Source organism: Ranitomeya imitator, chromosome 2, assembly GCF_032444005.1.
Source record: "Ranitomeya imitator isolate aRanImi1 chromosome 2, aRanImi1.pri, whole genome shotgun sequence".
Taxonomy (NCBI): Eukaryota; Metazoa; Chordata; class Amphibia; order Anura; family Dendrobatidae; genus Ranitomeya; species Ranitomeya imitator.
The window spans coordinates 115,968,191-116,039,191 of NC_091283.1; the positions used below are offsets into that span (position 1 = coordinate 115,968,191).

At 47.9% G+C, this 71,001-nt stretch overlaps 2 protein-coding genes across 6 annotated transcripts; one reads left to right on the plus strand and one right to left on the minus strand.

Annotated features, from left to right (window-relative positions):
- Positions 1 to 19,707: 19,707 nt before the first annotated feature.
- On the minus strand, positions 19,708 to 26,492 carry LOC138662053 (uncharacterized). 3 transcript variants are annotated; one of them, XM_069747171.1, is made up of 4 exons: positions 26,210 to 26,492; positions 25,649 to 25,764; positions 25,435 to 25,581; positions 19,708 to 21,153 (listed from the first exon to the last, which is right to left on the minus strand). In XM_069747171.1, exons 3-4 carry the CDS (start codon positions 25,563 to 25,565, stop codon positions 20,166 to 20,168), a joined length of 1,119 nt encoding a protein of 372 aa, XP_069603272.1. In that variant the 5' UTR covers positions 25,566 to 25,581; positions 25,649 to 25,764; positions 26,210 to 26,492; the 3' UTR covers positions 19,708 to 20,165. The 3 variants fall into 3 exon arrangements, with proteins under 3 accessions (XP_069603272.1, XP_069603271.1, XP_069603269.1); XM_069747170.1 differs by having other exon boundaries at positions 26,251 to 26,490; XM_069747168.1 differs by having other exon boundaries at positions 25,839 to 26,362.
- Positions 26,315 to 52,150, plus strand: SMAD4 (SMAD family member 4). 3 transcript variants are annotated; one of them, XM_069747165.1, is made up of 12 exons: positions 26,315 to 26,447; positions 36,439 to 36,732; positions 39,071 to 39,245; positions 40,927 to 40,956; positions 41,260 to 41,478; positions 43,071 to 43,190; positions 43,671 to 43,787; positions 44,846 to 44,896; positions 45,731 to 45,914; positions 47,897 to 48,065; positions 50,092 to 50,230; positions 50,551 to 52,150. In XM_069747165.1, the coding sequence occupies exons 2-12, from the start codon at positions 36,493 to 36,495 to the stop codon at positions 50,760 to 50,762; spliced, it is 1,656 nt and encodes a 551-aa protein (XP_069603266.1). In that variant the 5' UTR covers positions 26,315 to 26,447; positions 36,439 to 36,492; the 3' UTR covers positions 50,763 to 52,150. The 3 variants fall into 3 exon arrangements, with proteins under 3 accessions (XP_069603266.1, XP_069603268.1, XP_069603267.1); XM_069747167.1 differs by having other exon boundaries at positions 43,674 to 43,787; XM_069747166.1 differs by lacking the exon at positions 26,315 to 26,447 and adding an exon at positions 26,560 to 26,688.
- The last annotated feature ends 18,851 nt before the right edge of the window (positions 52,151 to 71,001 follow it).

Consider the following 71,001-nt stretch of genomic DNA (forward strand, 5'->3'; position numbering starts at 1 on the left):
GGCCGTGCTCCCCACCTGTCCCTGGTCTGGGCCGTGCTCCCCACCTGTCCCTGGTCTGGGCCGTGCTCCCCACCTGTCCCTGGTCTGGGCCGTGCTCCCCACCTGTCCCTGGTCTGGGCCGTGCTCCCCACATGTCCCTGGTCTGGGCCGTGCTCCCCACATGTCCCTGGTCTGGGCTGTGCTCCCCACATGTCCCTGGTCTGGGCTGTGCTCCCCACCTGTCCCTGGTCTGGGCTGTGCTCCCCACATGTCCCTGGTCTGGGCTGTGCTCCCCACATGTCCCTGGTCTGGGCTGTGCTCCCCACATGTCCCTGGTCTGGGCTGTGCTCCCCACCTGTCCCTGGTCTGGGCTGTGCTCCCCACCTCTCCCTGGTCTGGGCTGTGCTCCCCACCTGTCCCTGGTCTGGGCTGTGCTCCCCACCTGTCCCTGGTCTGGGCTGTGCTCCCCACCTGTCCCTGGTCTGGGCTGTGCTCCACCCCTCCCTGGTCTGGGCTGTTCTCCCCACCTGTCCCTGGTCTGGGCTGTGCTCCACCCCTCCCTGGTCTGGGCTGTGCTCCCCACCTGTTCCTGGACTGGTCTGTGCTCCCCACCTGTCCCTGGTCTGGGCCGTGCTCCCCACCTGTCCCTGGTCTGGGCCGTGCTCCCCACCTGTCCCTGGTCTGGGCTGTGCTCCCCACCCAGCCCTGGTCTGTGCTCCCTACCTGTTCCTGGACTGGTCTGTGCTCCCCACCTGTCCCTGGTCTGGGCCGTGCTCCCCACCTGTCCCTGGTCTGGGCTGTGCTCCCCACCTGTCCCTGGTCTGGGCTGTGCTCCCCACATGTCCCTGGTCTGGGCTGTGCTCCCCACCTGTCCCTGGTCTGGGCTGTGCTCCACCCCTCCCTGGTCTGGGCTGTGCTCCCCACCTGTCCCTGGTCTGGGCTGTGCTCCACCCCTCCCTGGTCTGGGCTGTGCTCCCCACCTGTTCCTGGACTGGTCTGTGCTCCCCACCTGTCCCTGGTCTGGGCTGTGCTCCCCACCTGTCCCTGGTCTGGGCTGTGCTCCCCACCTGTCCCTGGTCTGGGCCGTGCTCCCCACCTGTCCCTGGTCTGGGCTGTGCTCCCCACCTGTCCCTGGTCTGGGCCGTGCTCCCCACCTGTCCCTGGTCTGGGCTGTGCTCCCCACCCAGCCCTGGTCTGTGCTCCCTACCTGTTCCTGGACTGGTCTGTGCTCCCCACCTGTCCCTGGTCTGGGCCGTGCTCCCCACCTGTCCCTGGTCTGGGCTGTGCTCCCCACCTGTCCCTGGTCTGGGCCGTGCTCCCCACCTGTCCCTGGTCTGGGCCGTGCTCCCCACCTGTCCCTGGTCTGGGCTGTGCTCCCCACCTGTCCCTGGTCTGGGCTGTGCTCCCCACCTGTCCCTGGTCTGGGCTGTGCTCCCCACCTGTCCCTGGTCTGGGCTGTGCTCCCCACATGTCCCTGGTCTGGGCTGTGCTCCCCACATGTCCCTGGTCTGGGCTGTGCTCCCCACATGTCCCTGGTCTGGGTTGTGCTCCCCACCTGTCCCTGGTCTGGGCTGTGCTCCCCACCTGTTCCTGGTCTGGGCTGTGCTCCCCACCTGTCCCTGGTCTGGACTGTGCTCCACCCCTCCCTGGTCTGGGCTGTTCTCCCCACCCCTCCCTGGTCTGGGCTGTTCTCCCCACCTGTCCCTGGTCTGGGCTGTGCTCTACCCCTCCCTGGTCTGGGCTGTGCTCCCCACCTGTTCCTGGACTGGTCTGTGCTCCCCACCTGTCCCTGGTCTGGGCTGTGCTCCCCACCTGTCCCTGGTCTGGGCTGTGCTCCCCACCTGTCCCTGGTCTGGGCTGTGCTCCCCACCTGTCCCTGGTCTGGGCCGTGCTCCCCACCTGTCCCTGGTCTGGGCTGTGCTCCCCACCTGTCCCTGGTCTGGGCCGTGCTCCCCACCTGTCCCTGGTCTGGGCCGTGCTCCCCACCTGTCCCTGGTCTGGGCTGTGCTCCCCACCCAGCCCTGGTCTGTGCTCCCTACCTGTCCCTGGTCTGGGCTGTTCTCCACCCGTCCCTGGTCTGGGCTGTTCTCCACCTGTCCCTGGTCTGGGCTGTGCTCCCCACCTGTCCCTGGTCTGGGCTGTGCTCCCCACCTGTTCCTGGTCTGGGCTGTGCTCCCCACCTGTCCCTGGTCTGGGCTGTGCTCCCCACCTTTCCCTGGTCTGGGCCGTGCTCCCCACCTGTCCCTGGTCTGGGCTGTGCTCCCCACATGTCCCTGGTCTGGGCTGTGCTCCCCACATGTCCCTGGTCTGGGCTGTGCTCCCCACCTGTCCCTGGTCTGGGCTGTGCTCCCCACCTGTCCCTGGTCTGGGCTGTGCTCCACCCCTCCCTGGTCTGGGCTGTGCTCCCCACATGTCCCTGGTCTGGGCTGTGCTCCCCACCTGTTCCTGGACTGGTCTGTGCTCCCCACCTGTCCCTGGTCTGGGCTGTGCTCCACCCCTCCCTGGTCTGGGCTGTGCTCCCCACCTGTTCCTGGACTGGTCTGTGCTCCCCACCTGTCCCTGGTCTGGGCTGTGCTCCCCACCTGTCCCTGGTCTGGGCCGTGCTCCCCACCTGTCCCTGGTCTGGGCCGTGCTCCCCACCTGTCCCTGGTCTGGGCCGTGCTCCCCACCTGTCCCTGGTCTGGGCCGTGCTCCCCACCTGTCCCTGGTCTGGGCCGTGCTCCCCACCTGTCCCTGGTCTGGGCCGTGCTCCCCACCTGTCCCTGGTCTGGGCCGTGCTCCCCACCTGTCCCTGGTCTGGGCTGTGCTCCCCACCCAGCCCTGGTCTGTGCTCCCTACCTGTCCCTGGTCTGGGCTGTGCTCCCTACCTGTCCCTGGTCTGGGCTGTTCTCCACCCGTCCCTGGTCTGGGCTGTTCTCCACCTGTCCCTGGTCTGGGCTGTGCTTCCATGTTATGAACTGCCGGGGCCTATTTAAAGGCATCTAAGACACATCTGGGCCTTACTGTAGAATCTGAGACTGACCAGCAACAACTTGGCTGCAGGACGTCTCCTGTAGACCATCTGCTTCTAGTGCTTTTTCCTACTTGTCTGTGGCTTCTAGTAATTCCCGGAGTTCTGTCGGCTACCCGTCCTCGGGTCTCCTGGACCTCTTCTCTGTGTCCGTCTGCAGTTTCCAGGACATCTTCTTGGCTGTGTGCCGCTTTCTTGGTTGCTGACTTTTTTGCTACTCTATAGTGTTATCTGCTACCTGCTTGTCTGCGGTTTACTGACGACTTCCACCTGCTGCCTGCGGTATCTTCATGGCCTCTGCCTCTTCAGCTTGCTGATCACAATAACAGTAATTTCCACCAGGGGTGCGCTAACTTTTGCATGCCACTGTATATGTAACTGTACGTTAGTGGCCTTAATACATTTTATATCCCTGTTCTGCTCTTCACCAGATGAGAGTTGTCACCAGGAGTCGCTGGTTATAGGACACAGTTGGTACGTAACCAGCAGAAGCTTTGGGTACGTACCTTCGACTTTCTTGCACTTCTGGGGTACAACATAAAGGAGTCTTTAGAACAAATTCCTCGATCTGCTTCTATGGCAAAAATAATGGGACATGATGGGGATGAACACAGCAGTTTTTTAGCTGCAGGGTCCATACAACTATCATCCAGACCTCACAGTAGTGTATTGTGCACTTTCATAGGAGAGGTAACAGAGATGGGAGAATCTGAGTGATTGTATGCAGACACAGGCTTGGAGGCCTTCTGTGACCCGAAGACCATAGTAGTCCCGTGCTAGATAGACTGTACCTCTCTTGTCAGGTGACTTTTCAGAATAAGCATTCCTGTGTAGGTACAGGTGCGCTATCACTATTTCTGGCCATTAGATGACCCGTCTCCTGCATTTTTCTGTGTTTTCTCCTCTGCAGGTTCCATCTCTAATTTTCAGCTGCCTCTGACCTGATGGGTAAAGACTAGCTGCCATTCACAGCACACACAGACCTTAGAGATTTCTGCTCTCCTGTCTCTATATCACACATGTTCAATGGTAGCAACAACAGCATGGAAGATATTATACAGCGGTACTAAGCAGTGTAGCTGTGAGTCAAGATTTGGCTGAGTTTAAAACACTGGAAAGTAGTAGCACTATCTGTCTCTGTCTCTCACTCTTTTCTTCCCTCCTCCCTCCATAGACTTTAGTCAAGCTGCAACCTGATCCCTTATTGAGCTGGCAGTACGTCTTTTCTTAAGAAAAACAGATTTTGGCACTTTTTCTGAGCTGTTAATGAAGTGGCAGGACAAGGAGAAGTGGCTCATAACTGGAGAAAGAAGCAGGTTTATCTGATGGGGTATATTACAATGTATCTTACATTTGCTTTTACTGTAGGATTAGGCACCTTTTTCTGGAAATAATTGGGTTGACTGTCGAAAAATGATCTTTTAAACATGTATAAAATAGCAGGCTAGCATTAATGTCCGCACTGGTCCAACTCCCGGTTTGGGTGTGACACAGGAGAGCGTACTTCTGTTGGCATGTAACCAGTGTTGTGTTTGGAGGGGCTGGATGACTGCTCATATCAGTAGCCCAGCCAGCTGCTTTCTGTCGTGACGTTGTCTATTAGTTGGCATCTGTCCATACTTGGACAATAAATGTTATAAGAATGAAGCTGGCTAAGGCTACGTTCACATTTGCGCCTTTGGGCGCAGCATCGTCGACGCATGCGTCATGCGTCCCTATCTTTAACATGGGGGGCGCATGGACATGCGCCGGTATGTGTTGTACTGCGTTTTACGACGCATGCGTCATATAGATGCACAGACAGGGCACAGAGGACGCTACTTGTAGCGTGTTTCCTGCGCCGAAATTCCTGCTCTGTGCTTTCTTTTGACAACACATGCGTCGCAAAACGCAGCGTTGTGTACATGCGTTGTTGGTTGCGTCGCCGACGCTGCGCCCAACAACGCAAATGTGAACGTAGCTTTAAGAGTTGTTGAAAGTATTTGAAACTAACTTCTGGCCAACTCTAGCGCAGCTTGCATCACTGATAGATTTGGAACAGCCTCAGACTGCCTGGTTTACGCTATGTATTTGACGGGACTAGGAAATGTGTTTTACCTCGCTGCTTATGGGTAATTCTTAGGGTACATACCCAAATTGTGTCTTTGCTGCAGATTGTTTTTATTTAATGACTTTCGGCTTGATCTCGAGCCATGGCGACATGGATGAACGCTCTGTAGGAAAATCGATCTTGCACAAGCCTAGATGCAGGGCTATGGAGTCGGTAAGCCAAACCTCCCACTCCTCAATTTTTGCTGACTCCCGACTGATTCCACAGCACTGCATCCACTAAAAGCCGAGATCTTGGATCAGGAACAGACATTTATAGGACATTTCATAACTTTCCCTAATTCTTACAAATAAAATTACAGCACATCCTGCATTGTACTACTGCACCCAATTTACTATAAACACTGCTCAAAAAAATAAAGGGAACACTTACACAACAGAATCTAACTCCAAATAAATCAAACTGTCCACTTAGGAAGCAACACTGATTGACAATCAATTTCACATGCTGTTGTGCAAATGAAATAGACAACAGATGGAAATTATTGGTAATTATCAAGACACTCAAAGAAGTGGTTCTGCAGGTGGGGACCACAGACCACATCTCAGTACCAATGCTTTCTGGCTGATGGTTTGGTCACTTTTGAATGTTGGTTGTGCTTTCACACTCGTGGTAGCATGAGACGGACTCTACAACCCACACAAGTGGCTTAGGTAGTGCAGCTCATCCAGGATGGCACATCAATGCAAGCTGTGGCAAGAAGGTTTGCTGTGTCTGTCAGCGTAGTGTCCAGAGGCTGGAGGCGCTACCAGGAGACAGGCCAGTACACCACAAGATGTGGAGGCGGCCGTAGGAGGGCAACAACCCAGCAGCAGGACCGCTACCTCAGCCTTTGTGCAAGGAGGAGCACTGCCAGAGCCCTGCAAAATGACCTCCAGCAGGCCACAAATGTGCATGTGTCTGCACAAACGGTTAGAAACTGACTCCATGAGGATGGTCTGAGTGCACGACGTCCACAGATGGGGGTTGTGCTCACAGCCCAACACCGTGCAGAACGCTTGGCATTTGCCACAGAACACCAGGATTGGCAAATTCGCCACTGGCGCCCTGTGCTCTTCACAGATGAAAGCAGGTTCACAGTGTGCATATGTGACAGACGTGACAGAGTCTGGAGACACCATGGAGAGCGATCTGCTGCCTGCAACATCTTTCGGCATGACCAGTTTGGCAGTGGTCAGTAATGGTGTGGGGTGGCATTTCTTTGGAGGGCCTCACAGCCCTCCATGTGCTCACCAGAGGTAGCCTGACTGCCATTAGGTACTGAGATGAGATTCTCAGACCCCTTGTGAGACCATATGCTGGTGCGGTTGGCCCTGGGTTCCTCCTAATGCAGGACAATGCCAGACCTCATGTGGCTGGAGTGTGTCAGCAGTTCCTGCAAGATGAAGGCATTGAAGCTATGGACTGGCCCGCCCGTTTCCCAGACCTGAATCCGATTGAACACATCTGGGACATCATGTCTTGCACCATCCACCAACGTCACGTTGCACCAGACTGTCCAGGAGTTGGCTGATGATTTAGTCCAGGTCTGGGAGGAGATCCCTCAGGAGACCATCCGCCTCCTCATCAGGAGCATGCCCAGGCGTTGTAGGGAGGTCATACAGGCACGTGGCGGCCACACACACTACTGAGCATCATTTCCTTGTCGAGGCATTTCCACTGAAGTTGGATCAGCCTGTAACTTTATTTTCCACTTTGATTTTGAACATCATTCCAACTCCAGACCTCTGTGGGATATTAGTTGTGATTTACATTGATGACTCTTAGGTTTTATTGTTCTCAACACATTCCACTATGTAATGAATAAAGATTTACAACTGGAATATTTCATTCAGTGATATGTAGAATGTGGGATTTGTGTTCCCTATATTTTTTTTAGCAGTGTACTTATGATAAAAATATATATTCAAAAATAGCATCAAATTGTAAAAAAGTTTGTCATTTGACATAAAGATTCAAGTTTTATGCCTATAGATCCTTGACTGACCTGTTTTTTGGGATGTGGCCGATCAATTGTATTATGAGGGAAACAAGAGAACTGATGCATGGCTGGAGGTGCTGAACCTAATGTACCCTGACTTTGTACCCTGACCTTAGCAATAATCTCTCAGTAAATATTTTTTGGGGGGTTCCTTGCAAGGGCACAGATGTAAAACATTTTTTTTTTATTTTTTAGTACACTATGTGAAAATTCATTAGCGGTCATTTCGGGATCGAAGTGAAGTGGCTCATCACCCAAGACGAAGAAATGTGCTTATTTTAAGGAGCTACAGTTTTTGCTGATTACCCTCGAGTTAAGACCGTAAGTGAAAAATGTAGCTTTAACCCCTCTGTGACCTTGGACGTACTATCCCGTCGAGGTGCCCTGGGCCTATCTGACCCTTGACGGGATAGTACGTCATGCCCTTTAATGCGATACCGCGACTTAAGTCGCGGTGATCGCATTAAAATTCCGACGCCATCTCACCTGGGGGGAGATGGCCTCGGCATCCAGGGCATTGTCGCCGCCCACCCGCCCTCTCGATCGCTGTGATTGGCTGTTCAATTCTGAACAGCCAATCACAGCCATTCTCATTGTTTCAGCCAATCGGAGCGGCTGAAACAATGAGGTCACAGGCTAGGATCGAGGTCACAGGCTAGGATCGAGTACGCGATCGCGCCAATCGCAGGGCACCGCGCGGTATTACCGCGCTGTGCCCTGCCGGAACCTGCATGGATCGGTGCTCTAATAGCACCGATGATAGGATAGGATAGGACACAGTGCAGGCCCAGCAGGGCCTGCAGGAGCCGATTGGCGCGATCGATGTCATCGTCGATCGCGCCAATCACAGGGCGCAGCGGCGATCACGCTGTGACCGCTCTGTGCCCTGCAGGTGACCTGGCTGTGACCTGCCTAGGATGGCGCGAACAGATCCGATCCTAGGCAGGTCACAGCCAGGTCACCAGGAAAGCTCTGATTGGTGGGATCGATGTTATGGTCGATCCCACCAATGACAGGTCACAGCAGCAGCATGACTGCTCTGTGACCTGTCTGTGTCACCTGCCTGACCTGTGTATGACCGCTCTGCAGGGTCCTCATTCTAGCTGAGGATTCCTACAGAGCGGTCATACTGCTGGATCTCCTGGCTTGATCTCTCTGCTGGATCTACCTTCTGTGCTGGGTATTGTGGTGCCACAGCAGCCTGTAGCACCACAATCCCTGCTAAAGAAAGAAGACAACTAAACGTAAGTTTTATCCCTGATCCCTGTCCAATCCCCGTTCATCCGTGCCCAATCCCCGTTCATCCACCCCAATCCCCTTTCATCCACCCCAATCCCCCCTTCCCCCTCTTTTTACCCCCTCCACCCCCATTTGTGCCGCCTCCGTGCGCACATTTAGTAGCCGCCCAGCGTTGATTGGTGACGCAGTTCACCGATCAACGCTCGCGCTCACTTTTTTTCCCTCACCCCCGTTGCGCCAACTCCGTACACACATCCCGCAGCCGCCAAAGTTTGATAAGTGACGCAGTTCACTTATCAGAGTTTGTGCCTGCCGTTTTCCTTTTTTTTTTTTCACCCCCCTTTTGCGCCACCTGACTACAACCGTACGTTTTGATCACTGATCCCTGCCCAATCCCCACTTCCACCCCCATCTCCCTTCCCCCTCTTTTTACCCCCCTTTGCACCTCCTTCCGTGCGCCCATTTAACAGCCGCCGAGCGTTGATTGGTGACGCAGTTCACCGATCAACTCTCGCGCTCGCTTTTTTCCCTTCAGCCTTTTTGCGCAACCTCCGTACACACATCCCGCAGCCACCAAACTTTGATAAGTGACGCAGTTCTCTTATCAGAGTTTGTGCCTCCCTTTTTTTTTTTTTTTTTTACAGGTTTTTCTTCTCCTTTTAGCATTTTCTTTTCAGATAAGTTTGCACAAATCACTATCCCCCCACACATACACATACAGTTATCAATAAAGTGCACCCAATCACCATATTCACACAAAAATGTCCCGCTCGTCCCGTTCGTCCCAACAGCGCTATTCATTGGAGGAGGCATATGCTTTCCTTGCCTCCGACACTGATAGCGAGGGAGAGGATCCCACTTTTCTTTACTTTTCTGATTCTTCATCCTCCTCCTCCTCCTCTTCCTCCTCATCTTCCTCCTCGGGTCCTGCGGAACCACCACGCAGACGCCCCAGGACAGAAGATGAGGCAGCCCCCACCACTCCTGAACCAGCGCTCCCCACTGCGGAACCCACATGGACCTCGCCCCCCGAAAATTACGAGCCACTGCTTCCTGATTTTGTGGCAGAATCAGGAATCAAGTTTGACACCACGGGCCTCACAGAAACAGACTTTTTCAAAGTCTTTTTCTCTGAGGATTTTATTAACCTCATGGTGGAGCAAACTAATTTGTATGCTCGTCAATTTTTGGAGCAAAACCCCGGTACATCATTTTCCAACTGGTCTCCTGTAGACGCAGTTGAAATGATGCAGTTTTGGGGCCTGGTCCTCCACATGGGGATCGTGAAGAAGCCAGAAATGCGGCAATATTGGAGTGTAGATGTTTTATATAACACTCCAGTATTCCAAATGGCCATGGTTCGGAGACGTTTTGAGGCCATCCATAAATTCCTGCATTATTCCGATAATGCACAGTGTCCCGCATGAGATGACCCCAACTTTGACCATCTGTTCAAAGTTCGGCCGGTCATCGAACACTTCAACAAAAAGTTTTCTGAAGTGTACGTGCCCAAAAGGGACATCTGCGTGGATGAGTCCTTGGTCCATTTTAAGGGGCGGCTCGGATTCCGTCAATACCTGCCCAACAAAAGGGCCAGGTACGGAATCAAACTCTACAAGCTGTGTGAGAGTGCCTCAGGGTACATCCACAGGTTTAGAGTGTATGAAGGGAAGGACAGCAGGATTGAACCGCCTGAGTGTCCTCCTGTCCTGGGAGTGAGTGGGAAGATCGTGTGGGATTTGGTGCACCCACTGCTGGATAAAGGTTATCACCTCTATACTGATAACTTTTATACCAGCATCCCACTCTACAAATCCCTCTCTGCGCGAGGTACCGCAGCCTGCGGTACTGTGCGCAAAAATCAGAGAGGCCTCCCAAAGACGCTACTTCGGCAGATGCTCAGAAAAGGTGAGAGCAAGGCCCAATGTAGCGACCACCTGCTGGTGGTCAAGTACAAGGACAAGAGGGATGTCCTTCTCTTGACCACCATACATGGTGATGGCAGAGCCCTCAGCACTGTACGGGGTACCTCTACACAGGTCTGCAAACCGGACTGTGTACTGGGCTACAACAAAAGCATGGGGGTGGTTGATCTCTCTGATCAACTCCTCCAACCATACAGTGCTTTGAGAAAGGCCAAGGTGTGGTACAAAAAGTTGGCCGTCCACATCGTACAAATGGCAATGCTCAACGCTTTCCTGCTGTTACGATGTGCACGCCACGCCGATACGTCGTACCTTCAGTTCCAGGAGGTAGTGGTTAAGGCCCTGATATTTGGTACTCCGGAAGGAGAGGGCCCCAATACTTCCGGAACTGAAGGTGCTCGTATCGTACCAGGCCAGCATTTTCCGGGGGTGGTCCCGCCAACCGGCAGAAAAGGTAAGCCGCAAAAAAGGTGCCGAGTGTGTTACAAAAGGGGAATACGCAAGGACACAATTTATCAATGCGACACCTGCCCCGAAAAACCTGGCCTGTGTATGAAGGATTGCTTCAGATTGTACCACACCTCCATGCACTACTAATTTACTTTACAAGAAAGCGTACATTAGTTCCAAAAAGGGGGCACATCTAGATAAGTTCCTTGGGGGGGGTCTAGGTTCCAAAATGATGTCACTTGTGGTTTTTTTTACTGTTTAGGCACATCAGGGGCTCTGCAAACGGAACATGACGACCGCAGACCATTTCTGCATTCCAAAACGTCACAACTTCCCTTTCGAGCCCCAACGTGTGCCTAAACAGTTTTTTCCCACATATGGCGTACCAGCGTAATCAGGACAATTAGGACAACAACTTTTGATGTCCAATTTCTCCTGTTACCTTTGGGAAAATTAAAAATTGGGGACTAAAATATCATTTTTGTGGGAAAAAATAGGATTTTTTATTTTCACGCCTGGGCATTATAAACTTTAGTGAAGCACGTGGGGGTTCAAAATTCTCACCAAACACCTAGATAAGTTCCTTAGGGGGTACAGTTTCCAAAATGGGGTCACTTGTGGGGGGTTTCTACTGTTTAGTCACATCAGGGGCTCTGCAAATGGAACATGATGCCAGCAGAACATTCCATCAAAGTCTGCATTCCAAAACGTCACTACTTCCCTTTCGAGCCCCAACGTGTGCCCAAACAGTAGTTCCTCCCCACATATGGGGTATCAGCGTACTCAGGACAAATTGGACAACAACTTTTGGGGTCCAATTTCTCCTGGTACCCTTGAGAAAATTAAAAATTGGGGACTAAAATATCATTTTTGTGGGAAAAAATAGGATTTTTTATTTTCACGCCTGGGCATTATAAACTTTAGTGAAGCACGTGGGGGTTCAAAATTCTCACCACACAACTAGATAAGTTCCTTAGAGGGTCTAGTTTCCAAAATGGGGTCACTTGTGGGGGGTTTCCACTGTTTAGGCACATCAGGGGGTCGCCAAACGCGACATGACGTCCGATCTCAATTCCAGCCAAATTTAGCTTGAAAAAGTCAAACGGCGCTCCTTTCCTTCTGAGCCCTGCCACGCGCCCAAAAAGTGGTTCCCCCTCACATGTGGGGTATCAGCGTACTCAGGATAAATTGGACAACAACTTTTGAGGTCCATTTTCTCTTTTTACCCTTGGGAAATTAAAAAGATTATTGCTGAAAGATCATTTTTGTGACTAAAAAGTAAAATGTTAATTTTTTCCTTCCATGTTGCTTCTGCTGCTGTGAATCACCTGAAGGGTTAATAAACTTCTTGAATGTGGTTTTGAGCACCTTGAGGGGTGCAGTTTTTAGAATGGTGTCGCTTTTTGGTATTTTCTGCCATGTAAACCCCTCAAAATGACTTCAAATGTGAGGTGGTCCCTAAAAAAAATGGTTTTGTAAATTTGGTTGTAAAAATGAGAAATTGCTGGTCAAATTTTAACCCTTATAACTTCCTTGAAAAAAAAAAAGTTTGTTTCAAAAATTGTGCTGATGTAAAGTAGACATGTGGGAAATGTTATTTATTAACTATATTGTGTCACATAACTCTCTGGTTTAACAGAATAAAAATTCAAAGTTGGAAAATTGTGAAATTTTCAAAATTTTCGCCAAATTTCCATTTTTTTCACAAATAAACGCAAGTTATATCGAAGAAATTTTAGCACTATCATGAAGTACAATATGTTACAAGAAAACAATCTCAGAATCGCTAAGATCCGTTGAAGCGTTTCGGAGTTATAACCTCATAAAGGGACAGTGGTCAGAATTGTAAAAATTGGCCTGGTCATTGACGTGCAAACCACCCTTGGGGGTAAAGGGGTTAACATCATGTTGTTTTGTTTTTTTTATTAAAAAAAAACATTTGAGAGAATAAACAGATTCTTGTTGAAAACCACATTGATAGTGATATATTTCTTTCTTCAACTTTGATCAGTATGTGGTTGGAAACAACTTGTAATCTGTAGCCAGACTTGCCAATGATGTGGCAGATAGTGAATTGCGATCCATTACTCTCCAAAAGATAGAGAAACATTTTTGCTTTTCACATTTTTGAGGTTTTGTCTTATAAATGCGTTAAAATGTCTGTCAGCTTGAAATATAAAACCTATTTCATGATTTTTATGTATGATCAGAACCCAAGGCAACATTTCACCCAAAAACAATGAAATCGTTGAAAGCCAAGAAGGGGCTCAAACGCAAGATGACACCCATCAGAGACGTCCCTCTAATTTACTGCCAGAAGGGGAAGGAGCCACCTCAAGCGCAGCACCAAGTGAAGCATCTATCCCGAACTAACAGAAGTCATTGGGCCTCACATATTCCAGACCTGCGGCCCGTAGCCACTCGGCAACACGCCCACGTGGGTCACAAAGAGGACATCGCCAAAGGGACTCTGTTGAATCGGTGGCTGAGGAGGCACTCTCTCTTAATAAGACATCTTGACAATGAAGACCAATGAGTCCATATTAGCGCATCAGTTTCAGCACGTATCCGTGATCTGCTACATGACAGACGATGGCCTTGTGTTCCCGTGGTATTCGCGGTCATGGACCTCTTTGCCTCACCACACCGCATCCTAAATTCTGCAGACATTATGATGGCAATTCAGAATGCTACCCAACGTCACCCTTAAAATAAAAAAGCCTCTACTCTTATCCGGTGGTGGCATAGTTCCAGCGGTGTACAGTGTTGATTAGATCTCACAACCTAACATGAGCCCCAGGAACGTGACCCAGGGCAACACTTGAACCGCGCCACCATCAGAGGTGAGTAGAGGCTTTTTTATTTTAACAAGGGGAAACGTTGGGGGAGAAGACCATGAGGCATGGAGTGTTTGCAGGTCTCCACACCCTCTTTATTATATATGAGGCGGTCCAAGTTCACGGCTGGAAAACCTTTTATAAATCTTGCATCATGTCCCAAACTGGGATCAAAACACACTGATGTAACCAGATGTATCCGAGACTGCGTTTTCGAAATGTGGTTATGAAATGACGTGTCGGGTTGGACCTTCATTACATTCATTCTCTGTGTGGAGGCTGCTGTAAAATCCCGAGCGCGGTTCTCAGCAGGCCCATGGACAATGAATGGCAGGTTAAGCGTATGCACTGATGCGCCATTTAAATAGGGACGAATGTTCCTGATGCTGCCGATTGTTGAAAATGGCCAAATTGCCAAGTTCACACCTATCTCGTGAAGAACTAAAGTCTTCACAGGCCGACCACTGTATTGTGCATGTTTGTGATTTTATTTTTTGTGTGTTGTTGAGTGAGTTTTATTCCGATGTTTGGATGATGAGGCCTTTGGTATTTCTGCATTAAAAGAATTGTTTGTAGCCTCCATTATTAAAAAACGTTATTTTTACCTTGCATGAATCTGTTTCTTTCTGCCCCCCAAAAAATTCTGGGCAAACTTGTACCTTTGGAAAATTGAAGCTCAGCAGAAATGGGGCGTGTGTATTGCAGGTATCGGGGATGACTTGTGTTTTTCTCCATCTACTAAGTTTATACATCCCATCCCTGGCAGGAAGTTATGATATAGCCTTGTTACCTCTGCTGGTAGGACAGAATGGAACAACTGGTTAATTACCAACTTCCCCATTCCCATATACTTACACTACCACAACAAAGGTTAATGGATCTGGCACCCCACTGATGCCAGAACAAAGGATTTCTTTAATCCTTTGCCTTAGTAGCTTCTGGTCATCTCCTGCCATGGAAATTAACCATGTGAAGATATGTCCTGTGATTAGTGATGAGCATAAAGGCCCCTTCACATTAAGCGACGCTGCAGCGATACCGACAACGATCCGGATCGCTGCAGCGTCGCTGTTTGGTCGCTGGAGAGCTGTCACACAGACCGCTCTCCAGCGACCAACGATGCCGGTAACCAGGGTAAACATCGGGTAACTAAGCGCAGGGCCGCGCTTAGTAACCCGATGTTTACCCTGGTTACCATCCTAAAAGTAAAAAAAAACAAACACTACATACTTACCTACCGCTGTCTGTCCTCCAGCGCTGTGCTCTGCTCTCCTCCTGTACTGTCTGTGAGCACAGCGGCCGGAAAGCAGAGCGGTGACGTCACCGCTCTGCTTTCCGGCTGACCGACGCTCACAGCCAGTGCAGGAGGAGTGCAGAGCACAGCGCTGGAGGACAGACAGCGGTAGGTAAGTATGTAGTGTTTGTTTTTTTTAACTTTTAGGATGGTAACCAGGGTAAACATCGGGTTACTAAGTGCGGCCCTGCGCTTAGTTACCCGATGTTTACCCTGGTTACCAGTGAAGACATCGCTGGATTGGTGTCACACACGCCAATCCAGCGATGTCTGCAGGAGTCCAGCGACGAAATAAAGTTCTGGACTTTATTCAGCGACCAACGATCTCCCAGCAGGGGCCTGGTCGTTGGTCGCTGTCACACATAACGATTTTATTAACGATATCGTTGCTACGTCACAAAAAGCAACGATATCGTTAACAATATCGTTATGTGTGAAGGTACCTTTAGTGCTCGTTACTGGAGTTTGCCTAGGGTGCTCATTTACTCACCGAGTATTGCCGATGGTCACATGTTCGAGTCCCTGCAATCTCTCATGCTTTGTGGCTGTCTAACAGCTGCGAAACATGCGGCCGCAGGGAATCGAACATGTCACTTGAGCACTCACGATACTCGTTGCGTACACGAGCACCCTAGGCAAACTCCAGTAACGAGCACTTGTGGTCATCACTACCCATGATCATTAGATGGGATACTGTCCATCTGATTTGGATATGCGCGGAGTGGTCATTCCAATGTTCACGGCATACCTTCCCACAAGAGGATACTCTGTGTTCCTACCTGTGGTGCGGGGAGAAACTTCTGATATAGATAATTATGTATAAATATCTAAATGAAAAACATTAATACATATATACGCACATCAATCCATAATCCTGTGGCCTGCAACTACATTTGGGACACCAGTGGTGGCTGGTGGAATTCATGTGTATGTATAGTGTATGTATCAGGTTCCCCCTCCACCAAACCTCAATGGTTTATTATATATGTACTAGCTGAAGAGCCCGGCGTTGCCTGGGCATAGTAAATATCTGTGGTTAGTTATAGCACGTCACTTCTCTTATTTTCCCAAAACGCCTCTCATTTTCCCAATCACATCTTTAATTTTCCCCCTCACACCTCTCATTTTCTCCCTCACTCCTCTCATTCCCGCCTAACACTTGTCATTTCGACCTCACATCTGTCATTTTCCGATCACTACACAATTTTTCCTCACTCCTCTCATTTTGCACTCACACCTTTTCATTTTCACCTCACACCTCTCATTTTCACCTCAGTATATACAGTGGGGCAAAAAAGTATTTAGTCAGTCAGCAATAGTGCAAGTTCCACCACTTAAAAAGATGAGAGGCGTCTGTAAGTTACATCATAGGTAGACCTCAACTATGGGAGACAAACTGAGAAAAAAAAATCCAGAAAATCACATTGTCTGTTTTTTTAACAATTTATTTGCATATTATGGTGGAAAATAAGTATTTGGTCAGAAACAAAATTTCATCTCAATACTTTGTAATATATCCTTTGTTGGCAATGACAGAGGTCAAATGTTTTCTGTAAGTCTTCACAAGGTTGCCACACACTGTTGTTGGTATGTTGGCCCATTCCTCCATGCAGATCTCCTCTAGAGCAGTGATGTTTTTGGCTTTTCGCTTGGCAACACGGACTTTCAACTCCCTCCAAAGGTTTTCTATAGGGTTGAGATCTGGAGACTGGCTAGGCCACTCCAGGACCTTGAAATGCTTCTTACGAAGCCACTCCTTCGTTGCCCTGGCGGTGTGCTTTGGATCATTGTCATGTTGAAAGACCCAGCCACGTTTCATCTTCAATGCCCTTGCTGATGGAAGGAGGTTTGCACTCAAAATCTCACGATACATGGCCCCATTCATTCTTTCATGTACCCGGATCATTCGTCCTGGCCCCTTTGCAGAGAAACAGCCCCAAAGCATGATGTTTCCACCACCATGCTTTACAGTAGGTATGGTGTTTGATGGATGCAACTCAGTATTCTTTTTCCTCCAAACACGACAAGTTGTGTTTCTACCAAACAGTTCCAGTTTGGTTTCATCAGACCATAGGACATTCTCCCAAAACTCCTCTGGATCATCCAAATGCTCTCTAGCAAACTTCAGACGGGCCCGGACATGTACTGGCTTAAGCAGTGAGACACGTCTGGCACTGCAGGATCTAAGTCCATGGTGGCGTAGTGTGTTACTTATGGTAGGCCTTGTTACATTGGTCCCAGCTCTCTGCAGTTCATTCACTAGGTCCCCCCCGTGGTTCTGGGATTTTTGCTCACCGTTCTTGTGATCATTCTGACCCCACGGGGTGGGATTTTGCGTGGAGCCCCAGATCGAGGGAGATTATCAGTGGTCTTGTATGTCTTCCATTTTCTAATTATTGCTCCCACTGTTGATTTTTTCACTCCAAGCTGGTTGGCTATTGCAGATTCAGTCTTCCCAGCCTGGTGCAGGGCTACAATTTTGTTTCTGGTGTCCTTTGACAGCTCTTTGGTCTTCACCATAGTGGAGTTTGGAGTCAGACTGTTTGAGGGTGTGCACAGGTGTCTTTTTATACTGATAACAAGTTTAAACAGGTGCCATTACTACAGGTAATGAGTGGAGGAAAGAGGAGACGCTTAAAGAAGAAGTTACAGGTCTGTGAGAGCCAGAAATCTTGATTGTTTGTTTCTGACCAAATACTTATTTTCCACCATAATATGCAAATAAATTGTTAAAAAAACAGACAATGTGATTTTCTGGATTTTTTTTCTCAGTTTGTCTCCCATAGTTGAGGTCTACCTATGATGTAAATTACAGACGCCTCTCATCTTTTTAAGTGGTGGAACTTGCACTATTGCTGACTGACTAAATACTTTTTTGCCCCACTGTACATGTTTGTCATCTCCCTTATATATAGTATACACCTGTATGTCATCTCCTGTATATAGTATATACCTGTATGTCATCTCCCCTGTATATAGTATATACCTGTATGTCATCTCCCCTGTATATAGTATATACCTGCTGTGTGTCATCTCCTATATATAGTATATACCTGTATGTCATCTCCTCCTATATATAGCATATACCTGTATGTCATCTCCTCCTGTATATAGTATATACCTGTAGGTAATCTGCTCCTGTATATAGTATATACCTGTGTGTCATCTCCTCCTGTATATAGTATATACCTGTATATCATCTCCTGTATATAGTATGTACCTGTATGTCATCTCCTCCTTTATATAGTATATACCTGTGTGTCATCTCTCCTGTATATAGTATATATCTGTGTGTCATCTCCCCTGTATATAGTATATACCTGTGTGATCTCCTGTATTAGACCTCGTTAACACGTTATTTGCTCAGTATTTTTACCTCAGTATTTGTAAGATAAATTGGCAGCCTGATAAATCCTCAGCCAACAGGAAGCCCTCCCCCTGGCAGTATATATTAGCTCACACATACACATAATAGACAGGTCATGTGACTGACAGCTGCCGTATTTCCTATATTGTGCAATTGTTGTAGTTTGTCTGCTTATTAATCAGATTTTTATTTTTGAAGGATAATACCAGACTTGTGTGTGTTTTAGGGCGAGTTTCGTTTGTCAAGTTGTGTGTGTTGAGTTGTGTGTGGCGACATGCATGTAGCGACTTTTGTGAGATGAGTTTTGTGTGGCAACATGCGTGTAGCAACTTTTTGTGTGTCGAGTTGCATGTGACAGGTTAGTGTAGCAAGTTGTGTGCAGCAAGTTTTGCGCATGGCGAGTTTTGCGCGTGGTGAGTTTTATGTCTGGTGCCTTTTGAGTATGTGCAAGTTTTGTGTGAGGCAACTTTTGCATGTGTTGCAAATTTTGTGCATGTGGCAATTTTTCCGCATGTGCAAGTTCTGCGTGTGGCGAGTTTTCCATGAGGTGAGTTTTGCACTTGTGGCGAGTTTTGCGTGAGCCTATTTTTTGCATGTGGCGAGTTTTGCGCGTGGTGAGTTTTGAGCGGCGACTTTTGTGTTTCGACTTTTATGTGGCGAGGTTGGTGTATGTGTGGTGAAATGTGTGCTGAGGGTGGTATATGTGTTCAAGCACGTGGTAGTGTGTGGCGCATTTTGTGTGTGTGTTCATATCCCCATATGTGGTGAGTATCCCATGTCGGGGTCCCACCTTAGCAACTGTACGGTATATACTCTTTGGCGCCATCGATCTCACTCTTTAAGTCCCCCTTGTTCACATCTGGCAGCTGTCAATTTGCCTCCAACACTTTTCCTTTCGCTTTTCCCCATTATGTAGATAGGGGAAAAATAGTTTGGTGAATTGGAAAGCGCGGAGTTAAAATTTCACCTCACAACATAGCCTATGACGCTCTCGGGGTCCAGACGTGTGACTGTGCAAAATTTTGTGGCTGTAGCTGCGACGCCTCCAACACTTTTTATTTCACTTTTTCCCCATTATGTAGATGGGGGCAAAATTGTTTGGTGAATTGGAAAGCGCGGGGTTAAAATTTCACCTCACAACGTAGCCTATGACGCTCTCAGGGTCCAGACGTGTGACTGTGCAAAATTTTGTTGCTGTAGCTGCGACGCCTCCAACACTTTTCCTTTCACTTTTTTCCCCATTATGTAGATAGGGGCAAAATTGTTTGGTGAATTGGAACGTGCGGGGTTAAAATTTCGCCTCACAATATAGCCTATGACGCTCTCGGGGTCCAGACGTGTGACTGTGCAAAAGTTTGTGGCTGTAGCTGCGACGGTGCAGATGCCAATCCCGGACATACACACACACATACACACACACACACATTCAGCTTTATATAGTAGATATACATACATGTGCATATCCATAGGTTTACATATGTGCTCGACAACTTGTCAACAATATTTTGTTTTGTTGAATTGAGATAGAAAATGTTAACTTTTATTTTAGAATAATTTCACATTAACACAATTCTGAAAACATTAAACAAACGACACTTGGAAATTCTGGTCCTGAAGCATTATCAGTCATGTGCTTCATCTCTTCTGCTGTACAGGCTGCGCACCAACAACAGGGAATGTGAAGTTGGAGTCAGTGTCCATTTTGGTCGAGTCTGAGTTGGTATAAAATGGATCGACTCCTAAAATATATAATACATTGGGTACAGTAGTACAATGCAGGAGGTGCTGTAAATTTTTTCGGAAGAATTTGGAAAGTTGGGATATTTCCTATAAACGTGTGTCCTGTTCTTGATCTAAAGATCTGGGATTTTAGCTGAGATGAATCTGTCCTGCACTTTCTGTACATGCTCAGTAGTGACCAGTGCTGTGGGGTCATAGATGAGAGGAAGCTGTGCTGCACTTTATGTACATGCTCAGTAGTTAGGCTGTGCTTTGGACTCGGAGTGATAGTCTGAGTCAGAGTCGGTAGTTAGAGAAATTGTGGAGTCGGTGTTGGAAGTTTGGCTTTCCGACTCGACAGCCCCACCACCAACACAGGAGTATTGCCAGGGAACTGCACCTTCAGAACTCATGAAATAGTCAACAAAGGTTTCTCGAACACCTGTTGTGTTTGGATGTACAGGACCCCAGTCGATTATGGTGTCAAAAGCTGGTTGCAGTGTCGCCACATCTACTTCAGGACCGTAGTCCCTACCATAATTGTGAAGAACGCAGCAAGCTTTGATAACAGATTCAACTGTCCCAATATCCAAATGGATGGCTGTGTTTAAGATCCTCCACTGATTTACCATGAGACTAAAGGTGCAATCCACGACTCTTCGTGCCCGGCTCAGCCGAAAATTAAAAATCCTCTCCTGGTCATTGAGTCGCAATCCTGAGTATGGGCGAAGCAGTTTTGTCTCCAGAGGAAAAGCGTCCCTTGACACCATCACAAAAGGGACTGGATGGGTGGTCCCTGGAAGAGGTTGAGGGGCTGGAAGCATAACGCCATCTGGAAGGATTTGCACTCCGACCTTTGGTGTTCGAAACACCCGGGAGTCCCCTGTTGTGCCATGGGCATCAACCTCGAAGGCCACAAACTTGTAACGAGCATCAGCCACCGCCATCAGGATCATTGAGAAATACTCCTTATCATGGAAGAAGACAGGTCCTGACCGCGGGGGCTGAATCACTCTCACATGGTTTCCATCAACTGCACCGATGCAGTTCGGGAAGTTTGCAACAGTCTGAAATCCTGCCGCGACCTGACGCCAAGTCTCCTCGGTTGGGGAGGGCATCACTATGGGCTGCAACTTCTGCCAGACAATGCTGCATGTGCTTCCAACAATATTAGAAATGGCTGATGGTTCCACTCGAAATCGAAGATGCAGTGATGCAAAGCTCTCTCCTGTGGCCAAAAATCTGAAAGAAAATAAAAATAATTGAAATTACATTTCAGAATGGTTTATTGTCACTTGTGACAATCAGTTTTGTCACTGAAATATTTAAAGGGGTTGTCCATGGCCAATCAGGAGCTGGGTAATGTAATACCATACGGCACCTTGCCTACCATCAACCACCCGGATGAAGCACAGGCCTCTTCGTCATCCATTTAGAGACAGCTGTCATGGAAGACATCATTTCACATTCTACTGGATCATTACGACTTGTGATTGTCAGCAGTTTATCAATTGAAACATGCAATGGAGCACTGCTGACATCACCTGACCACTGCAGCCAGTCACAGGGTGCATCAAGCAACATTTGTTTAAACCCTTCACCCCCCAAGGCTGTTTTCACCTTCCTGAAAAGGCCAAGTTTTACAATTCTGCCCACTGACTTTGAGGTAATAACTCTGGAATTTGTTAGATATGACTTCCGTCTATTTGTGAAAAGATCAGAAATTTGGCTAAAATTTTGCAAATTTTCAAAGTTTTAATTTTTATGCCCCTAAATCAGAGATATGTCACGCGAAATAGTAAATAATATTTCAATATTTCCCACGTCTACGTCAGCACAATTTTTTTTACTTTTTTTTCTTAGGAGGTTAAAAGTTGACAAGTGAATTTATAATTTTTTAACAAAATTTACAAAACCATTTTTTTTTAGGGACCAACTCACATATGAAGTGACTTTGAAGGGTTTATATGACAAAAAAATACCCAAATTGGCACCATTCTGAAAACTGCACCCCTCAAAAACACATTCAAAAAGTTTATTAACACTTTAGGCGCGTAACAGGAATTAAAACAATATGGAAAGAAAAAATTTACATTTTACTTTTTTTTTCACATAAATATTACTTTAGCCCCATTTTTTATTTTCAAAAGGGTAACATTAGAAAATGGACTCCAAAATTTGCTGTGCAATTTCTCCTAAGTAAGCCGATACCTCATATGTGGGGGAAAACTACTGGTTGGGTGGACGACAGGGCTTGAAAGGGAAAGAGCATCATTTGACCTTTAGACTGCAAAATTGGCTGGAGTAGAAGGCGGACGCCATGTTGCGTTTGGAGAGCTCCTGATGTGACTAACCACTGGAAACCCCCCACAAATTACCCTTATTTTGGAGACCAGACATCTCAAGGAATTTATCTAGATGTGTGGTGAGCACCTTGAACCCCCAGGTACTTAACAAAACGTTATAATGTTAAACTGTGAAACACAAAACAAACTAATTTTTCCCACAGAAATGTTGTTTTAAGAGAAAATGGACCACAAAATTTGTTGTGCAGTTTCTCCTGAGTACACAGATACCCTATTTGTGGTGGGAAACTACTGCTTGGAGGCACTGCCAAGCTCCAAAAGGAAGGAGTGATGTTTTGTAAGGCAGACTTTGATGGAATGGTCTGCTAGCGCCATGCAACTTTTTGAGAGCCCCTGATGTGCCTAAACAGTGGATATCCCCCACAATTGACCCCATTCTGGAAACTAAACCCCTCGAGGAATTTATCTAGATGTCTGGTGAGCACCTTGAACTCACAGGTGCTTCACGGAATTTTACAACGTTGAACTGTGAAAAAGAATAAATTTGATTTTTTTCACAAAAATATTGCTTTAGCTCAGTTTTTTTTTTATTTTCGCAAGGGTAGCAGGAGAAAATGGACCCCGAAGTTTGTTGTGCAATTTATTATGAGTTTGCCGACACCCTGTATGTGGCAGGAAACTACCATTTGGACACACTGCCGAGCTCCGAAAGGAAGTATGGACGTTTTGGAATGTAGACTATGATGGAATTTTTTCGCGCCATGACGCATTTGCAGAGCCCTTGACATACTAAAACAGTAGAAACTCCCCACATGTGACCCTATTTTGAAATCGATCTGTTTTCCTGGTATGTAAATTTTATAATATGGTGGCATAGGTGAGTTGCGTAGAGTGCATCAAGTTGTACAGAAATTAATTTAGCAGTCCATGGATAAGTGTTAGACTCTGAAGATCAGGTTTGCCAGGGAAGGTGTTGCATTGATATACAGTCGCCACCTTTTTTGCGACCGTCCTCTCTTTGCAGTTTAAGGGACCTCACCAGGGAAATGCTGACCTGGTAGAATACGGGCACCTTCAGTTCCAGAAGTACTGGGGCCCGCTCCTTCCTGTCAAATATTAGGGCCTTGATTACTATCTCCTGGAACTGAAGGAAGGTCCCGGCCTGGACTGCACGTTGTGTGCACGGCCAGCTTCTTGTACCACACCTTAGCTTTTCGCATAGCACTATGCAGCTGGAGGTTTTGATCAGACAGATCATCTCCCCCAATGTTCTTGTTGTACCCCAGTTCACAGTGTGGTTTGGTGACCTGTGTACAGGTACCACGTACGATGCTGGCGGTGCTGCCATCACTATATATACTGGTACAGGAAGCGACGTCCCTCTTGTCCTTGTATTTGACCACCAGCATATCATCGCTACATTGGGCCCTACTCTCACTATTTCTGAGCAGCGGCCCTATTAGCATTTTCGGGAGGCCTCTCTGATTTTTGCAGACAATACCGCATGCTGCAGAAGTCTTTCCCTACTATGACGTATATATACTGCATCGGTCGGGAATTCCTACCCTTCTGTGACGTATATATACCGCATCGGTGTGGGAGTCCTTCCCTTCTATGACGTATATGTACTGCATCGGTCGGGAAGTCCTTTCCTTCTATGACATATATATGCCGCATCGGTGGGGAAGTCCTTCCCTTCTATAACGTATATATACCGCATCGGTCAGGAAGTCCTTCGCTTCTATGACGTATATATACCGCATCGGTCAGGAAGTCCTTCCCTTCTATGACGTATATATACTGCATCGGTCAGGAAGTCCTTTGCTTCTATGACATATATATACCGCATCGGTCAGGAAGTCCTTTGCTTCTATAACGTATATATACCGCATCGGTCAGGAAGTCCTTTGCTTCTATGACGTATATATACCGCATCGGTCAGGAAGTCCTTCGCTTCTATGACTTATATATACCGCATCGGTCAGGAAGTCCTTCCCTTCTATGACGTATATATACTGCATCGGTCAGGAAGTCCTTTGCTTCTATGACATATATATACCGCATCGGTGGGGAAGTCCTTCCCTTCTATAACGTATATATACCGCATCGGTCAGGAAGTCCTTCGCTTCTATGACGTATATATACCGCATCGGTCAGGAAGTCCTTCCCTTCTATGACGTATATATACTGCATCGGTCGGGAAGTCCTTTCCTTCTATGACATATATATACCGCATCGGTGGGGAAGTCCTTCCCTTCTATAACGTATATATACCGCATCGGTCAGGAAGTCCTTCGCTTCTATGACGTATATATACCGCATCGGTCAGGAAGTCCTTCCCTTCTATGACGTATATATACTGCATCGGTCAGGAAGTCCTTTGCTTCTATGACGTATATATACTGCATCGGTCAGGAAGTCCTTTGCTTCTATGACGTATATATACTGCATCGGTCAGGAAGTCCTTTGCTTCTATGACGTATATATACCGCATCGGTCAGGAAGTCCTTCCCTTCTATGACGTATATATACTGCATCGGTCAGGAAGTCCTTTGCTTCTATGACGTATAAGTACTGCATCGGTCAGGAAGTCCTTCCCTTCTATTACTTATATATACTGCATCGGTCAGGAAGTCCTTTGCTTCTATGACGTATATATACTGCATCGGTCGGGAAGTCCTTCCCTTCTATTACTTATATATACTGCATCGGTCAGGAAGTCCTTCCCTTCTATTACTTATATATACTGCATCGGTCAGGAAGTCCTTCCCTTCTATTACTTATATATACTGCATCGGTCAGGAAGTCCTTTGCTTCTATGACGTATATATACTGCATCGGTCAGGAAGTCCTTCCCTTCTATGACGTATAAGTACTGCATCGGTCAGGAAGTCCTTCCCTTCTATAACGTATATATACCGCATCGGTCAGGAAGTCCTTTGCTTCTATGACATATATATACCGCATCGGTGGGGAAGTCCTTCCCTTCTATAACGTATATATACCGCATCGGTCAGGAAGTCCTTCGCTTCTATGACGTATATATACCGCATCGGTCAGGAAGTCCTTCCCTTCTATGACGTATAAGTACTGCATCGGTCAGGAAGTCCTTCCCTTCTATGACTTATATATACCGCATCGGTCGGGAAGTCAATTCCATTCTGTGACGTACGCTGAATGTTGTGAAGGGTTTAGCAGAAAGTGGAATAAGAATTACCGCAGGGTGAGGAGCAGCCTTTCCTCAGCAGAGAACGTCGGCCTCAGGACCGGATCTTCACAGGTCAAATCTGGACGCAGAATTTCCATCATATTGTCAAAGGCGGTGACGGTGAGGCGGCAAAACGACATAAAACCCTCGGGAGATCTACAAATACAGAACAGCCATAAGAAGGAGGCGCCATCGCGGGGAAGATCCGAGGGCAGAGACCCACCTGCGCAGGTCCGGGTAGAAGCTGCTGCAGTGTCGCCCCTCAGCGCGCTCCCGGGGTCGGGGTGGGATACGGAGCCGACGGTGGCGGCCATGGCGGCGTCTGACATGGGATTGTTGCTGGTGGTTAAATAAGAAAACAATCCAGTATAAAACAAAGGGAAAATAAATACATAAAAGGAAAAACCCCTCACCCGGCTCCTGCTATCCAGCCTCAGTATGAGGATGACCAGGTGCAGGAGCAGCTGTGTGCTGAGGGGAGTGAGTATGGCTGGAGCCATGTCTGCACCTTGTGCTGCTCGATGTCTGTGTTAGGACAAACGGGAAATGGTGCGAGAGGGGTTTTTTTTCTGGGCAGAAAGCACATTTCAATTGGCTTTATTGAAATGTAACATACTGAAGAGAGACAAAAACGCAAGCGTCACCAACGCGTCAACAACGCATCAAAAACGCACGCGTCATTAAACGCAATAAACAAAGGGGCGCGGCTTCGACTCAAGTCACCATGGCCGCTGCTTCTGAGTTCGGTTAGCCCCTCCCAGTTCGCACGGATTTTACCACCCACCTCCCCCGCTGTCCACTCCCGTCAATCACTGCTCCGGTTACCATGGCGCACGCATCGCCACGCCCCTTTCGCCTAATCCACGCTTTTCTGTTTTCCTCTAGCCATGCCTCCTGGTTCCCGCTAGGTTCTGGCTCCTCCCACCCTCCTGCTCAGTGTCCCGGATCTAGCCGCCGCTGCGCACGCTCGGCCCGGGAGGGTTTGTTGTCTGCGGCCTCCGCCGCTAGGAGAGTCCCTGGAGGTGAGCGGAAATCCCGGCCTGTGTGTCCGTACTGGGGGCGGGTGTGGGGGTCTGGGCAGGAGGGATCCGCTGCGCCGCACCGCTGCAGGGGGTGACGCGGGCTGAGGGGAGGGGTCTGTGCTGGGCCTAAGCGGCCGGACCGACCCACGGACACTGAGCCGCCCGGGGGCGCCGTCACATCGTGCGGACACTGAGCGATGAGATCTAGCCGGCAGATCTGATCGGAGACGACCGAGATCGTGTAATAAAGTAAAGGCAGAACTTTCTGCCTGCTCCTGGGAACTGGTGGTCTGCAGCCCCGGGGGCCTCATAGGGGTCCGGCTGTCCCGTGGGGTCCTCACGGGGGTCCGGCTGTCCCGTGGGGTCCTCACGGGGGTCCGGCTGTCCCGTGGGGTCCTCACGGGGGTCCGGCTGTCCCGTGGGGTCCTCACGGGGGTCCGGCTGTCCCGTGGGGTCCTCACGGGGGTCCGGCTGTCCCGTGGGGTCCTCACGGGGGTCCGGCTGTCCCGTGGGGTCCTCACGGGGGTCCGGCTGTCCCGTGGGGTCCTCACGGGGGTCCGGCTGTCCCGTGGGGTCCTCACGGGGGTCCGGCTGTCCCGTGGGGTCCTCACGGGGGTCCGGCTGTCCCGTGGGGTCCTCACGGGGGTCCGGCTGTCCCGTGGGGTCCTCACGGGGGTCCGGCTGTCCCGTGGGGTCCTCACGGGGGTCCGGCTGTCCCGTGGGGTCCTCACGGGGGTCCGGCTGTCCCGTGGGGTCCTCACGGGGGTCCGGCTGTCCCGTGGGGTCCTCACGGGGGTCCGGCTGTCCCGTGGGGTCCTCACGGGGGTCCGGCTGTCCCGTGGGGTCCTCACGGGGGTCCGGCTGTCCCGTGGGGTCCTCGTGGGGGGTCCGGCTGTCCCGTGGGGTCCTCGTGGGGTGTCCGGCTGTCCCGTGGGGTCCTCGTGGGGTGTCCGGCTGTCCCGTGGGGTCCTCGTGGGGTGTCCGGCTGTCCCGTGGGGTCCTTACGGGTGTCCGGCTGTCCCGTGGGGTCCTCGTGGGGGGTCCGGCTGTCCCGTGGGGGTCCGGCTGTCCCGTGGGGTCCTCGTGGGGGGTCCGGCTGTCCCGTGGGGGTCCGGCTGTCCCGTGGGGTCCTCGTGGGGGGTCCGGCTGTCCCGTCACTCAGCCCCAGAGCAGCAATCACTCACGGCAGTGTCAGGACCTCTGCTTGCTGTCAGTGACGGTCCGTCATCACCTGCAGAAACGCAAGGTCAAGATTGGGGCAGATTTTTTTTTTAAGGGGTCGTCGACTACATTTAAAGATGGACTGAAAACCAAATCCATTTTGTCCCCGGGCGTGGCACACGCTGTAATGGGGGGGCAGCTGTGGGACACAAATTGTAAGGTGGAATGCTCGGCCCCCTATGAAGTGATTGGGGGTCCTGGTAAGGAGGGTTTTCTCTCTGTGGGCTCCGTCACTTCTGTGCGTTGTGTAATTTCCCATCTCTCCTATGGGGGCGCTGCAGGGGCCTTTGCTGTCAGTTTATAGTTGGGGTCTGGTTCTCTGTATTCAGAGTATTGTACAGTATAAGCCCCCTGTGTCCTGTCTATGCTCCAGCTGTGGGAGGGGCGTTATTGGGGTCAGTGCTGACCTGCCGGTGACCTGCCCTCCCCCTCCAGTGACATCTGCTCTTGGGACACAATAGGTGACCAGTGAGATCTGTGAGGGTCTGACACTGACCCTCCCCCCACCAACAGAAGTGAGTGTAGCTACTGTAGTCCTTGGTGGATTAGTGGGGGCAGCAGGGATTCCGGATAACGCACCCCTGGTACCAGGGCCCCCTGAGCTGCGCCATGTGGGGGGCAAGTGACTGATCCTGCAATTTGCCCCCTATTCCCCCAATAAATATATGTGAAGAAGTATGTGACTGATTTCAGGGACCCCAGCCCATGAAGAGGGTGGGCTGCAGTCGGAGGGTGAAGATTAGGCGAGACCCCAATCGTTGAAACTGAGCAGATATGTTCTGACTTCCTAGGGTCAAACCTTTGGGACCCCACGTCTGCCACCCCTCACTATCCTGTAATTGGGGGCACTAGAGTAAGAGAGTATTTGTCCTCACTGTTCCGTAATAGGGGGCACTAGAGTAAGAGGGTATTTGTCCTCACTGTCCTGTAATAGTGGGCACTAGAGTAAGAGAGTATTTGTCCTCACTGTCCTGTAATAGGGGGCACTAGAGTAAGAGTGTATTTGTCCTCACTGTCCTGTAATAGGGGGCACTAGATTTAGAGGGTATTTGTCCTCACTGTCCTGTAATAGGGGGCACTAGAGTTAGAGGGTATTTGTCCTCACTGTCCTGTAATAGGGGGCACTAGAGTAAGAGGGTATTTGTCCTCACTGTCCTGTAATAGGGGGCACTAGATTTAGAGGGTATTTGTCCTCACTGTCCTGTAATAGGGGGCACTAGATTTAGAGGGTATTTGTCCTCACTGTCCTGTAATAGGGGGCACTAGATTTAGAGGGTATTTGTCCTCACTGTCCTGTAATTGGGGGCACTAGATTTAGAGGGTATTTGTCCTCACTGTCCTGTAATTGGGGGCACTAGATTTAGAGGGTATTTGTCCTCACTGTCCTGTAATAGGGGGCACTAGAGTAAGAGGGTATTTGTCCTCACTGTCCTGTAATAGGGGGCACTAGAGTAAGAGAGTATTTGTCCTCACTGTCCTGTAATGGGGGCACTAGAGTAAGAGGGTATTTGTCCTCACTGTCCTGTAATAGGGGGCACTAGAGTAAGAGAGTATTTGTCCTCACTGTCCTGTAATGGGGGCACTAGAGTAAGAGGGTATTTGTCCTCACTGTCCTGTAATAGGGGGCACTAGAGTAAGAGGGTATTTGTCCTCACTGTCCTTTTATAGGGGGCACTAGTTAGAGGATATTTGTCCTCACTGTCCTGTAATAGGGGGCACTAGAGCAAGAGGGTATTTGTCCTCACTGTCCTGTAATAGGGGGCACTAGAGTAAGAGGGTATTTGTCCTCACTGTCCTGTAATAGGGGGCACTAGAGCAAGAGGGTATTTGTCCTCACTGTCCTGTAATATGGGGCACTAGAGTTAGAGGGTATTTGTCCTCACTGTCCTGTGATAGGGGGCACTAGTTAGAGGGTATTTGTCCTCACTGTCCTGTAATAGGGGGCACTAGAGCAAGAGGGTATTTGTCCTCACTGTCCTGTAATGGGGGCACTAGAGTAAGAGGGTATTTGTCCTCACTGCCCTGTAATAGGGGGCACTAGAGTAAGAGGGTATTTGTCCTCACTGTCCTTTTATAGGGGGCACTAGTTAGAGGGTATTTGTCCTCACTGTCCTGTAATAGGGTGCACTAGAGTAAGAGGGTATTTGTCCTCACTGTCCTTTTATAGGGGGCACTAGTTAGAGGATATTTGTCTTCACTGTCCTGTAATAGGGGGCACTAGAGCAAGAGGGTATTTGTCCTCACTGTCCTGTAATTGGGGGCACTAGAGTTAGAGGGTATTTGTCCTCACTGTTCTGTAATAGGGGGCACTAGAGTAAGAGGGTATTTGTCCTCACTGTCCTGTAATTGGGGGCACTAGAGTTAGAGGGTATTTGTCCTCACTGTCCTGTAATAGGGGGCACTAGAGTAAGAGTGTATTTGTCCTCACTGTCCTGTAATTGGGGGCACTAGAGTAAGAGGGTATTTGTCCTCAATGTCCTGTAATAGGGGGCACTAGAGTAAGAAGGTATTTGTCCTCACTGTTCCGTAATAGGGGGCACTAGAGTAAGAGGGTATTTGTCCTCACTGTCCTGTAATAGGGGGCACTAGAGTAAGAGTGTATTTGTCCTCACTGTCCTGTAATTGGGGGCACTAGATTTAGAGGGTATTTGTCCTCACTGTCCTGTAATAGGGGGCACTAGAGTAAGAGGGTATTTGTCCTCACTGTCCTGTAATAGGGGGCACTAGATTAAGAGGGTATTTGTCCTCACTGTCCTGTAATAGTGGGCACTAGTTAGAGGTATTTGTCCTCACTGTCCTGTAATAGGGGGCACTAGAGTTAGGTAACGTTCACACTAGCGTTATGCTAGTGTGCGTCGGGTTAGCGTCGGGCGCCGCAGCGGCAACGCACGCGTCATGCGCCCCTATATTTTACATGGGGGACGCATGCGTTTTTGTTTGTTGCGTTGTGCGACGCATGCGTCTTTTTTTGCCGCAAGCGTCGGACCAAGAAAAAGCAACAAGTTGCATTTTTCTTGCGTCCGATTTTCGGCAAAAAACGACGCATGCGTCGCAAAACGCAGCGTTTTTGCGTGCGTTATGCCGCGTTTTTCCGTGTGTTGTGCGTTGCGTCGCCGACGCAGCGGCGCACAACGCTAGTGTGAACGTAGCCTTAGAGGGTATTTGTCCTCACTGTCCTGTAATAGGGGGCACTAGATCAAGAGGGTATTTGTCCTCACTGTCCTGTAATAGGGGGCACTAGATTTAGAGGGTATTTGTCCTCACTGTCCTGTAATAGGGGGCACTAGAGTAAGAGAGTATTTGTCCTCACTGTCCTGTAATGGGGGCACAAGAGTAAGAGGGTATTTGTCCTCACTGTCCTGTAATAGGGGGCACTAGAGTAAGAGAGTATTTGTCCTCACTGTCCTGTAATGGGGGCACTAGAGTAAGAAAGTATTTGTCCTCACTGCCCTGTAATAGGGGGCACTAGAGTAAGGGTATGTGCACACGATGCAGATTTAGTGCAGAACTGCAGCAGATTTTTCTGCAGCAGAAACGCTGCAGAACTGCACTGTGATCACAGTACAATGTAAATCCATGTGAAAAAAAAAAGCTGTGCACATGGTGCAGAAAAATCTGCGCAGAAACGCTGCAGATTTCAAAGAAGTGCATGTCACTTCTTTTGTGCAGTTCTGCAGCGTTTCTGCACCCCTCCATAATAGAAATCTGCAGGTGCGTTTTTTTATGCGTTTTTTGTGCTCAAAAAACGCATCAAAAACGCACCTGCAGATTCTGCCAGGAGATGCAGATTTAGTGCAGAACTGCAGCAGATTTTTCTGCACCAAATCTGCATCGTGTGCACACAGCCTAAGAGTGTATTTGTCCTCACTGTCCTGTAATAGGGGGCACTAGAGTTAGAGGATATTTGTCCTCACTGTCCTGTAATAGGGGGCACTAGAGTTAGAGGGTATTTGTCCTCACTGTCCTGTAATAGGGGGCACTAGAGCAAGAGGGTATTTGTCCTCACTGTCCTGTAATAGGGGGCACTAGAGTTAGAGGGTATTTGTCCTCACTGTCCTGTAATAGGGGGCACTAGAGCAAGAGGGTATTTGTCCTCACTGTCCTGTAATATGGGGCACTAGAGTTAGAGGGTATTTGTCCTCACTGTCCTGTAATTGGGGGCACTAGAATAAGAGGGTATTTGTCCTCACTGTCCTGTAATAGGGGGCACTAGAGTAAGAGGGCATTTGTTCTCACTGTCCTGTAATATGGGGCACTAGAGTTAGAGGGTATTTGTCCTCACTGTCCTGTAATAGTGGGCACTAGCGTTAGAGGGTATTTGTCCTCACTGTCCTGTAATAGGGGGCACTAGATTTAGAGGGTATTTGTCCTCACTGTCCTGTAATAGGGGGCACTAGATTTAGAGGGTATTTGTCCTCACTGTCCTGTAATAGGGGGCACTAGAGCAAGAGGGTATTTGTCCTCACTGTCCTGTAATATGGGGCACTAGAGTTAGAGGGTATTTGTCCTCACTGTCCTGTAATAGGGGGCACTAGAATAAGAGGGTATTTGTCCTCACTGTCCTGTAATAGTGGGCACTAGCGTTAGAGGGTATTTGTCCTCACTGTCTTGTAATAGGGGGCACTAGAGTTAGAGGGTATTTGTCCTCACTGTCCTGTAATAGGGGGCACTAGAGTTAGAGGGTATTTGTCCTCACTGTCCTGTAATAGTGGGCACTAGCGTTAGAGGGTATTTGTCCTCACTGTCCTGTAATAGGGTGCACTAGAGCAAGAGGGTATTTGTCCTCACTGTCTTGTAATAGGGGGCACTAGAGTTAGAGGGTATTTGTCCTCACTGTCCTGTAATAGGGGGCACTAGAGTTAGAGGGTATTTGTCCTCACTGTCCTGTAATAGTGGGCACTAGAGTTAGAGGGTGTTTGTCCTCACTGTCCTGTAATAGGGGGCACTAGAGCAAGAGGGTATTTGTCCTCACTGTCTTGTAATAGGGGGCACTAGAGTTAGAGGGTATTTGTCCTCACTGTCCTGTAATAGGGGGCACTAGAGTTAGAGGGTATTTGTCCTCACTGTCCTGTAATAGGGGGCACTAGAGTTAGAGGGTATTTGTCCTCACTGTCCTGTAATAGTGGGCACTAGAGTTAGAGGGTGTTTGTCCTCACTGTCCTGTAATAGGGGGCACTAGAGTTAGAGGGTATTTGTCCTCACTGTCCTGTAATAGGGGGCACTAGAGTTAGAGGGTATTTGTCCTCACTGTCCTGTAATAGGGGGCACTAGAGTTAGAGGGTATTTGTCCTCACTGTCCTGTAATAGGGGGCACTAGAGTTAGAGGGTATTTGTCCTCACTGTCCTGTAATAGGGGGCACTAGAGTTAGAGGGTATTTGTCCTCACTGTCCTGTAATAGGGGGCACTAGAGTTAGAGGGTATTTGTCCTCACTGTCCTGTAATAGGGGGCACTAGAGTTAGAGGGTATTTGTCCTCACTGTCCTGTAATAGGGCGCACTAGAGTTAGAGGGTATTTGCCCTCACTGTCCTGTAATAGGGGGCACTAGAGTTAGAGGGTATTTGTCCTCACTGTCCTGTAATAGTGGGCACTAGCGTTAGAGGGTATTTGTCCTCACTGTCTTGTAATAGGGGGCACTAGAGTTAGAGGGTATTTGTCCTCACTGTCCTGTAATAGGGGGCACTAGAGTTAGAGGGTGTTTGTCCTCACTGTCCTGTAATAGTGGGCACTAGCGTTAGAGGGTATTTGTCCTCACTGTCCTGTAATAGGGGGCACTAGAGCAAGAGGGTATTTGTCCTCACTGTCCTGTAATAGTGGGCACTAGAGTTAGAGGGTATTTGTCCTCACTGTCCTGTAATAGGGGGCACTAGAGCAAGAGGGTATTTGTCCTCACTGTCCTGTAATAGTGGGCACTAGAGCAAGAGGGTATTTGTCCTCACTGTCCTGTAATAGGGGGCACTAGAGTTAGAGGGTATTTGTCCTCACTGTCCTGTAATAGTGGGCACTAGAGCAAGAGGGTGTTTGTCCTCACTGTCCTGTAATAGTGGGCACTAGAGCAAGAGGGTGTTTGTCCTCACTGTCCTGTAATAGGGGGCACTAGAGTTAGAGGGTATTTGCCCTCACTGTCCTGTAATAGGGGGCACTAGAGTTAGAGGGTATTTGCCCTCACTGTCCTGTAATAGTGGGCACTAGAGTTAGAGGGTATTTGTCCTCACTGTCCTGTAATAGGGGGCACTAGAGTTAGAGGGTATCTATCCTCTCTGATGCTCTCGGTTATTTCGGCAGCTGAGATGTGACGTCGGATCGATGGCAGATTCCTGTTCCCGCAGGATTAGACCCATTAAGGTGTCATGTTCCCTCCTGTACATTATGGCTACGCGTCTGTCCTCTTTCCGTACATTAGAGACCACTAATGCGCTGTCTGTCGGCCCCCGCGTCCACCTAACGTGCCACTAGGGCCCTGATGATGAAGGGTTAATGTCCGCAGCGAGCCGTCAGTTCTGCCTCCTGTGCTGTTCTTGGCCGGACAAAGTTGAATTTTCCATGTCTGTTAGTTTATGGCTTGAATTGTTGGGCAATGGGTGGGCACGAGCCGGGTATACGCTGGAGAGGGTCTGTACTCCCAAGCCAGGCGCACATGGGCTAGAGTGTGCACTCACAAGCCGGGCATACGTGGGTGAGGGTCTGCACTCCCAAGCCGGGCACACGTGGGCGAGGGTCTGCACTCCTAAGCCGGGCACACGTGGGCGAGGGTCTGCACTCCTAAGCCGGGCACACGTGGGCGAGGGTCTGCACTCCTAAGCCGGGCACACGTGGGCGAGGGTCTGCACTCCTAAGCCGGGCACACGTGGGCGAGGGTCTGCACTCACAAGCCGGGCACACGTGGGCGAGGGTCTGCACTCACTAGCCGGGCACATGTAGGCGAGAGTCTGCACTCACAAGCCGGGCACACGTGGGTGAGGGTCTGCACTCACAAGCTGAGCACACGTGGGCGAGGGTCTGCACTCACAAGCCGGGTACATGTGGGCGAGGGTCTGCACTCCCAAGCCGGGCACACGTGGGCGAGGGTCTGCACTCACAAGCCCGGCATACGTGGGTGCGGGTCTGCACTCACAAGCCCGGCGCACATGGGCGAGGGTCTGCACTCACAAGCCGGGCACACGTGGGCGAGGGTCTGCACTCCCAAGCTGGGCACACGTGGGCGAGGGTCTGCACTCCCAAGCCGGGCACACGTGGGCGAGGGTCTACACTCCCAAGCCGGGCACACGTGGGCGAGGGTCTGCACTCCTAAGCCGGGCACACGTGGGCGAGGGTCTGCACTCCTAAGCCGGGCACACGTGGGCGAGGGTCTGCACTCACAAGCCGGGCACATGTGGGCGATGGTCTCCACTCACTGTGTACCTTCATCTATATCCTTCGCTCGTCTTTAACCCTTTTAGAATCTGGCGATTTTTGTTTTTTTTAAATTTCATTATTTTTTCTCCCCTAAATAAGCCATGTCCTCTTCCTGTGAGCAGCAGTGCGAGCGCTTAGTTCTGCTGGATGATGTGTAGTATTATGATGGACAATGTCAGGGTAAGTTCACACATTGTGTTTTGCTGCGTTTTTTATGATAATTTTCAGCTGCTTTTACAGTTCCAGCAAAGCCTGTGGTATTTCAGAAACCTCCGCACACACATTGGTTTTTTGCGTGATCAGTGTTTTGTGCTTTGCTTTGTTTTTTGGGCATAGAGCATGTCACTTCTTTCAGCTTTTTTGCTTCGTTTTTTTAGCTTTTTTCACTCATTGACTTGAATGGGTCTTGAAAAAAATGCAGAAAAAACGCAGGTATCATTATTTGCTGCGTTTTTGCTGTTGAAAATCCAAGGACATTAGCCTGGACAAAGAGAAAAAAACCGCACCAAATACGCACCTAAACCTGCTTTTTTGACGCAGCTTCTTTTTTACTGCTAAGAAGATCAGGTTTTGCTGCAGGAAAAAAAAGCAGCAACGACGCCCTGTGTGAACTTGCCCTTAATTTTACCATGTGATGTCCTAGAAAACGGAGAAGGAAATTCCAAATGCAGTGAATTAGTGGGGAAAAAAAATCGAAATACCGCCACTAGTTTTTTGGGGTTTGTGTTTCTGGCGTTGATGTAGATGTGACCCGGCAGGCGGATTGTGAGGACAATGACTGTGAGATCAAACTTGTAAAAACGTATTACTATTTTAGAGGTTAAACAAAGCTCCGGTCTGTATTTCTTTGCCAGTGTTTATGACCTTTCTTTATTTTTCCGATGTGAGGGCTGTTCTTTTGCTCGCTGATCCGTACTTTTTATTGATGGGATTTTGGGGTACATACGGCAATTTATTGCAATTTTTTTGTGCCCAGATTTTCAGCCTCTGCACGATAAGCCTGTGGCAAAACAGCGCGTGCATCTCCTCGTCCAGTGTCGGACCATGTGGCTCTGCGCATTTATCAGCAGATCTTGGCAAAAAGCTTCTGAATGGAAATGCTGGGGTGTACTTTCTTATCGCCATAGATGCTGGACGATCAGGGGTAATATGTTATACAAAACGTCCTTTTATTAGTAAGACCAGATCCAGGCGCTGCTCGTGGTGACGTCCGAGGACGGCGCACTGTACTGAAGCGGCCGAGTGCTTAGGTTCTCAGGGTTGTGGGGTCCGCAGTGATCAGACTCGTGATGGAGGGGGTACATTGTAATTCCGGGGTACCTCCCGGGGTCTCCGTCCACAGACTTCCCTGACTTGTGATTTTCTGCTATTTCCAGGCTCAGCAGTTGGAACCTTGCGCTAAGACGCTCGATCCGGGCTGCGGTGGCAACATGTCCATCACCAACACCCCCACCAGCAACGACGCCTGCCTGAGCATCGTACACAGCCTGATGTGCCACCGCCAGGGAGGCGAGAGCGAGACCTTTGCCAAGCGAGCCATCGAGAGTCTAGTAAAGAAGCTGAAGGAGAAGAAGGATGAATTGGATTCTCTGATCACCGCCATCACCACAAACGGGGCCCATCCCAGCAAATGTGTCACCATCCAGAGGACCTTAGATGGACGGCTGCAGGTGGGCACATGTTCTTTGTTAGGTGGGCGCTGTATGTGCCTAGGGGGCTTTTGGTTTAGTGGGTAACACCATACTATGTAATGGATTCTGGGCTAAGTATCACGCGGAGGGTCGGGTGCGTTCACACGCGGAGGGTCGGGTGCGTTCACACGCGGAGGGTCGGGTGCGTTCACACGCGGAGGGTCGGGTGCGTTCACACGCGGAGGGTCGGGTGCGTTCACACGCGGAGGGTCGGGTGCGTTCACACGCGGAGGGTCGGGTGCGTTCACACGCGGAGGGTCGGGTGCGTTCACACGCGGAGGGTCGGGTGCGTTCACACGCGGAGGGTCGGGTGCGTTCACACGCGGAGGGTCGGGTGCGTTCACACGCGGAGGGTCGGGTGCGTTCACACGCGGAGGGTCGGGTGCGTTCACACGCGGAGGGTCGGGTGCGTTCACACGCGGAGGGTCGGGTGCGTTCACACGCGGAGGGTCGGGTGCGTTCACACGCGGAGGGTCGGGTGCGTTCACACGCGGAGGGTCGGGTGCGTTCACACGCGGAGGGTCGGGTGCGTTCACACGCGGAGGGTCGGGTGCGTTCACACGCGGAGGGTCGGGTGCGTTCACACGCGGAGGGTCGGGTGCGTTCCCACCGTGACAGTATAATGGGTTAGAAAACATGTTGCCAAGCTGTCTGGAGCTTGTCCAGAGTGTGTGTTCCCTTTCCACTGCTGCCAGATTTCTACTTTTTGCACTTTAATATTTTCCTCCCTTTCTACCACGAGCCGTGACTTTTTCCCATCTACATCGCTGTACAAGGGCGTTTTTTTTTTTTTTCAGGACGAATTGTGATATTGGGTTACACTATTAACTTTACTGTATATTGTACTCAAAACGTGGAGGGGGACGTTCTTTGTATTGTAAAAATGCCCCAGAAGCATGATTCTCCAGGTCCGTGCCATCACAGAAATGCCAAATGTGTATAGAATAATGGCGGCACAATATTTTTTTCCTGACAAAGTTCTTAATTTTTCTAAGCTCCTATTACCGCATATACAGGTAGGTCCAGAAAAAGTTGGACAGTGACAAGTTTTGGCATTTTAGCTGTTTACCAAAACGTATTCAAGTTACAGTTCTATAATCAATATAAAGTGCCGCCTCTCAGCTTTAATTTGAGAGGATTCACATCCTAATTAGAGGAAGGGTTTAGGAATTATAGCCTTTTAATATGCAAGGGGCCAAAAATAATTGCACAATTATCTCAAAAACCCTTTGATGGGCTTTTCCCTCTTTAGTCCATCAATGAAGCAGGTAAAAGGTCTGGAGCTGATTCCAGGTGTGGCATTTACATTTGGAAGCTGTTGCTGTGAACCCACAACATGTGGTCAAAGGATCTCTCAATAGAAGAGAAACAGTCCATTATTAGACTGGCGGAAAAGAAGAAATCCATCAGAGAGAGAACAGAAATGTTAAGTGGCCAAATCAACAGTTTGATGCATTCTGCAAAAAAACAAACAAAAAAACTCAGGACACTGAGTGAACATGTGTCAGTGGCACCCCTGCGACTGAAAGCTGAATTCTACCAGGGACGAATAAAGTTCATTTTCTCCCTGCAGCGTTCTTGTAAGTGCAGGCGCTGGGCGGGTTAGTAACGCTATTAAACTGTAGATTAGCCCTATATCAGCAGGTTAATAGATTTTTTTTTTTTTTTTTTCTTGGTGACAGGTCCCCTTTAAATCCAAAATATTGGCCTACAGAGCTGAAATCACGGAGATTCCGCCACTGTCCAAATATTTTTGGACCTAACTGTATATGAGATTAGGAAAATTCATAACTTTGTAAGAAAAAATTGTTACCATTTTCTGAGGCCATAACTTTTTTCTTATTGATGGAGATTTCCGAGGTCCTGACTTTTTAGGTGTTGAGTTGATGTTTAGCATACGTGGGATCTTGTACGTCATCACTTTTTATTGTATTTCCTGGGGGATCTGCGGTCACTGATTAACAGCCGTTCTGGCGTTTTTTCAATTTTTTTTTCTTTACGACCTTTACCATAAAGAGTAAAATCCTTCTATATTATGATCAGACTTTTTTGAACGTGGCCATACCAAATATTAGACACTATCGGAAGCTTTGGTCAGTGGTCCGTGACCTGGGAACCGTCATTTCTTCCCTTTCTCAGTACTTTGATGGCCGTAATAAGCCAATCAGGCAGATGTGAAGCTGTAAACTGTGCTCAGCTGCTGTGCCGATAGTGGCCCGTACACCATTAGTCCTGTCCACCAGCGTTGTCCTACGTGGTTCACTGTGGTCTCGGTGACTTGCCTTTCTGCCCTGACGCCGTCCATGGTCTCTTGCAGGTGGCCGGCAGGAAAGGTTTCCCCCACGTCATCTATGCCCGTCTCTGGCGGTGGCCGGATCTTCATAAGAATGAACTGAAACATGTGAAATATTGTCAGTACGCGTTTGACCTGAAGTGCGACAGTGTCTGTGTCAATCCCTATCACTACGAGCGCGTCGTGTCCCCTGGGATCGGTAAGAGACCTGAGCCTTGTGTCATCCGTCTGATGTAATGACTAGCGGAGGCGTAAGGAGCAGAAATGATGGGCGCAGCGGGGTCTGTACAGGACTAGACAGTATTATATGTGCAGACACCACTTAGAGTGGTACATGGGCAGGTAGCACTATCTGTGCCTGTGTTTTTTACAGGAATAGGCAGTAATGTCCCTTCTTACATCATTTATAGGAAAAAAAAGACAATGATGGATAAGGAGGCAGTACTCTCTGTGCCTACATCGCTTACAGGGGAAGGCAGTACTCTCTGTGCCTACATCGCTTACAGGGGAAGGCAGTACTCTCTGTGCCTACATCGCTTACAGGGGAAGGCAGTACTCTCTGTGCCTACATCGCTTACAGGGCAAGGCAGTACTCTCTGTGCCTACATCGCTTACAGGGGAAGGCAGTACTCTCTGTGCCTACATCGCTTACAGGGGAAGGCAGTACTCTCTGTGCCTACATCGCTTACAGGGCAAGGCAGTACTCTCTGTGCCTACATCGCTTACAGGGGAAGGCAGTACTCTCTGTGCCTACATCGCTTACAGGGGAAGGCAGTACTCTTTGTGCCTACATCGCTTAATAGGGGAAGGCAGTACTCTCTGTGCCTACATCGCTTACAAGGCAAGGCAGTACTCTCTGTGCCTACATCGCTTACAGGGGAAGGCAGTACTCTCTGTGCCTACATCGCTTACAAGGCAAGGCATTACTCTCTGTGCCTACATCGCTTACAGGGGAAGGCAGTACTCTGTGCCTACATCGCTTACAGGGCAAGGCAGTACTCTCTGTGCCTACATCGCTTACAGGGCAAGGCAGTACTATTTGTGCCTACACTGCTTACAGGGGAAGGCAGTACTATCTGTCTACATCACTTACAGTGATAGGCAGTACTATCTGTGCCTGGATTATTTACTTTGCAGGGATAGGCAGTACTGTGTGTGCCTCTGTCATTTATAGAGATAGGCACTACTGTCGGTACCTGTCATTTACGTTACAGGGAATGAGGTACTATCTGTGCCTGTGTCATTTTCTTTACTGGAATAGGGAGGAAATATTTATAGTGATAGTACCTATTCCCCCTGTCTCCTTTTCATGAAGAAACCAGCAGCCAGCACTGTGTGTGCATACATCATTTACCGAGAGCGACAAGGAGCTCCTGGTGTCTGGATTTTCGTGGATGGGCAGTACAGTACTATCTGTTCCTTGGTCATTTTCAGACACAAATAGGGAAGCAGTACTATTTAAAGTGACAGAGAAGAGACTTGGTAGTATTTATGCCACAATACTTTTCATGAAGAAACCAGCAGCCAGCACTGTAGGTGCATTCATCATTTACAGAGAAAGATGAGGAGATCTTCATGTCTGTGATTAGTTACTTACAGGGAGGGCCGGGAGGCAGTCATGTTGTATAAAGCACATCATGCAGAGATGACATCGATGAGCAGTGATGCCCCCGACCATTGGTTGGTGGCCATGCTGCTGGGGTGCCTATGGTGGGGGGAGGAGGGGGTCGTACACTATAGATCTCTATGACGTGTGGTTTTTACCATCCATTAGATTGTTGGATTTTAGTTGAGGTATTATTAGTCCGTTGAATGTGAAGGAGCCTAGATTACTTGCGTCTCTCCTTCTTTATTGCTGACACTGCTCCTTTATCTTGCAGACTTGTCGGGGTTAACCATTCAGAGTACCGGTAAGTCTTTCCCTGGCCCGTTGTCCGGTGACGGTGGAGCGCAGCTTCGTCACATGGTGCGGCCTCCTCCATAATGTACGAGGCCTGGTCTGTGGGTCCGGAGTAGTTTGTATCTGGGCGATATTCCAGAAGGACGAGGACGCCTCAGCACGTCTCTGACAATTATAGCTATGCGTCCTCCATCTTTTTTATAGCAGGGAGGAGGGAGCTGGTGACTTTTTTCCTTCGGTAGCTGCTCGGTCCAGACGCTGTAGTGATGGTTCCTCCATGGTATGTAACGTCCTGCCTGTCATCTTGTCACAGCTCCGTCTAGTTTACTGGTGAAGGACGAGTACGGCCATGACTACGTGGAAGCTCAGCAGAGTATCGCCGCCTCTGAAGCACACTCACTACAGACCATCCAGCACCCCCCGAGCAACCGGTCGTCCAACGAGAGCTACAGCAACTCTTCACTGATGGCCTCCAGTGAGCCCAGCACCCCCAATGCCTCCAGCTTCTCCAGCATCCCCGTCCCATCCACAAGTAAGTGTCCGCAGCTTCTGAATCCCACCTCCAGTCTGCAAGACTCTGTCACTCCGCCTCCTGCTTGCCTGACAGCCTCTAATACCATGTGACTAAAGTCAAGCAGGAGGCGGCGGGACTGGGCATTGAATAGAGTTGGAGTGACAGAGGCTTCAGATTTACATCCTAATTTTTATGTTAATGCAGTTTGTGACGCTTTCTAAAGAATTTTTTTTCCAAATTGGCTATGCTATTATCTATTTTTAAAAAAATTCCTCCCGTCTTATCATTTTTGCTTTGGCCACAGTCACATAATCGTCAGTACATTGTAGGGTTAACTTCTCAGCCGTCTCATCAACATCACAGGCTTAATTTACAATGACGGGTATGAAACGCAGATAGGCCATAACATTAAAAACATCTGCCTAATATTATGTAGGCCTCGCTTGTCACTTAAAGGTCTGACCTGTCGAGGCCTCGACCCCACAAGAGCGCTGTTGGTGTCCATTGTGAAGATCACATCATAGGTTGCCATGCGACAACACCCAAAGTAGCTTCATATGATGGATCTACAAACCTCCTGATGAACCAGTATCACAATGGTGAAACGCTTCGGTCGCAGTGAACTGGTAGCTGTGGGGTCTTTTTTTGTATTTTCTCTATTTCTTCCTTTTCTGATGGTGAATTTGGTAGTAATGGGGGATCCTTGGTATTTGGGATTTCCCTTTTTTGCTTTCTACCTTTCGTAGGTCACGTACTTTTTTCTCCCACACCCAGACAGCTCTGTAGATCTACCGATAGTATATTTTGATGAGCCCTTTATAGTGTGATACTTGCTTTTATGGCTTCTGCTTCTGTCCCCCCTACATAGGGGATTCTTCGTATAAGGGGTTGGTATTTTCGTGTCTAGAGTCTTGTAGGGCAAGACAGTGTTGAGCGGGGGTGCCATTCTTGGGTGTTTATTGGCTGCACATGCACCCGACCATCCACACAATGGAGAACCTGATTCTTCAGCTCCGGCCGCCTCATGCTATTCCTTTGGGGTCTATTTATGACCATTGTAGGAGCTTTCGGTGGTCGACACAGGTCAGGATTTAACTACTTTTGCAGTTTACTGCTATGCTATCCCTTAGACCGTGGTACACAGCGAATCTGTCAGAAGCACAACCAGAGATCGAGCTATCTAGCCACTACATCACAAGCAAGTCGCCAAAAATTAAAATGGTTGCAACTTGTCGTGGCAATTTAAACTGATATTGCGCGGCCTTGTCCCAGCTGCATAGTGTGTTTTTTGGTTATCAGCTTTGTATTGAGGTGGTTTCTCAGTAAGTGCAGCTTGTAATGAGCCATAAATTCCTTCTACCTGTTTTCTACCCCTTCCATCTACCATTTGTGTATGTGCCCGGCATACGAGAGCCTGATGCCTTCTGTCATCTTTGATGACACCTGTCTCGGTAGAGCCGTTTGTCACCTTTCCTCTAAATGTTCGCTGAGTGTCGGTCCTGGCTCGTTACCACCGTACAGGACAAACATTGATGTGTGATCGGCGGTGAATGAGATTTGCTGAGGAATCTATGGGCAGTACCGACTCCAGATGTTCTCTCTCCTCCCAGGTCAGCCCACTAGTCTGTTGGCGGCATCGCACGGCGAAGGATTGCTGCAGATCGCCTCCGTGCCACCTCAGGGGACGCAACAGAACGGCTTCAACGCCCAGCCGGCCACATATCATCACAGTAAGTGGTGGAAAAGTGTTGTACCGACTAGTGAGGAGCACAAGTGCTCGTTACTTTGGTTCGTCTAGGGTGCTTGGGTACGCACCGAGTATTGCGGGTGCTCGAGTGACATGGCTGCATGTTTCGCCGCTATTAGCCACAAGACCTGCACAGATTGTCAGGCAATCCCCGGATGTTTTGTGGCTATCTTTGCATCAGCGAAACATGCGGCTGTGGGGACTCGAATATGTCACTTGAGCACCCGCAGTACCCGGTTCGTACCCAAGCACCCTAGACGAATGAAGCCCCATTCTGAATACTTCCGGCTGCCTCCGTTGTATTGCCGTCATCCACAATGGCTCCTTGTGCTTTTTACCATCCAGTAGCTGGTGCCATAAACACTGCAGAGATCTCCTGTTAATGCGCCCCATGTTATTCCATGACTGCCATCACCCTGCACCAGGGGGCGGCTTCGTAACCAGATTTTGTGTGATGTTTTAGTAGACAGTACCACAACCTGGACTGGAAGTAGAACCGCACCTTACACCCCCAATATGTCTCACCACCAGAACGGACATCTTCAGCATCATCCACCCATGCCTCATCCTGGACATTACTGTAAGTTTTTTACCTTCCGATGTTCCTTTGCTCCCATGGTTTGGAATCATTTTATTATTTTTTATTTTTGGTTTTATGAGATTCACTCTTAATTTTGTCATTTCCAACCTCTTGAGTCAATTTGTTGCCTACATGAAGCACTCGGCCTCCTCGGTCTTGGCTTATGTTTACACATTGTCCTTGAGTTTTATCATGGATTTTGCAGAATTTTCTTCAAATTGACATTGCAAAAATAGTATCGGTACTACAACGTGTGATTGTAACCCTACAGCTCTGAAGATGGGGCTTTACTCCTCGTCATTGGGAGTCTCAAATATCTATATAAAATATATTTAGGTGGAAATCTGCATTACAGAGATCGATCAGGAAATCACCCATACTTCTCCTCCTCCTCCTCCTCCTCCTCCTCCTGTACAATGACTGATAACACCTCTATATACAGTAGATAACACAGGATCCACCATCCACAATAGGTGATATCACAGCTCACCTCCTCCTCCTGTACAATGACTGATAACACCTCTACATACAATAGATAACACAGGATCCACCATTCACAATAGGTGATATCACAGCTCACCTACCCCTCCTGTACAATGACTGATAACACCTCTATATACAGTAGATGACACAGGATCCACCATTCACAATAGGTGATATCACAGCTCACCTCCTCCTCCTGTACAATGACTGATAACCCCTCTATATACAGTAGATAACAGGATCCACCATTCACAATAGGTGATGTCACAGCTCACCTCCTCCTGTACAATGACTGATAACACCTCTATATACAGATTTGTGCTGCCCCCGAAGGATGGTCTAGATATCAAAGTGGCCCCAGGCAGAAATTAAGTTCCCCACCCCTGGGTTAAAAGATGAAATGTGTGCGGCCCCATTCCTCTGACGGCCGCGGTCACCCGGACCCCGATTTGCAGCTTCCTTACCTGTTGATGGTTTCGTCATTTACTACATTTCATATAAAGGAGATTTCCCTCAGCTGCCATCGCCTTTACCTAGAAACCTGTCTCTGACACGGACCCTGTTTTGTTCTATAGGGCCTGTGCATAACGAGCTCGCGTTCCAGCCCCCGATCTCCAATCACCCAGGTACGTGGTTGTGTGTTAGAATAAAACCACTGTGTAAATATGTATTATAGGGAAACCTACAGATAGTCAGTCCTATAAGGACCAAACAAATAAGCCCAGAATAATGCTAACAAGCGATTAGTGAGCAGTCCATATAGACATCGGACCCCCAGCAGGAATGTGAATACATGGAAAGGTGGGCTGACAATGGAGGATAATACCATATGTAACAGACAAGCAATACACAGTCACCTGAATCTAGGTAACAAGGTAGCGTTTCGCCGCTATGATTGTGGCTTCATCAGGGGTGAGAGTACAGCTTGTCTTGTCTTAGCCAATAAATAGGGAAATAATTACCCAAGATTTGTTGCCGTTGCAAGGAGTGAAGGTAGGCGGGGGTAGATGATGGGAGTAATAGTGTGTGCGCACTCATTTATTATCCCCATCACCGCTGCCTATGTGAGAGTATCGTAATGGCTTTATAAATAAGTGTGAGGGGGTATCGCGCAGGCGCGCTGTGTGTGTTGCATGTGTCAAAGGATCATGTGACCGCCAGTGACAGGACAGCGACGCCGTGCATGTGTGTGCCAGAAGGCGGGCACCGGACCCCTGGAGATCAGTTTATTCTAACTCGATCTTTGTGCTTTTTATTTTCCCATTTTTGGCTTCTCTTTTAATAAAGATGTAATAATATTTGGTGCACTCAGGAGCCTCTTCTTTCTCTTCTACCTGCTGCTCGCTGGTGCGCCATAGGTGGATCCCAATATTTCCGTGTGCTTGTGTCGTGCCGTCTTTCATATTTTTGTAGATTTTTTGGGGGGCCGCTCTTGCAGTTTTCTGCTTTCTCTCCCGCAGCTCCGGAGTATTGGTGCTCTATTGCTTATTTTGAAATGGACGTCCAGGTGGGAGAAACCTTCAAAGTCCCCTCCAATTGCCCCATCGTCACAGTGGACGGCTACGTGGACCCCTCGGGGGGTGATCGCTTCTGCTTGGGGCAACTGTCCAATGTGCACAGGACAGAAGCCATCGAGAGAGCACGGTAAGTCTCCTAGGGGAGTATATGAGATTTTACCTGCGCGTTGGGACCACCTTGCCCCAGTGTTTTTTCCTTTCCCCTGTTTCAGCTTATTTTAATCTTTTACCCACATCCACCATAGATGTACTTCAAATGTCAGCCGCACATGTATGGAGGGGGCTCATAAGTTCGGCCCAGTCCTTACAGGATGGGTGCTGGCTGTGTTACACAGCCTCCACCAGCAGCAACCAGAGCTAGGTCCAGTCGCTGCCAGTGTCTGACACTGGTATGTACATGGTGCAATCCAAATGCGACTGCCACCCCCACGATGGCATTATGGGGTGCCAATGTGATTTGTCTTGACACCTGGGGGCCTTAAGGGCCCCGTCGTTCCCATCTCTGTACTCTTCCTTTGTAGCCCAATCTATGACTGCGCTACTTAGAGATAATTAATCTCACTAGATAAAGCAATACTGGACTGTTACAGCATATAGGACAAGATATTAAACTATCGATAATAATAAAATATATACCGTATTTTCTGGTGTATAAGACGACTGGGCGTATAAGACGACGACCAACTTATCCATATAAAATATGGAGTTTGGGATATATTCGCCGTATAAGACGGGGGTCATCTTATACGCTCAGTCATCTTATACGGCGTGTGCGGTGCGGATGGTTCCCAGGGTCTGAAGGAGAGGAGACTCCTTCAGGCCCTGGGATCCATATTCATGTAAAAAAAGAATAAAAATAAAAAATATGGGATATACTTACCCTCTGACGGCCCGCGGCTCTCAGCGGTGCAAGCGTCCATTCCCAATGATGCATTGAATGAAGGACCTTAGATGATGACGCGGTCGCGTGACCGATACCGTGACTTCATCGAATGGCCTTCGCTCAATGCATCCTTAGGAACGGAGGCCTTCGCTTGCACCGCTGAGAGCCGCGGGTCGTCGGAGGGTGAGTATATCCATATTTTTTTTTTTTTTTTATATTCTTTTTTTTTTTTACATGAATATGGATCCCAGGGCCTGAAGGAGTCTCCTCTCCTCCAGACCCTGGGAACCATACATGACCGCTCCCTGCACACGCCGTACTCGGCGTATAAGACGACCCCTGACTTTTGAGATGATTTTCAGGGGTTAAAAAGTCATCTTATACACCGGAAAATACGGTATTTATTTAAAAGTTTGAATCAACTGCTCCTCTTTCCAAATACAAAAATGGAGAAATGAAAAATAAAAGCAAAATTTATAATTATTTACGATTTTATATTACAATCAGGAGATTCTTGGACTCTTGAGTAAAATCCCTTTCTCCCTCATTTCATTGGGGGACACAGAAAACCAATGGGGGTACGCTTCTGCCACCTGGAGGCTGACACTAAGAACTACAACTATAAGAAAAGTAGTTTCCTGTTCAGCAGGATGCACCCAGATACGGACAGTCGAGTAGAATAAATTACTAATACACCCAACGGGGCAGCAGCAACAAGACAGGGTTGCTGTGTCCCCCAACTGCAAAGACCAAGGCACATGAAGGGACTCACTGTAAGGAGAGTACTGAAGAGGTAAGAAAACTGGGACAAGCACCGTGGCGGATGGGCCAGGGAGAAGATCCACTCGCCTGTCCTGAAGAAGCTCGTCCATTCATGGTCCGTATCCAAAAGAGATTATCTTCGGCGCTGTCTACCCTACATGCAATGCGCCAGGCTCTGGGGGCGAGGCGGGCAGGAGAAAAAGGGCAAAGACAGACCACCCGCACCAGTGCCTGAATGCTGTCCAGAAGAGAGGATCCAAACTGACCCCTGGCGGCAGCAGCATTGTACACCCATGGTCTCCTGTGTCACCAAATTGCCACAAAAAGAAAAATTTTAATGCCAGAATTGTATTTTTTTTGGTCAAAGCTCCGTGGGAAGTGAGAATGAAAGTTCGTGAGCCCCCGGTTATTCTGCGGTGCTTATGTCGTTGCTTCTTTACCCCTCGTGTCCTCTTTCCTCCCAGATTGCACATAGGGAAAGGCGTCCAGCTGGAGTGTAAAGGAGAGGGCGACGTGTGGGTGCGATGTCTCAGCGACCACGCCGTGTTCGTACAGAGCTACTACCTGGACAGAGAGGCGGGCCGGGCACCCGGGGACGCCGTGCACAAGATCTACCCCAGTGCTTACATTAAGGTACGGACCACCAGCCTCTAAGGAAATAAGTAAATCCTCCTTCCCCGGTCCGGTCCATTACTGCTGGGCTCCTTCACACATCCGACATTCACGGTCCAAACTCTCCAGCCTCCTCTGGGCCCGGATGTTTAGGGTCCCAGAGAAATCACTCTTGGGTCTAATTCATACACTCGCGTGAAAACAGCATTGTTCAATTTAACTTTTCTAAAAGAAAAAGTGGTAAAAAAGGTAAAATGGCAAAAATAATGACATTAATAATTAAGATACAGTTGTGGCCAAAAGTATTGTCACCCCTGCAATTCTGTCAGATAGTACTCAGTTTCTTCCTGAAAATGATTGCAAACACAAATTATTTGGTATTATTATCTTCATTTAATTTGTCTTCAATGAAAAAACCACAAAAGAGAATGAAGCAAAAAGCAAAACATTGATCATTTCACACAAAACTCCAAAAATGGGCCAGACAAAAGTATTGGCACCCTCAACCTAATACTTGGTTGCACAACCTTTAGCCAAAATAACTGCGACCAACCGCTTCCGGTAACCATCAATGAGTTTCTTACAATGCTCTGCTGGAATTTTAGACCATTCTTCTTTGGCAAACTGCTCCAGGTCCCTGATATTTGAAGGCGCCTTCTCCAAACTGCCATTTTTAGATCTCTCCACAGGTGATCTATGGGATTCAGGTCTGGACTCATTGCTGCCACCTTAGAAGTCTCCAGTGCTTTCTCTCCAACCATTTTCTAGTGCTTTTTGAAGTGTGTTTTGGGTCATTGTCCTGCTGGAAGACCCATGACCTCTGAGGGAGACCCGGCTTTCTCACACTGGGCCCTACATTATGCTGCAAAATGTGTTGGTAGTCTTCAGACTTCATAATGCCATGCACACGGTCAAGCAGTCCAGTGCCAGAGGCAGCAAAGCAACTCCAAAACATCAGGGAACCTCCGCCATGTCTGACTGTAGGGACCGCGTTCTTTTCTTTGAATGCCTCTTTTTTTCTCCTGTAAACTCTATGTTGATGCCTTTGCCCAAAAAGCTCTACTTTTGTCTCATCTGAACAGAGAACATTCTTCCAAAACGTTTTAGGCTTTTCAGGTAAGTTTTGGCAAACTCCAGCCTGGCTTTTTTATGTCTCGGGGTAAGAAGTGGGGTCTTCCTGGGTCTCCTACAATACAGTCCCTTTTCATTCAGACGCCGACGGATAGTACGGGTTGACCCTGTTGTACCCTCGGACTGCAGGGCAGCTTGAACTTGTTTGGATGTTTGTCGAGGTTCTTTATCCAACATCCGCACAATCTTGCGTTGAAATCTCTTGTCAATTTTTCTTTTCTGTCCACATCTAGGGAGGTTAGCCACAGTGCCATGGGCTTTACACTGCTTGATGACACTGCGCACGGTAGACACAGGAACATTCAGGTCTTTGGAGATGGACTTGTAGCCTTGAGATTGCTCATGCTTCCTCACAATTTGGTTTCTCAAGTCCTCAGACAGTTCTTTGGTCTTCTTTCTTTTCTCCATGCTCAATGTGGTCACACAAGGACACAGGACAGAGGTTGAGTCAACTTTAATCCATGTCAACTGGCTGCAAGTGTGATTTAGTTATTGCCAACACCTGTTAGGTGCCACAGGTAAGTTACAGGTGCTGATAATTGCACTAATTATAGAAGCATCACATGATTTTTTGAACAGTGCCAATACTTTTGTCCACCCCCTTTTTTATGTTTGGTGTGGAATTATATCCAATTTGGCTTTAGGACAATTCTTTTTGTGTTTTTTCATTTAAGAGAAATTAAATGAAGATAATAATACCAAATAATTTGTGATTGCAATCATTTTCAGGAAGAAACTGAATATTATCTGACAGAATTGCAGGGGGTGTCAATACTTTAGGCCACAACTGTAATAGTTTTAATAACTCAGCAAAAAATGTTCTGACCTCTGTGCAAAAATCTCCTAATCCTCGAGATGTGACCCAAACACTTACTGTCACTAATGACCACTGCACTTTTCTGTCTTTTCCCCCAAGGTGTTTGATTTACGCCAGTGCCACAGACAAATGCAGCAGCAGGCGGCCACAGCGCAGGCGGCAGCAGCAGCTCAAGCAGCAGCCGTGGCGGGGAATATCCCTGGTCCGGGGTCCGTGGGTGGCATCGCTCCAGCGATCAGTAAGTGTCAGCACTGCTTGTAACCGTTCATGACGTGTGAGCATTTTTATTTATTTATTTTTTTAAAATTGTTTTTAAACCCCTTTTTTTACCCCTTATTTTTTTCACTTTTTTACACTTTTTTTTTAACTTTTTGTTTACCCCTTTTTTTAACACTTCTTTCACCCCTTTTTATTCACACTTGTTTTAAACCTTTTTTTACACTTTAACTTTTTGTTTATCCAGTTTACCCCCTTTTTTTTTACCCCTTTTTAAAAAAAAAAAATACTTTTTTTTTTTTTTTTTTTTCCGCACGTTTCTTTACTTGCCTTATTTTTTAGGCCTTTCAGCTGCTGCCGGGATTGGAGTAGACGATCTGCGAAGACTTTGCATCCTGCGGATGAGCTTTGTGAAGGGCTGGGGCCCAGATTACCCTAGGCAGAGTATAAAGGAAACCCCCTGCTGGATAGAGATCCACCTGCACCGCGCCCTGCAGCTCCTGGACGAGGTCCTGCACACCATGCCCATCGCAGACCCGCAGCCCCTGGACTGATGAGCAGGAGGATGATGGGCTGAGCGCAGTCATTACTTGTAATCATGAATATATATAGATATATAAATATATGCACATAGCCTTTTCCTCGCTTCTTCCACGTCAGCGTGGAAATCAACAATTGTGGCCCCTTCCCCTCCTTTTTTTTTTTTCACCCTTTTTGCTGTATAACAGTATTTCTACATGTATTTTTTGCTGTGGAATCTACTCTAGTTTTGGGATCTGCAATGGAGGCGGTGATCAGCACCTCCCGGAGGGCAGGACGGCAGGAGCAGCCTTCAGGCCAGGACTGGGAAAAGTACTTTTTTTTAACCCCTTTGGTGCTGCGTATCTCTGGAGCAGCAGGCATGCGTTGTCATAGTCTGATTACGACGGGAATGGCGGACGGGATCTCCAGATCCAATCTGCTGGATCTCTGCCCGGCTCCATGTAACTGAATGTTCTTGCTTCACTACACTAAATGCTGCTCCTCTTTTTCAGGTAATGGCAGAAATGGGAAAATCATATTAGCAAAAAAGTTCTGCAGACTTTTTTTTTTTTTTAATAGTTTAAAATCCCTGAGCGGCCATGTAGATTTACTAAACAAGGGAACATATTGATTTAAAGGGACATCGACCCTTAGCTGCGGTTTATTGTTCCCGGTTATGACCGTACATTCCCATCTGATCACTACTATATCTCGCGTCTGTCCTCCCCCCAGAACATTATGCATCTATAGGTGAATGTCTCCCTTTTCTAACCTGCAGACTTTAGATGTTGCACCCCTTTAAATTCAGCATTAACGTCCCCAATGCTTTACTGTCTGTCTGAAATACAGATTTGGAAAGTAAAGGCCCCCCTCATTTTCATATATTCTCGGCACTATCCCAAACACACTACCGGACCGGTGTACACGGCCTTCGGGTGAGAAGGATTAATTACCCCCATTATTAGGAAAGCTATTATTTAGTGGAGGGGACGTACCGGCCGCTCTGACGTTATTCTTTACGATCAGGACTTTACGCTCCTTGTAAATTTCCCAAATTCACAATTCTTGACACTTCTTAATTTTGAAAATCCTGTTTGCCGTTTTCTCCGTGTCCCGTTGTATATACTTTACCTTTGTTTTATAGCCCGTACTCGCGTTGCACATGGATGCCCTCGTTCGTGCTGGAGTCCTGGTACGCCCCCTCCCTCACACAGCAGGTCCTTGTGTATATATATGAGATGGTCCTGATGGTGTGACGCTTTCATCTAGATAGTTGCATCTCTGCCACCGACATAAATTCATTACCTGCTTTTAATTTTTCTATCCAGCAGCCGTTGTAGTGTCTCCATTTGTTGTAAAGTAGAAAGTGACTTGTGTTCTAACAAATTACTAATTCTCAATAAACATCGGTTTATTACGAGCGGCTGACTTCTCATCATTAGTGCGAGACGATATCGCCAGGATGTGCCCACTTTATCGTTGGTGGCGGCCGGTTTTCATGGCCACAGCGGGGTCGTACATGATGGATAACCTTCTAAACACAATTTGTACCTGGAGCTGCATTCATAATTCTCCTGCTTGTCTGACAACATGGTGCAAAACCAGCAGAATTATCAATGTAGCTCTGGAGTTTTGTACCACTTTGCCATCTCTCGCAACTCACTACACTATTTAGGGCCTTTTTTATTTTTTTTTCATAAAGTATTTTTCATGTCAAGAATAGTCCAACCTGCAGCACTATTTTTGCAGTCATGTACCACAGACCCCTAAGTGTTCGGATCATATCCAGTATGACTATATACATAGACGCCATGATGCTGTTGTGAACAGAGTCTTAGCGGACACTAGAATTCTCCAGTAGCAATTGTCAGCTGGGCCCCGGGTCGATGGGCTGTATCCTGCACGGCGGCTACTGATCGGCCAGTTTTAGGGTGTCCATACGGTATTGATGACTATCATCTCATCTGCTGACGCCAACTCTTCACATGAATACTGTGTTCAGCCAAGGGTGCAGTCATTATTAACCCCTTCATGAGTTTTGTCATACCCATACATCATAGTTGGGACAGGGTCCCCGACCTTTGACGTATGGGTTAGTCATGGTGATCGTGTGGGCCACAGGATTTATGCCTGCGCGTTTTCTGCGGGGAGATAGGCTTAAGTTAAAGCCGAGACTCAGCTGACACTGTCGGGAGCAGTGCCGGTACCACCCTGGGCATTTTGGCCCCCTAAATGCTGCGATGGATATCTGAGCCCCAGTGTGCCTAAACCACATTTAGCATTCACATGTTTGGCATTTCTGTAGCAATGAGAGCCCGCCTAATTTACGGGTGCCTGTCTCCAGAAGCACGAGCTTGGCATGTACTGGGCACTACAGTGTACGGGCACTACAACAGCAGAGTTGTAATTTTCACTCGGCAACATCCATTGCTGCTTGTTTTTGGAAAACACCCATAGAAACAAATCGTCACACCACTTGCAGATGAATTTCCAGAGGGACATAATTTCCAAAATTGAGGGGGAATTCTGCTCTTTTTGTTGCACTTAGGGGCTCTGCATATGGATTTGTTTTTAAAGCGTTAAATAGTGCTCCGTCACTCAAGTCTCTCCATGTGGCTAAGCAGTACAGTACAGACACATATGGGGTATTTCCACGTTCAGCAGAAATTGTGGGACAAATTGTGGATCCAGTTTTACCCGTTTCACCATGTAAAAAATGTTAAATCAGAGAGTGGGGATTTTCCCTTTAAGGACAAGAAACCTACGGAATAAAAGGGCAGTACCTCTCCGTCACATTGGTTGGTTTCCTGTCCTTGTCAAGTGAACCTTCAGTGGGGGTTACCTGAAGAAAAGAAGATAGATGTCAGGACATTTCCAGGCCTGGCCAGGTCGATTCAGGCAGTGGGGTTGCCCCTGCCTCGGCTGGTGCAATATCCTGAAGTGCCCCCCGCTGGGTCCAGGGGACCATAATCGGTAAACGGAAGGAGCGCAACTGCAGAGCAGAGACTCCAGCAAGGTGGTCGAATCTCCGACCTCCAGAGGAGATCTATTTGCTGATAAGGTCCCTCCTCGAAATCCAGTACCCGTGGTTGCTTCTGAGTAGTAAGTGATCTTTGTGAAAATTTACTTTTTAATTGGGGTATCCCTTTCGTCTCATTTTTCTTAGGGAAGAAAGTATGTAGCAAAGGCCAGGCACAGGGATTGTAGTGGGGAAGAGTTGCCCATTGGAAGAAAAAAAGCTCTGCCAGTCATGCATTAAACAAATGTGTGAGGAAAACCCTAAACCGCCACTGAATTAAGATCGATAGGTTAAAAATTCCATTAAATCCTTAAGGATTTAAGGATTAAGGTAGTAGAGCTAAAAAGTGACAAGAAACCTAGGAAGTTGTGCCCAGAGTCTCATATTTCTGACAGTTGAGAGGAAGAAGGAGAAGAGAGGAACGTAGATTCATCCACTACAACTTCGTCATCATATAAGTACATGGGAAGGCGCCACTGCTTTCTGGTGGAAGAGACAGATAATCTCGTTAAGGCTGTTAGGTCCACAATGGGAGTAGTAGATGCAAGACCAGAAAAGTCTGTGCAAGACAAAATGTTCGGAGGTCTAGAGCAAAGAAAGCGCTCGTCCTTTTTCCCTGAATGAGAAAATCCAGTTGTTAAAGGAGAATGGAGAAAAAAAACGGAAAGACAAAATCCCTCTCCCGTCTTTCAAACGAACGTTTCCTTTTGATAATTCATACTCCTCATGGGACAAAGCTCTGAAATTAGACGTTGTGATAGTTAAGGTCTCTGAAAAGCTTTCTCTACCCTTTTAGGACATGGGGGTGTTGAAAGATCCCCTGAATAAAAAGGTGGACACTAGTGATGAGCGAGAATACTCGTTGCTTGGGTTTTCCTGAGCACGCTCGGGTGGTCTCCGAGTATTTGTGACTGCTCGATTTTTAATTTTTGTAGATTTGGGGGTTGCCTGCCTGTTAGGGAACCCCCACATGCAGCTGGGTCAACAAAAACTAAATCTCCAAGCAGCCATAAGTACTCGGAGACCAACCGAGTGTGCTCGGGAAAACCCGAGCAACAAGTATGCTCGCTCATCACTAGTGGACACCTTTCTTAAAGGTTTCTGGCAAGCCTCGGGTGGGGATGTAAAGCCAGTGGTAGCAGAAACATGCACGGCAAGATCATTATAGATCTGGTTAGATCATTTGGAGAAACAGCTCGGAGACCAAGTACCGAGGGACAATGCGTTAGCCACTATTCCTTTTGATGCTGGTGGGAGGCTGCATTCCCCACAGATGCCTTAGGCTGGCAACCAGGTCAGCCCTATTTTCTAATGCGGCTCGTAGGGCTCTCTGGCTGAAATGTTGGCCAAGGGACCCTTCAAACAAAAGCTACACTCTGCTCTATTCCCTGGTAGGGTGAATATTTTTTTTGCGCCTTCATTGCATGCTATTTTTGAGAAGGCAGGCGATAGTAAGAAGCGATTCCCCAACCTCTCCATCCCATCTTCGAAGAAGTCCTTTCAGACCAGAAGACTTAATTGGCGGAAGGTTGCCAGAGATCGGGGTAAGTGGGAGGATGGATAGAAGGAAGAAGGGTAAAGGCTTTCTATCTGTAGCTCCCCATGACAGTAAAAAACCCTCCCAGTAATGTATTTCCCCACGTGGGGGGGAAAGGAGGGGGGGGGGAGACTATCCCTCTCCCTTCCTGCCTGGGAAAAGAATTCCAGAAGCAACTGGATCCTCTGCTTAATGAAGACAGGCCTAAGGATGGAATTCCAAACGTTCCCTGATGAATCTTCACCATGACTCCTCTTCGGTTTTTACCAGAAGAAAAATTGGCTTTAGAGGCTGAAGTTCTGGACTCTAAGAAAAGCTGTTGTTTGGGAGGTCGCTTTTCAGGAGAAGGGGAAAGGATTTTATTCCCCTTTATTGTCAACCTGATAAAGTAGAACAAATTCCTGAGGATTTAGGCGTCAATAAAGACTGTAAAAACTCTTCCTGAATTGTTTTATGGCAGTTTTAGACCTGAAGGACGCTTATCATGTTCCAATACGAAAGGGTCACCCAAAGTTCTTCAGGGGTAGCTGTACCCATATATGGGATGGTCGGGCACTTTCAGTACAGAGCTCTTCCATTCGGCCTAGCAGTAGGTTCCCTGGTATTTACCAAACTAATTGTGGAGGTAATGGCACATCTGTGGGAGAAAGACGGACTAATTCATTATCTAGATGACTTTTTGATCGTAGGCAACTCAGTCCAGCAGGATGCAGTCGGAAGGGGTCATGACTTCATTAAAAGACTAAAGCCCCCGTCACACATAGCGAGATCGCTAGCGAGATCGCTGCTGAGTCACAAGTTTTGTGACGCAACAGCGATCTCAGTAACGATCTCGCTATGTGTGACACATAGCAGCGACCAAGCCCCTGCTGTGAGATCGCTGGTCGTGTCGGAATGGCCTGGACCATTTTTTGATCGCTGAGGTCCCGCTGGGTAGCACACATCGCTGTGTTTGACACCTTACCAACGACCTCGCTGACAGGACGTCTCATTGAATCATCATGAAATAGCATCGTTCTACAGGTTGCTACAGGTCACCGCATCGCTGCGTCGTTGGTGAGATCTCACTGTTTGACATCTCACCAGTGACCAAATAGCGACGCTTGAGCGATCCCTGACAGGTCGTATCGTTGTCGGAATCGCTCAAGCGTCGCTATGTGTGACGTGGCCTTTAGTCTATTAAATGTTAAAAAAAAAAAAAAAAAAAAAAAGTCAAAACTAGAGCCAAAAAACATAGTTTCTCTGACTCATAATGGATTCCAAGAAAAGGGAATGTTGTTTTCAAGAAGAAAAAATGGTAAGGATTGTTGGCCAGGTATCAAAGATGTTTAAAAACCCCTCCATGTTCCTGATGAAAGCAATGTCCCTTCTGGGCTCCTTGACCGCTTGTAGCTCATAGTGGAGTCATTCAGATCCACGGCTCCCGAGATCTTGGTGCCGCTATCTCCATCTGCGCATGCGCTGGCCATTTTCCTAGAGTCCACCGCACACCATGGAACTGCGGGGTGGCTCTGGCCTTTACAAAATGTCGGCAGAGCCCCCCGCAGCATCGGAGACCCCCGCAGCGTCGAACACCAGCAGCATAACCGGACACCTGAAGCGGTGCGCCGCAAACTGGAACACCCCCTCATCCCAGCCTGCGGCCTGCAGCATCACCCCACTCCTGTCTTCTCCAGCAGCAACCCTGGGACCCCGCTTCACCGCAGCCACCACCTCTGGTAAGCAATAAGACGCATGGATTATAAGAAGCACCATTTTAATTTTAAAAAATAAAATAAAATCCTATTTTTGTCCTCAAAATTTGGGGTGCGTTTTATAATCCGGAGCATCTTATAATCCGAAAAATACGGTAATTATCACAGAAGTATGAGATTGATTTCAGTTATCCTAAGACATCCATTTTGTGCAATAATTTGGAATGTGGTGTATACACTGTAGATGGTTGGCCGGCCGGCTGCCCCTGCTTTGCTGTGGAGGGGGCAGAAATCCGCCCCTGCTTTACTGTGGAGGGGGGCAGAGATCCGCCCCTGCTTTGCTGTGGAGGGGGCAGAGATCTGCCCCTGCTTTGCTGTGGAGAGGGGCAGAGATCTGCCCCTGCTTTGCTGTGGAGAGGGGCAGAGATCTGCCCCTGCTTTGCTGTGGAGAGGGGCATGGATCTGCCCCTGCTTTGCTGTGGAGGGGGACAGAGATCTTCCTTGCTTTGTTTTGGAGAGGGGCAGAGATCCGCCCCTGCTTTGCCATGGAGGTGGCAGAGTCCCGCCCCTGCTTTGCTGTGGAAGGGGCAGAGACCCACCCGCCAGCACTTCTGTCTCGTAGTCTGCTGCTAAAGTCGGGGGGGGGGGGGAAGGTCCATTTGGGGGGGTTCAGCAGTGAATTCCTCTGCGTTCTTGGGGCAGGATGATGAGGATTGTACCCTCTGCCGCCTTTCTGTGCCATTCAGCAGCAGTCTCAGGCGCTGCTATATGGAGAGTAACGGCGGCTGCGGCTTTTACAGTTTGTGTATAGAAGCGATATAAAAGTCGTAGTGTAAAAATGATCAGATTTTGGAATAATGTAAATTTGCAGCTCTCCCACCCGTTTACTCCGGCAGCTGTAAGTGGGAAGATGAGCACAGAAGGGCAGCGAGCGAGATGAATTCTCTTTAAGGAAGCACTTTCATGGCGGGTTATGGCGGTTGGCACGCTTCCCGGTGTAATTCTCCTGTACCAGGCTGACCCCGCACCATTAATAATGCCCTCCGCTGCCTCCTGCTTTGTGAGCTGTAAACCTTTACATCGCCTCCGTTGATGCTGCTGAGAGGAAATCTTTATTTTCTAGTGGAGCAGAACAGTCGGCCCGTCCATTATATAATATATTATGTACAGTAGAAGGTCATGTGACTTATGTGCCCACCACAGCGATGACTCCTAATAAAGGGGCTTCACCATCGTGCACACACCTAATACGTTCCAATGGGGTTGCAGCAAATATGTCACTTTCCCTCTTCTTAGACAAGGACCTTTTTAAATTTTGCACTTTCATTTCTTTCTTCCCTTTGTTCCAAGACCCAGAACATTTATTTTTCATTCCACATTTCCACAAGAGGCTTGCCTTGTCTTTTGCGGGATGACTTGTAATTTTTACATTGATGGAGCCGTGTATGGACTTGTTTTTTGCGCCCGGAACTGACCTTTTTATTGATACCATTTTGAAGTACAGATAATATTTTGATTGTTTTTTTTTATTACATTTTTGGAGGTGCAAGAAGGCGGCAACAAAAAAAATGGCAATTTTGGAGTTTGCATTTTCTTTTTTTGCATTTAACATATGCTTGAAATTATTTTATATTTTGATCTTGTTTTTTTTTTCACACAACCTTTTTTTTTAATTTTAATTTGAAGGGGGGAAAAGGGGGTGATTTTAAGTTTTATGTATTTTTTTTATATATTTTCTTTTCCATTTTTAACTTTTTAGTCCTTGTTGGTGACTTGAAACGGCAATCACTTATACTGTATCACTACAATATTGTTATTTACGAAAATGTTCGTCATAGCTAAAGCGATAAAAATCGCGTGCAATATCAATTTAGGCAATGGCTTCATTAAATTTTACTTTTGTTAGTCTTATGGGGGAGATTTGTTTTTTTCCAGATTGCTATGAGATGTGCAATTTTTTACTATTTTCTCGATCCACTAAAAGAACTTGCGGCGCCTGCCACAAAACTTCAGAGATGTGCATGGCTCGCATGGTGCAGGCCAACACATCCTACCGTCATATCCTGCAATACAGTAAAAATGTCATTAACTTCACCTACAGCTGCCTATTGAAGTCTTTGGGGAGGAAGAAGTGGAAGTAGAGTGATGCAACACAGAATAAGCTGCTGCTTTCTTTTCCAGAAAGTGTTTATCTCACCACCAGTGCTGGATTCACAGCTACACTAGCTCATGTTTTATTTAAATGATCAACAAATTGCATAATTCATTAGAATGCGCTAATATAAAAGCCTTTTTAGTAGATCTTGTCAGAAAAATATGCTTTTGTGAAAATCAATCACTCTGAAATCTGCTAAAATCCATCTTGGTCAGGAGAAGATGGACTGCCGTCTCATTGAGGGATCACATTACAGCTGCCTATTGAAGTCTATTGAGAGAGAAGAGGTTTGAGGAGGAGGAAAAAGCAGCGGAGTGAAAGAGACAGTTCTGTTGCTTACTATAATGTATTTATATAACCCCAGTACTGGATTTACAGCTACACTGCTTGTTAAATATGCTTATTTCGCACATTTATTTAATTAGGACCTTACCAGGTGCGTTACTCTTAAAGAAAAAATGTCATGATATTTTCTTAAAAAATGTAGTGGTTTATTGAATTGTCCACAGAAAAACCACATTGCAGCAAAACCTAAAAATAGATGAAATAGTTACGAACAGATTGTCCATTTGTAAATATCAGCGCTTGTTACTCATCTTTCCCAAAGTTCTGAATGGTAAAAGCCGTCTGTGTGAAGTCTGAAGTCATCATAGCTACCAGCTGTTCCTTCCTTGTGTGACTTGTCTGATCTCCATGGAGAATGATAGTGAAGGCAGAAGGTGACAGCCCCCACGTGACAAGCCCCCCTAAGAGACGTTATTTATATGTCCCACAGACCACGTGTTCCCTCTATATGGTGTTGACTTATGCTCTGAGCTATATATACAGAAATAGCTTTTGTAACGTCAGCGAAAGACAATGTGTTCAGTGCAGAATTGAGAATAAGAATAATTTAATTAATATTTAACACTGCTCAGTACTGCTATATAATATCCTCCATACAGCTGCTGCTTCTTAACATGTGCTGCATAGAGACAAGAAAGCACGGATCCCTCAAGTGTGTTTGTGCTGTGTATGGGAGACCCACTTACTAGCTCAGAGACAATTGAAAATATGACACGGAGCTTTACTGAACTTGTTTTTGAAAGATCTACATGTGTATGTAAAGAGTTTTGGATGTGAAATGCTGCAGACAGATTCCCTTTAAGCTCTGTTTGCTGGATTTAAATGGAATGAGGCAACATGATCACAGGTCACCATTTGGCTACCCTGTCACCGCCATCTTGTAGCAAACCACAATTAACACCACATACAATAGTATTGCAGTACTACACTATATGGAAAAAATGATCAAATGGTCACAGGTTCAAGTCCCCAAACAGCCTTAAAAAAATAAAAATAAAAGTTACATTTTTAAAAAATATGAACATTTTCTCCACTTTCTTTCTCTCCCAAAAGAAATAATGAAAAAGTAATACAAAACTGTTGTTTTTCAGTTCAGTTCAGTTCATTTCATCCTCCTTGGAATTTGTTTCTTACATCATTATGACATACGGCCAGTCATTATAACAAATGATAAATCTGCTCTCCTGCCTTCATCAGCCTCATTTATGTCCAGAGCCCCCATCTATCATACCTAGGATGACAAATAGCACAGAGTGACGAGGGGGTATCGATTATAATTTTTATTACCCAGGATCATCACATCTCTTCTATGTATGAGTGTCCCTGATCAATTAAACTAGACAGCGGCAGCGATTTCACCTTGGTGGTGGAGACAGGGGATGGGGACACAGATACAAACTGGACTTGTAACATGGAATTTAGAAAATAGATATCAGCGTAGTCATCCGTCAGATAATTAAATGGTCACTCCTGTAAAGCAAATATAGGAAACTTTGTAAAATATATAACTAAAGAAATATGCTTATTTCTCCATTTATGAGACACTTTTCCCCATTCCCCTCCCTCTGTTTATTCTGAAAAACTGTCAAAATCCATCAAGGTCCAAATAAAACAAGATTGTCAGATTAAAGATGCCTATTGAAATCTATGAACAGGGAATTGAGAATGAGTAGCAAAGTGAGAAATAAGCACAGACACATTCAGATCTGTTCTGCTTTCTAGTAAGTGATTAACCCATACCAGAGCAGATTTCACAGTTACGCTGCTCAGTAAGGCTGTATAATGTCCTCACCGCTGCTTCTGAGCATGTGCTATATAGAGACAGGAGAGCAGGAATCCCCTCATGTCTGTGTGTACTGTGTATTTAAAATTAAACAATACCAAGGAGCCACCAGCTCAGAGGCAACTGAAAATCAGAGCTGTGAAAAATGCAAAATACATTGTGTGAAGAACATTGGAGATATAATTTCATGTCAATCATTTGTATCCTATTTAGCATGGGAGTAAAAAAAAACCTGTCTTTTGTGCAGCTGTAACAGGACACCTGACTCAGCAGGGGGCCCAGCCTGTTCAGTTTCAGAGAAGAAATTCACACCCCACCAGCCAGCTAGTATCAAGCTCCTACAGAAAAGAGCCCCTGTAGATATCATGCAGTCTAACTGCTTTGTTGAGTCAGCTATGATTTCATATGGAGAATTTGGACTATATCATTTGTCCTGGTCATACACCGGTTACATTTTTGAGAACTCTGGAACAGACTGAATGCCTTCCAGGGTCTCTATAGGTTCTAGCAACACAGGCTAGGAAGATTTGTAGAATAGCAAGTAAGGCCTCTTTCACACTTCCATCTTTCAGCTCCCATCAAAATCCGTCGTTTTTTGAGAATGCAGGATCCTGCATTTTCTCATAGACTTGTATTAGCGACTGATTGAGACGGATGGCCATCCGTATCATCCGTCTTTCACTGGATCTTGCATAAAAAAAGATCCGTCGGGCAGAGAAAACGTTCAGAGGAAAGTTTTTTCTGCACGTCGGAAAATTGGTCAGTGACGCATCCTGCGCTGCCCGTCACTGGCTACAATAGTAGCCTATGGGCGCAGGATGCATCACTGCCTGTGAAAAGCAGGAATCCAGCGATGGGTCCCGCCTTTTCAAAGAGAGCATGCGTGGAAGAATTTCCCGTCAGGGAAATTCTCTCTCGCTCGCTCTCTTTCTCTTTTTACTATTGATGCTGCCTGTGCAGCATCAATAGTAACAAAATATAATGTTAAAAATAATTTTAAAAAAAATCGCAATATTCTCACCAGCGTCACCGATGCTCCCGGCAGCTAGCGTTACTTTCCTAGTAATACATTGCGAAATCTCGCGAGAAGTCGCAATGTATTACTAGGAACGCTAGCTGCCGGGAGCATCGCTGCACGGGAACGCCGGTAGGTGAGAATACTGTGATTTATGTGATCCGTCTTAAGTTTTTGAGTTTTTAGCTGCTAGAGGCAAGGGGAGAGGGGATTTAGGTTCATCCCAAAGGGCAGGAGGGGAGTGACCCAAAGGTGATAAAGGCTAGTGTAAGATTATGTGGTCGCTATGTTATGCTTGCGGTTCACTTCGAAATTGGGGGTCATGTCGAGTAACGTTCTGTGAAGGAACTAGGAACCAGCTGGCAGCCCATGCCACCTGCAACCCCGCACACAGATGGTTGAACATCAAACCGGTAATTGACATGATTCATCTGCTTATATCTTTTTTACTATTTGAATTTGCATATCTGACCATTGTGTATATATTGTGCCCTTAAGATGATTAAATATATAATTTAACCTTAAGCTGCTCTTTTACCTCGATCCACGAATTAACACGTCTGTATTCTTGGTTTAACTTTCCGTGCTACTGAAAGCAGGTGGGCAGATACAGTAACGGTCGGAGGCACAGCAAGAGTTATCAGAGGAATTTAATTTAACATTATTACTCCACACAGGGAGGGGGTAAATGGAGGATAGGGCAGTAAAACTGTATAGGGTTAACTTAGGGGCAACAGGTATATGAATAGACAAAGAAGAGTTAAAAAGCATCAACAACAATCCGGCGTTGATGAGGAGTAGTCTCTGAGATGGTCGCGGTGGCGTTCTGTGTAGTCGCTCTCTGTCTGCGGCCTGGTGATCCCGTCTGGGGGGTGCGCCCTCTACGGTCTGGCTGCAGGGAGGAACCACTCATGACTGGTAATGCTACGGGAGTCATCACGGTCAGAGGTTTCTGAAAGCGTTTGCGCCTGTGGTCTTCGGTAAGCTAGCGTAGGCCCCTCTGGCTTAGGCCTACTTCTTCCTGACCATGCTGTGCAGGAAGGCTCGCACTCTGTTCCCGCAAACTCACTTTTCGCCCTTTTATGTCCTTCATGCCCCCTGGTCTTAAGTTCAAAAGTCTATCCGTGGAACTAAACTCTCCCCCCTGCAACACGGGTGACAGCACCGATGGTTCCGGACTCGTTATGGAAAAGGCACGCCACGGCCGTCTCTCCTCACATTCCGCCCTTCTTTGTGCTCACCATTCCACGAGAGAGATTTCTTGCAGCACGTGTTTGCATTCTCTTATTCCTTCCACAATTTGTCACCAGACAAAGTGTTCCTGATCAAATCGGTTAGGGGGTCTTCCTGTGGTTGAGCGTTCAGAGCGACGTAAACTGGGAGTCTCTGTCGAGTCCTGAGAAGTGGTTGGATTTGGTTGGACTGACAGGGCTGGGAACACGCCCAATTCAGTTGGAACAGTCATGTCTGGAATGGAACTACAGGAGCCTCAGGTGTCTCAGAGGTCTGTTCTTCTTTCTTACTGGCAATCGTTCCGCATCTTCCTTGACCTGAATTAATGGAGGGCTTCCGACAGGAGAAACCTCTTCTTCTTTTACATTCGGATCGTGAGATACAGCCGGGGCATGTTTCGATGTACGACTTGGGAAGGGCCACCTTCTTCTTTGGGTCAAATCTCGTAGACTGGCCCTCCAGGGCAGACCTGACGTACAACCCGGTGTGGTATTTCTTCCCACTGATAGCCGAGCTTGCCTCGCGGATGCTTGTTTCTCACCAGCACCCGATCTCTGGCCTGTAGAGCTATCCCTCACAGTGGGGCCACTGCAACATGTTCCAACTCTTAAAACCTAGTTCATACCAGACGATGCAGGGTCTTGAAACGATGCCGATGTTCTTGCAGAGTTAGACATCCCCGTCCATGGGTAGTCCTCCTCTGGGTCCAGTTCCAGCTCAGTAATATCCTTGCCGGACCTGCCGAAAAGTAGGGAGTAAGGTGTGTGTCCCGTAGTGTTATGGACTCTGATGTTATATACCCACACTAGCTCTGGCACAAATTCCGGCCAACGGGCCTTACGATCTCCCTCCAGGGTCTTCAACATTTGGATGAGAGTGCGGTTGAAACGTTCACAGGCCCCTTTGCCCTGAGGGTGGTAAGGGGTTGTCTGTGACTTTTCAATCCGATATAAGCCATGCAGCTCCTCCATCACTTTCCCCAGAAAGCAGGCCCCCTGATCTGAATGGATCCTCTTCAGACATCCATACACTTGGATTAAATTCTTACAGATAGCATCTGCTGCACATTCTGCAGTTTGGTCTCTAGTTGGGGTCACTACCGCAAATTTAGTAAAATAATCCACCATCATCAGACAATGTTCATATCCTTGGCAGGCTGGTCCAATTGTTATAGTCGAGCACCAACACGTCCATCGGGGCTGAGGTCACCACCGTTTGGATAGAGCCCTCTGCTCGGGAGGCTTGGACAGCTCACAACTCCTACACTGCCAAAACATCTCTTCAACTGTCGTTTTCAGCAGGGGATGATAAATTGTTTTCTGCAACCAGTGTAGGGTCTTCTCGGGACCAAAATGTGCTCCTTTTTCATGGGCCTCCTTTGCTACTTCATGTGTAAGTGTTTCCGGGATCACCACCTGCCATACAACGGACAAAGCTTTCTGTGGCTGAACTTTTCGGTGCAGGAGCCCATATTCCAGGTATAACCTTTCCCACTGCCAAAGTATTTGTAGTGCTCCAGTGGTCAGGACTTCTCTCTCGTTTTTGCTGGGCAGTTGTTGTCGGGCCACCCAGAGGCGGATCTGTGCAATTCTCGATCTTCTTGTTGAATCCTTACCCATTCATCAAGAGGCTGTCTCAGTATACTCTTTGAGGTATCTGCCTGTATTTGGTCCAGCGTTGCTGTCAACATCCTGACAGGACCCCAGAAGACAGCAATTTCGTCATCCTCAAGTTCTTCATCCCGATTGGGACCAGGCTTCTTGCATGTGACTCTGGACAATGCGTCTGCATGGGTGCTTTCGGCTCCTCGACGGTAAGCGATCTTATATTGAAATTTTGCCATTCTGCCTACCTGCCTCTAGAGCCCATAATTTCACATTTTCCAGATGAGCCAACGGGTTATTGTCGGTACGTACCAGCACTTCGGACACTGATATGTATTCCGTAAATTTCTCCGTCATAGCCCACATAAGTGCCAAGAGCTCCAATTTGAACGAGCTATAATTGTCAGGAGGGAGCGGCTCGCATATGCAATCACCCGTTCTTTTGCATCTTGGACCTGTGACAGCACCGCTCCTAGTCCTTGTAGGCTGCCATCCATGTGCAAAAATGAAGGGCTGTAAGAAGTCCGCATAAGCCAGCACAGGTGCCTCTTTTAGGGCAGTTTTTAGAGTTTGGAATGCCTGTTCCTGCTGTTCTCCCCACTGTATCTTCTGATCCTTTGCCCCAGAGGGGACACCTCTCAACAGTTCCACCAGTGCATTCACGATGTGTGTGAAATTCTTCACGAACCGTCGGTAGTAGCCAGTTAGACACAAGAAGGTCCTTACACCTCGGGCATTGTGGTTACTTGAGAGCTGGTATCCACCAGACAGTGTACAGGCCGTCCATCAATTTCGGCCCAAACTAACAGACACACTGAAACTAAATTAGTGGGACTTCTGGTCCTTCTTATTGACTATTCTAGCTCTGGGCGGCGTCCCTCAGCCTCGGAGTCTCCTAGTTTAACAGGCGGCACATCGGAGGCTGTCCCCGTTGTGGGCAGACCCGAGCCATATGTCTGAGCTCACCACACAGGAAGCAGGTGGGGAGTTCTTCCTGCCGAGCTGCCCTTCCTCCCTGTCTCGACTCTGAATAGGTTTTGTTCCCTGGGGCACTCAAAGAAGACACTTTTCTCTTAGTTTCCACCAGATCCTCTCTCATGGCTAAGATTTCTCTCCGCAGATCTTCGGCCCAACCTTGTTCAGTCACCAAGCCCACAGCTACCTCTCCACTCCAAACCTTTGACACCAGTGCTGTCACCCCCTGGTCTTCCTCTCGGGCCTGCGCTTAACCCCCCTACCTCTGCAAATGTCATGTTTGGGTTTACTCTCAAGCGCTTTCCTAGGGCCTGTTTTAGCAGGGCATCTCTCAACCTGGTCACAAACTGATCCCGGAGTACCACATCAATGGGGCCTATCCCCACCCCACCTTTTCTGGTCACAGCTGTGTGAATCTCCTGTAATACTTTCATGCACTGATTCACTGTCTCCCCCTCTCTTTGCATCCAACTAAACAGATGAGAGCTCAACTCTCCTACATCTGTGTCTCCTCCAGTATATGTAGGACCTTGTCAAATGTGTTATGCTGTCGGAGGGGTCTCAACATCACTGAATTTTTGGCCTCTCCCTCTAGGTCCATTATGGTGATTTCCACCTGCAGCGTGGGCACCATAGGGTGCATTTTCATGATCCCACTAATACATAAATCCAGCTCCACAACATGGTATTGTTCCCATTAAACTTTGGCAAGTTAGTTAGCATAGCCCCCAGGGAAATATTGGACCTGGGAGAGCTCCAGACACTTGGTCTGCCCCCTCCAAACTTGAAGACTGCATCTTGCCGTTTACGCCAATTGAAAGCAGGTGAGCAGATGTAGTAATGGTCAGAGGCAGAGCAAGAGTTAACAAAGGAATTTAATCTAATAGCGTTACTCCACACAGGGAGGGGATGAATAGAAGATAAGGCAGTAAAACTATAAACAGTTAACTTAAGGTACTGTCACACTAGACGATATCGCTAGCGATCCGTGACGTTGCAGCGTCCTCGCTAGCGATATCGTCCAGTGTGACAGGCAGCAGCGATCAGGCCCCTGCTGGGAGATCGCTGGTCGGGGAAGAAAGTCCAGAACTTTATTTCGTCACTGGACTCCCCGTAGACATCGCTGAATCGGCGTGTGTGACACCGATTCAGCGATGTCTTTGCTGGTAACCAGGGTAAACATCGGGTAACTAAGCGCAGGGCCGCGCTTAGTAACCCGATGTTTACCCTGGTTACCATCCTAAAAGTAAAAAAACAAACACTACATACTTACCTACAGCCGTCTGTCCTCCAGCGCTGTGCTCTGCTCTCCTCCTGCTCTGGCTGTGAGCGTCGGTCAGCCGGAAAGCAGAGCGGTGACGTCACTGCTCTGCTTTCTGGCTGCCCGGCGCTCACAGCCAGACCAGAGAAGCAGAGCGCCGAGGACAGACAGCAGAAGGTAAGTATGTACTGTTTGTTTTTTTACTTTTTAGGATGGTAACCAGGGTAAACATCGGGTTACTAAGCGCGGCCCTGCGCTTAGTTACCCGATGTTTACCCTGGTTACCGGGGACCTCGGGATCGTTGGTCGCTGGAGAGCTGTCTGTGTGACAGCTCTCCAGCGACCAAACAGCGACGCTGCAGCGATCCGGATCGTTGTCGGTATCGCTGCAGCGTCGCTATGTGTGACGGTACCTTTAGGGGCAACATGTATATGAATAGACAAAGAAGAGTTCAAAAGCATCAAACTTATCAATCTGGTGTTGATGAGGAGCAGTCTCTGAGATGGTCACGGTGGCGTTCTGGCCTGAACGCTTGAAGAATCTAGTGTCGTCCTGGTATGGTGTTGTCGGTGGTCCTGGAATGTCCGGTCGCAGGTTCTGGGACCAAGGGGAAGATTCACTGAAGGAGGAACAGTCCTTTCTCTTAAGTACCTACACAGTACAGGAGCTGGTATGTCAGGCAGCCGCACTCTGCGGCCTGGTGATCCTGTCTGGGGGTGCGCCCTCTATGGCCTGGCTGCAGGGAGGAACCACTCACGAATGGTAACGCTACAGGAGTCAGCACGGTCAGAGGTTTCTGGAAGTGTCTGTGCCTGTGGTCTCCGGTAAGCTGGCGTAGGAACCTTTGGCTTAGGCCTACTTCGTCCTGACCATGCCGTGCAGGAAGGCTTGCACTCTGTTCCTGCACACTATCACTTCCCCCACAAACTGACTTGGTTCCCGCGTATTGTCGCCTTTTTATGTCCTCCACGCCCCCTGGTCTCAAGTTCAAAAGTCTGTCCCGGGAACTAAATTCTCCTCCTGCAACACAGGTGACAGCACTGATGGTTCCGGCCGTCTCTCTTCCTTACACTACCGGGGCTGGTTTCTAACCAGATATAATCCCGTTAAAGGATAAGGCTTATATATAATGAGGAACTGGTGGCAGTCCTACTGGGCTGGCAGCACTGTTTCACTGGTGCTAGTGAAAGGGGTCTCTCAGCCTGTCAGGGTTGTGAACGAGTGTGTTGCCACGTTGGTGACTGTGTGGGCTACATATTCTCACTCTCCATGCCTCCCTGGTCCCATGTTACATAGTAACATAGTAACATAGTAACATAGTTAGTAAGGCCGAAAAAAGACATTTGTCCATCCAGTTCAGCCTATATTCCATCATAATAAATCCCCAGATCTACGTCCTTCTACAGAACCTAATTGTATGATACGATATTGTTCTGCTCCAGGAAGACATCCAGGCCTCTCTTGAACCCCTCGACTGAGTTCGCCATCACCACCTCCTCAGGCAAGCAATTCCAGATTCTCACTGCCCTAACAGTAAAGAATCCTCTTCTATGTTGGTGGAAAAACCTTCTCTCCTCCAGACGCAAAGAATGCCCCCTTATGCCCGTCACCTTCCTTGGTATAAACAGATCCTCAGCGAGATATTTGTATTGTCCCCTTATATACTTATACATGGTTATTAGATCGCCCCTCAGTCTTCTTTTTTCTAGACTAAATAATCCTAATTTTGCTAATCTATCTGGGTATTGTAGTTCTCCCATCCCCTTTATTAATTTTGTTGCCCTCCTTTGTACTCTCTCTAGTTCCATTATATCCTTCCTGAGCACCGGTGCCCAAAACTGGACACAGTACTCCATGTGCGGTCTAACTAGGGATTTGTACAGAGGCAGTATAATGCTCTCATCATGTGTATCCAGACCTCTTTTAATGCACCCCATGATCCTGTTTGCCTTGGCAGCTGCTGCCTGGCACTGGCTGCTCCAGGTAAGTTTATCATTAACTAGGATCCCCAAGTCCTTCTCCCTGTCAGATTTACCCAGTGGTTTCCCATTCAGTGTGTAATGGTGACATTGATTCCTTCTTCCCATGTGTATAACCTTACATTTATCATTGTTAAACCTCATCTGCCACCTTTCAGCCCAAGTTTCCAACTTATCCAGATCCATCTGTAGCAGAATACTATCTTCTCTTGTATTAACTGCTTTACATAGTTTTGTATCATCTGCAAATATCGATATTTTACTGTGTAAACCTTCTACCAGATCATTAATGAATATGTTGAAGAGAACAGGTCCCAATACTGACCCCTGCGGTACCCCACTGGTCACAGCGACCCAGTTAGAGACTATTGATGGAGGATGTCTGTGTAAAACTGTACTTGGGGCAGCTAGTGTCCCAGTATATGGCCACTGAACCCCCAAAGCCTGATCCTCCAGACAAAAATATAATGTCCACCCCTGTTGATGTCAATGTGATTACCATTCCTACTAATGGGGATGTGGGGGTGGGTGATGTATTATCTCTATCTCCTTGTAGAGGAGGAGATCAATCAAGCAATCTGCAATAATACCTTAGAGTGTGGCCAGCTGGTACACTGAAACCAGCTGTCCGGTGAGGTTGTCATGGAAAGGACAGACCGGTGGCAGACAAGCTGCCGAGGGGGATCATGCAATTGAGGCCCCAGGAGAGGTGGGGTTCTCAGGTAAGGCCTCATTTGAAGGGTTCCTGAGCAACCAGGATGTCAGAAAGCCAAGTTAGTCAGTCTGAACCTGCGACTTGGTTGGAAGAAGAGGAGAAGCGAGCACTACCCGCCGGGGCCCCAGGGGGAGTCCTTGGGGGTCAAACGGCTTCCCCCTTTGCGACCAATTGACTTCCGGATCAGATGGAAGCCAGGAGACAGATGCCGGGGAACTGACAGAAGATGTGCAGTCTTGTCTATTCTAGAACCACGTCCAGTCAGGTGTTTCAGGCTGCGTTGCAAAGCCTCCCTTGGACTCAGACCTCGAGCAGGTGGTCTTGGACCAAGGATGGCTGTACCAGGTAATGGTCCAGCAGGGTTCACTGGAGGCATGGCCTAGGGACCGACTGTTGGTGGTACCCAATCCATTCAGGGCAGAGTTGTTGAGGATTAAATGTGAAAATACGATGGGCAGACATCTAGGATCATCAAAACAAAGGCCAGGCTAGCTTAGTATTTCTAATGACCCAGAATGAAGGCCGATGTGCCTGCCTCCTGCCATTTGTGCATTTTTCTGTTCAGTGGCCAGTGTGAACATGCGCTTACATGCTGCATGCACACCAGTTTATATCCTAGTTCATACCTTTGAGTTTTTTTCAGCTCACCTCCTCCGCCTCCTGTACAGTGACTGATAATACTGCTATATACAGTAGATAACACAGGATCCACCATTCACAATAGGTGATGTCACAGCTCACCTCCTCCTCTTTCTGTACAAAGACTGATAACACCTCTATATACAGGAGATAACACAGGATCCACATTCCCAATAGGTGATGTCACAGCTCACCTCCTCCTGTACAATGACTGATAACACCTCTATATTATTATTTATTTATATAGCACCATTAATTCCATGGTGATGTATATGAGAAAGGGGTTACATACAGGGCTATAGATATCGTTTACAGT

What these genes read in the sequence shown, in the direction of transcription:
- SMAD4 (XM_069747165.1), top strand. Translation starts at nt 36,493, where the DNA reads ATGTCCATCACCAACACCCCCACCAGCAACGACGCCTGCCTGAGCATC. An exon ending in GCCTCATCCTGGACATTACT is followed by an intron (nt 43,788 to 44,845) that starts GTAAGTTTTTTA and finishes TTTGTTCTATAG; the next exon opens with GGCCTGTGCATAACGAGCTC. An exon ending in TGGCATCGCTCCAGCGATCA is followed by an intron (nt 50,231 to 50,550) that starts GTAAGTGTCAGC and finishes CTTATTTTTTAG; the next exon opens with GCCTTTCAGCTGCTGCCGGG.
- LOC138662053 (XM_069747168.1), bottom strand. Translation starts at nt 25,925, where the DNA reads ATGGCTCCAGCCATACTCACTCCCCTCAGCACACAGCTGCTCCTGCAC. An exon ending in TTCTACCCGGACCTGCGCAG is followed by an intron (nt 25,582 to 25,648) that starts GTGGGTCTCTGC and finishes CTGTATTTGTAG; the next exon opens with ATCTCCCGAGGGTTTTATGT. An exon ending in AGGCTGCTCCTCACCCTGCG is followed by an intron (nt 21,154 to 25,434) that starts GTAATTCTTATT and finishes ATTTTCTTTCAG; the next exon opens with ATTTTTGGCCACAGGAGAGA.